The sequence below is a fragment of the Mya arenaria genome, chromosome 9, assembly GCF_026914265.1.
Source record: "Mya arenaria isolate MELC-2E11 chromosome 9, ASM2691426v1".
NCBI classification, from domain to species: domain Eukaryota; kingdom Metazoa; phylum Mollusca; class Bivalvia; order Myida; family Myidae; genus Mya; species Mya arenaria.
This window is the reverse complement of record NC_069130.1, coordinates 42199299-42271387: the sequence shown is the minus strand read 5'-3', so window position 1 is coordinate 42271387 and position 72089 is coordinate 42199299. Positions and strand designations below refer to the sequence as shown.

Below are 72089 nucleotides of genomic sequence, written 5' to 3'. Positions count from 1 at the left end.
TGAAACAGCAATGTAGGGCATAGTTTTATTTTATTACATGGCATATGTGTTCAGTACATAATCTAGTCAAAATCTGATTACAATTTTTGTAATACAGTTAACTCCACACATAATAACTTCAGATATAAAGAACAAATATTATGTGCCCAGTTTTCATGATGAATTCTACAAATGTGCAGATTAATGAAATTTGGACAGTCTCTCATATATATGCTTATTTATAGTATTTGTTTTTGCTGTCATGCTTATACTTTAAAAGCAATGACATTATGTTGTTTTTTTTTTTAAATCATTAACGGGAAAAAACATAAATATATACAAGACGAATTAATTTCAATAATTTTCTGAATCAGTTCCTGAAGCCTAGAGATGTCAGCACTCGCAGTCAGCCGCTTTATCATCCATTGCTCCATTAACCTCATCCACCTGGTCAACACAATTCAAACATACCAGGTAATGGTAAATTTAGAAATGGGCTGAATTGACAATTTGAACATGTTGCGTCATTTAATTTGAATAACAAACGTTACAGCAATTAAACCCAAAGAATAATATGTTTATTAACTGGATATTTAATTCCTAATAAGTTAACATGTTAAACAATCATGAGATTGTTCAATACATTAAATGTTGGCTGAACATTACAAATCATAAAATTTAATTATTCAACTAATGGACTGGTTTATTGTTTAGTCATTTAGTCTTATGCGATGGTAGTGTGTACGTAGTATGTGCGTCTGTAAACAATTCCACGTTAACACGATACAGCCTTCAGTTTTGATTGTATCTTGATGAAACTTGTACAGTATCTACATATCCATTAGAGCTTGGTTCCTTTCGAAAACCAGCCAGATCTGCCCATGCATGCCTAGATTATAGGCCTTGATAGTATAAAAAAATCATGTAAACAATTGCTCGTTAACACGATACAGCCTTCAGTTTTGATTGTATCTTGATGAAACTTGTACAGTATTTACATATCCATAAGAGCTCAGTTCCTTTTGAAAACCAGCCAGATCCGCCCATGCATGCCTAGATTATGGGCCTTGATAGTATTAAAAATCAGTGTGTCAGTAAGCAATTGCTTGTTAACACGATACAGCCTTCAGTTTTGATTGTATCTCGATGAAACTTGTACAGTATTTGGATATCCATTAGAGCTCGGTTCCTTTCGAAAAACCTTGAAATGATAAGATTATGGGCCTTGATAGTATGAAAAAATGAGTATTCAGAATCCATAAGGGGTTGGTTCTTTTCGAAAACAGTGATGTTGACCACACAAACCCAGCCAGTAGAACATAGGCCCTTTTGGGCCTCTAGTTTATTATAAGTGCACGTTTGTCTTCATAGCATCTTTATATATTTCTTTATTACATGAAGCTTATTTTGTATGTGAAGCTTTGATTTTATGCACTCTTTTCAGATACAGACTCAGTTAAAACAGATATGGGTGCAAGTCATGAGACTTTTACAGGTAATGTTTATTAGACATTCAGTATTTATATATATATATATATATATATATATATATATATATATATATATATATATATATATATATATATATATATATATATATATATATATATTTAAAAAAAATGTCAATTGTAAAAGGATAGTATAATGTTGATGGATTAGATGCATTGATGATGACTGAAGTCAAAATCATCTTTATAATAATTTGATATTATTTGTACTATTATTTAATAGCCATAATGATGAAATACATAAAACTGAAAATGGAAATAATTTCTATGAAGGTCTTTTTTCTATTTCCAATAGATTGAAGATGTCCGAGATTCACGATGAATGCTGTTTGAAGAAGAATGAACAGAATCACATTTTAATTTAATCTCACTGCCAATGTGGACTTAAAGAGGACAGGCTCTGTTATGACAACTGTATTTTTAAGTAACAGAGATAAGGGTGTTAAGGGAATCATTTCAATAAAATATGGGAGTACCAGTACATACCAGTTTGATATATTGATTAGACTGGGACTTAAACAAAAATGGTGGATATTGGACCTCTCTAATATACATTTATAAACATCTCATGTCTTAAGTCAATAACAAAGCTGTAATAAGGCGATATTTAGTGTAATTAACACTTAGGGCTATTCTTCTAAAACATATAACCACCGGGTTTGGCAGATTTTTAATAATATATGGGTGGGCTTTTTTGCTAATTTGCACCCCAAAAGGCACATTTGCTTTTGTATGGGGTTGGCATAAAAACTTAATAAATGCCTTCCCTCCAGTGGTTATATTTTTAAATGGAATAGCCCTTATGAACATTTTTAGCTGGACTATTTGAATAATAACTTAAGGAGGGCTATACTACTCGCCTCAGCATCTGCTTTGGCTTTAGCATCCGGTTAAAGTTTAAGACCAAGTTGGGATTTTCACTCATAACTGCAAAACCCTTCATTAAAGTCACTTAATACTCCATACAGTTGTTCAGGGTCATTACATAATGAGGTTAATACTTCAATACCATTCATTCATGGACTTAATACTTTGCACAATTAATGATGAACATCTTACAATAAGGTGACATAACTCCATTTTAACCCTAAATACAAATTATTGCCCTTTTTTCCTTTTTGCCCTTTTTTCATTTTTAGCTCCACTGGCCGAAGGCCATGGAGCTTATTTCGTCACAGATTGTCCGTCGTGAGTGCGTGCGTGCGTGCGTGCGTGCGTAAACTTTTACTTTAAACGACATCTCCTCTGAAACTGATAAGCGGATTTTGACAAAACTTCACAGGAATGTTCCTTTGGTGGTCCTTTACCAAAATTGCTCAAATGGTTTCGGTCCATTGCACAATATGGCAGCCAGAGCTAAAAATAGCAAAATCTTTAAACGACATCTCCTCTGAAACGGTTCGGCAGATTTTGATGAAACTTGACAGTAATGATTCTTGGGTGGTCCTTTATTAAAATTGCTCAAATGGTTCTGGTCCATTGCACAATATGGCCGCCACAGCTAAAAATAGCAAAATCTTTAAACGACATCTCCTCTGAAACGGATAGGCAGATTTTGATGAAACTTGACAGAATTGTTCCTTGGGTGGTCCTTAACCAAAATTGTTCAAATGGTTCCGGTCCGCTGCACAACATGGCTGCCAGGGCAAAAAAATAGAAAAACCTTTAAAGAACATCTTCTCAGAAACCGATGATCAGATTTTGATGAAACTTAACAGAAATGTTCCTTGGATGGTCCTTTATCAAATTTGCTTCAATGGTTTCGGTCCACTGCACAAGATGGCCCCCAGAGGTAAAAATAGAAAAACCTTTAAACGACTTCTCCTCAGAAACCGATGATCGTATTGCAATGAAACTTGACAGAAATGTTACTTGGGTAGTCCTTAACCAAAATAGCCCAAACAGTTTTGGTCTGCTGCACAACATGGGCACCAGAGCTAAGAATAGAAAAAAACGTTAAACTACATCTTCTCAGAAACCGATTATCAGATTTTGATGAAACTTTACATAAATGTTCATCGGGATGCCCTTTAACCAAAATTGCCCAAATGGTTCCGGTCCGCTGCACAACATGGCTGCGAGAGTTAAAAATAGAAAAACCTTTAAGGACTTCTCGTCCGCAGTCTTCACGAAAAACATTTTAACCTACTAGCCAGTTGGACTAGCATAATGGCATATTTTACTAGTCCGAATGACAATCTAGTAGTCCGACTATTTTGCCACATTATAAAACTGTATGCTTGAGGTAAATACCTATTTCAATTGAGCAGCTTGCAGTTTGAGTAAACATTTCTTTATTATGATGCTCATGCAGTGATAGGGAGTGACATCCTTCTGTTGGGAATAGTGCTCCTTGTTTTTCAGAACCTATGGGTACTATGTAAAAACAAAAGGCATCTTGCTTGAATAGACTGTAATAATATCAACATGGTTAGAAAAGAAATGCCATGCTTTAATAGCTTTGATTACATTTTACTACTGAATTACCTCCCTTTAATAGAAAAAAAAATAATGTCTTAATTTTTCACGTATAGCATCTTTAAATAATTTTTAAACAATAATAATTGATGAGTAAACATATAAGCATAAAGTTCTCACAAAAAGATCAATTTAAAAACCTTACATTTATACATAGGAAAGTATATATAGACTGAACATTAATTTTCGTTTAAGTGACATTCTGAAAGTTTATGAAACAGCTATTTTTAGTAACTTAAATGGCCGAAAAGTGTAAGTGAAACACCAAGTCGATTCTATCTCGTCAGTTCTTGTTCAGGTTAGATATTTGCTTCATAATCTATTCAGATTAAATGTTAACCGATGATCAGATTTTGATGAAACTTGACAGAAATGTTCCTTGGGTGGTCATTAACCAAAATTTGTTAAATGGTTCCAGTCCACTGCACACCATGGCTGCCAGAGCTAAAAAATAAAAAAAACTTTATACGACTTGTCGTCGAAACCGATGACCTTTTTTCGATAAAACTTGACAGAAATGTTTGTTTGGTGCTCCTTTACTCAAATTGCCCAAATCATTTCGGTCCACTGCACAACATGGCAGCCAGAGCTATTAAAGTAAAAAAATTTTTTTAAATAACTTCTCCTCAAAAATTGATGATTGTATTTCTATGAAACTTGACGAAAATGTTCGTTAGATGGTCTTTGCTTGAACCTTTTGGCCAGTGGAGCACAGGCACTGATGTGCCTCTTGTTATTTCTTATGTCAGGCACATTTATATATTCTTAACAGTGTTTTTGAAAGCTAATTTTTTGGGCGGGCTGGTGGTAGGGTCTTCAAAGTCACCTTATGTGTAAAATAATTTTAGCTAGGTTTGACATATAGTGACCAAACTTCGTAGGAAGCGTTTATGAAGACCTTTCATGAGATTGCGTTTTAGGCTTCTAGGATCAAGATAAAGGTCAAAGCTACTATTAAAAGCAAAAGAACTGGTATTGATTAACTTCAAGGTCGACATATTGTGACCAAACTTGGTTTATATGAAAGTTCATACAGACTTTTTATTGTGTTTTTGGTTATGATCTAGGTCAAAGTCAGTATTGCTGAAAAGTACAAATATAGTTAGTACTGAATAAGTAAGGGGTGACAATGTGTGACCAAACTTGGTATATATGACAAGTTAATGGAGAGCTTTCATTTGAATGCCTTGGGCCCCTTAGGGTCAATGTCACTGTTACTAAAAATTATTACTTTTTGGTACTGAATAACCTAAGTTATGGTTGATATACTGTGACCAAACTTGATATATAGGAAAAGTTTATTGAGAACTTTCATGAGATTGTGTTTTGGGCCTATAGGATCTAGGTCACTGTTACAAAAATAGAAGACAGCAGTTGAAACTGAATTTCTTCTGCCAATCATTAACAAAACAAGTATTGTCACATCACGATTCTTGTTTACTTTTTAAATTGATTTTTCTATTGCTTTTGACAAGCACATATTACATCATTATGTAAGAAGATACATTGTTAAAAAAATAAAAAATGTTAATTTGAATAAGAGTGTCACTTCTTTTAAATTTGTAGCTGTTTACTTACCATGAATTTATCGTTAAATACAACTTGTATTTTATATGTGTAGGGTACGAGTTGGAACATATTGAGGGATTGTTTTAAATAGCATATGCTAAAACACACTGTGACTGTTGTTGCTGCCTTTTGATTTTATGAAAATGTATTGCTTTACTATTTTTTAAAATTCCATATTCTTAAGCTCCATCTAATTCTTGTCAGGTAATTATTAAATCAAATAAATTGTTAAAGTGACACTCTTATTCAAAATCAATGCATACACATGTATAACAAACATACATTTTGAGTGATAAACCTTTAACTACTTCCTAAATAATGCATTGATGGAACATATTTATTACTGGTAACAAGTTTGTAACCCTGTATTTAATAACAGAAAACGCAAAAATATTAAATGATTGGTGAATGCTAAAATATTTACTGTGATCTACTTTAATAGTCTCATAAGGTAGATACACCATGTTTCATGCACATTTCTTTCAAATCAAACTCGGTATCCTTCATGAGAACCATTGCTTTCAACATTCATTCATTCATCCTTTTTGCAATATTAAAACAATAGTATTAGTAGTGGTAAATCTTTTTTGGGAGTAAGAGTGCATCTTTAAAAAATGTGTTTAATGTGGATATATTATGATCTATGTGTCTTTGCATGTATGTATGTATGTATGTATTTTATTTATAGTACTGCATTTATCTCCTATCGATTTTCATGTTTGATGTACTTCGAAACTTTCATTTAGTTGTAAAAACATTAAATCTGTGAGAGTGTAGCTTTAAGAGAAACATTAGTGATTATTTTATGCATCAAACTTGTTTTATATGTTCTTTTTAAGTTCTAGGTTATGCTGTAATCATTAACCATCATTGTGCCATAGATAGACCTGTGGAAATTATTATAATCTACTATGATATATTATTGAATAAAGTACTGAACATGTTACGGTATGTTTGAATTTGGCTGATCATTGAGTAGTTGAGGGATTTTTATAGTCATATTTAGATTTCCACTGAACCTGAAAAGGTATACCATGAGGTTTTTTCATATCTACATTGTATATAACAGCGAGTGCTTTCCAATGCTTTAAAAAGATATTTCCATAAAATAAAACAGATATCTGCTCATCTCAAACAGTGCACATATAAAAGATAATTTTTCGAAAATTTTCCTGTTCTCACATTATATTGAACTTCAGTATGTACAGGGCTGGGACACAATATCATCGGTGCAATTTCCTTTCATATTATAGAATGTACAATAAGTCATTTTATAGCCATCTTTTTGTGGATATAGTAAAAGAAAAATGTTTATTTCAATATCATGTTGCATGATATTTCACCTTGTGAAAGAAGTGAATTTTGAGAATATCATTTGAATATGATATTTCATTGTTTGAGAAAGTGACAATATCAAAAAAATATTTCCATTTTTATGAAATTCAATCCCCTCAGTGCCAATTAAACAGTGCAGTGATACCTATTAATTGGTGACACTTTATTGAAAGAAGAAGAGAGGTAACCACAGAGCTTAAACACAATGTCGATGACATAATTTCTGAAATAACACTACAGTTTCTGCATACGAATTGCTGCCTTTATCTATAAAAGTGATTAAATGGCATTCAACTTAAACCCCCGATTCAATGTAAGAAAGCAATATAATTCGCCCAGTGAACATTAAAAGTGAATGAAATGTATCTTATTGTGCAAAATCGATGAACTCTATTATATGACTATTACGACATTACACTGAAACAATTCTCCTAGTTATCAACCCTGCGAAGATGTCATTGACATTCGGCTGAACTTATCGGAAGTAATATTATTGCCTGTCACCTAACAGACATGTTTGTTGTTTGTTTTTTTGTTTGTTTTTTAAATAGAGATTGATTAGTATATATATACAGTATACGTAATAATATATAGGAACTATTATTGTTCCTACATGAATTTGGCAGTCGAACGTTTTTACTTATAGGTACAAATTTGACTGACAAATAACAATTTGTAAATCATAGACTAATATAATATTTATTTAAAAAATAAGGTAATGTAACTTTGTGAAAAGTTGTGTATACGGAACCTCATTTTATAATTCTGTCGGCCAATTCATCATGCGAGTACGGTGAGGGTCGATCTAACGTGGAATAATATTTCGTATAATCTTTGCTTGACCAACCACAGCCTTTTCATTGAAATTTCCAGCAGATCAGAATAAAACAGATTTTCATGATCTTTTTTGACACCGAAAAATACAGAGAATTTCCGGTAAATGTGTATAACCCGGTTCCCGGTAGCAGTTGTTACTCCAAGAGAAAGTGGCATTCATAGTAAAACTCATTGCACTTTTTTTCTGCAAAATCCATAACGGCGGATTTTCTAGCATCCAAATGACCTTTTTGTCGGCATTGGATTATCATATCTATTAAGACCTGGCAGTTTGTCCAAATCCAGGTGTAAAATAGTGAACAATATTACAAAAAAGTGTTTTCACCAGCCGCAGTCAGCGTTGAAAGCCTATTTTACTCGTACAGACGGACGACCGCACTTCAATTAAGCAGACATGAACGTTTTTGTAACATGATGTTGTTTTTTCTCAAAGAAAATGCCAAATATTATAGCATTTAAGGCTATTTGGGCTTTCATCTTTTGTCCAATGTGTTCTTAAGGCCACAACAAATTGATCATTTGTTCTACGGATTTTGCTCAAAAAAAGTAGGAGCGAGCGAGCGAAAAACAAATCAGGCAATTCAGAGGCGAGCGCAAGGCGAAAAATTAAAAAAAATATATAAAAAGTTTATTTCTTACCAAATATATCATGCAATATGTCAAGAAATGCTTTTTAATTGCAAACATAGGTTCTTAGTTTAAATATAAATTAAAAGGTTTTGATTGTATCACATGAAAATCTGTCTCAATATATAAAAAAATGGCAATAAGATCCAGTGCTTTACTATTAACTTCAATTTAAGCATGGATATATTGTAAAGACAACATTCCTCATAGTTTAAGCAACGTGCAATTATTCGAAGATCAAAAAGAATACTATTGTATTCATCCCGTAACTTAATACTATCACAAAAGAATTTTTTTTTAGACTAGTAAGAGTAATTCATCATTTGAGCATTTCCAAAAATTGGGTCAGGTCTATATTTGAACCTCTTGAAGCAAATGATAAGGTTGTAGTGACTTTGAGAATTAAAAACTGAGAAATGCATTTTAGAATTTAAAAAATAACTCACGGAAACATGTTCATTTGTTGTAAGTCGAGTGTCCGTGTATTTTAATATAAGTTTTGCACTCAAAATCTGATTTAGTTATTATTTAACACTAAATTTTGAATTACTTAAAACACACATAAATAATTATTGCCTTCGACGCTGTGAAACTGTTGTTGTTTACTGAAGACTATAATCCATTGACTATGACACTGATTTTCAATTAAAAATGTGTATTTTACATTTACGAAAACTGAAAGTATCCTGCATATTAATACCGGAAATAAATAACAACGGTGCATCCTGCAAAATATTCCCGACAAAAAAGACTGTCAACAAATATCGGCTGTTTTGCGGTTACCCGGACCTGATTTTGTCCTGACACGAGGAAAGTTTGCTCGCGGGGAATGAAAATACCTTCAAAAAAGGGCGAAGTCGACGTTGCAGGTTTAAATTTTAAGTAAAAAAAAAATCAGAAAATAGAGGAAATTCAGAAGTAAAATAAATAATAATATGCGCGGCCAAATAGTATGTGCGGGCGCAAAAAAAGGTTTTTTTTCTTATTTTTTTTTCGTTTTTCGAATTTTAGGAGCGGCAAATCCGACGAACAAATGATCAATTTGTTGTGGCCTAACCGTTCTTGAATACGCACCGAGATGGTACATCGGTTTAAACCGTTTCTACTCTTTAGCTGGTGCTTAGGAAAAGCGGATAGCCCTCACTCAGCTGTTATTGCTGTAACCATTCCGATAGCATATGACTGATTAGACTTAAACTTCTTTATGAGTTAAACGATACATTTCCAAAATGCCCATTCCCCCGTTTACTGTCCAGGTTTTCGAACCCGCTCTTGAACCTTTTTTGCACGATCCGGGAGTTCACGACTTTTAACAATCTACCATTCGAAGCATCTTGTAAGACCCTTCTTTAGCCCATTTAATTCGTGTGTTTATCCCTTAAATTGGCCTTAAAAGGTAAAAACTGTTATCGGGACTTTGCCGTGTATGTCAATTATACCGACACAAGACGTAAAAAACACACCTTTTTCTCAATATTTTAAAGCGGTGTCCCCTGAGATGACACGGATCAAGAGTGTGCGTCCGTCCACAAGTCTTGAGATCAAAATGGCCATATTTGAACAGTGCAAACCTTATAGGTGAACAAATTTCCAACCAGCAGAATTTAGTTAGTACAAAAATATACACTTGGATCGAAGTCTCATTTTTTTTAACGTGGGATATTTAACATATATAATAAAGTTGGTCAGGGTCACGAATGTTGTCATGGTCAAGTTATATTGACCTTCAAGCATGACCACAGCCATTACTTTATCTGATCGAGGGTCTAGTTTTAAAAAAAGGAGTTTGTCAAATATGACAAGTCTACCACAAAGCGGTTAACTCGGATCGAAGTGATTTGCGTGATTTTAAGGGTCGAGAAACCCTAGTTCTACCTCCCTATGGTAAGTTTCAAAACAATCTCTCGAGGGAACAGACTGATCAAAACGGACATTAGGATATCAATTTTCAGATATGGATGGGCATTGAATGCGCCGATTTATTTTTCATATTTGCTCTCATGTAAGAATTCGGCTTACCTTTTACCTTTTTGTGTATTAGCTTTTGACTTTGGCCAATAAGGCATTTATTACATTTTGTTCCATAAACGACTGAAAATTTGTAATAATTAGCATTTCATTTTTTTCAATAATGAACATATCGGGGCAATGACGTTTGATGTTAGCCAGCCTAGAATTATCTACTCGCTCCAGTTTCTTTGCACGACTCCATATTCTACTATTGTGCTTTGCTGGCAATGTTAACAGACATTGCGATAATACACAATGGTACATTCTAATTCTAAGGAAAGAATTCCGTCTGAAAGTCTCCAAACAGCAAATCTCATACATCACAAACATTACAGAAGGTTCCATACACATGTTCGTGTGAAATTCATTAATTATGAGGCAAAATCAGAGACGTTCACTCAACAATGCTACAACGAACAACTAGACCCGTAACAAAATTTAATTATAAGATCATAAAACATGACTTCAAGCATTTGATTTATAACAAATAATAACAAAACAGGAATTAAATGTTGTTGTTTTTTATAAAATGAGTCCAAATAAAACAGTGTAATATATGTACTGTAAACATGTGTTCTCAGTAGTTACATGAGATGTTGTGTAACCGCACGTGAAGGTGTACTTGTAAGTGTGTGTACAGCTTCCATTTAGTTTACAAGTGGTTAGCCTTAAATCTTCTTATACTTTTTACTGCCGTCTTTTACTGCAATTATTTTAAATTCGTATACTATTCATACCCAATCTGATTAAAATCCTGATCTTCTGTACACGAAGATCTGACCGTCACCAGTTTCAAACCGTTTTCATTACATTTCGGATTTCCAATATCGCTAAAAATAGATCAGCCAATGAAACCGCCTGTTACGGAATGAATGTAGGCGCGATCATCAAAATGGCGATACCCATGGCTATCCGGAAAGTTGTTGGTGAAATGGAATTTATAACGGCCTTAAAACACAATCAAATGGAAATTCTAATGGAAATACTGAACGGAAATGATTGTTTTGCAATACTGCCAACTGGGTATGGTAAATCATTGCCGTACCAAATGTTCTTACCAGTAAAAAGAGCGTGTGTGAGAATTACACGTTGTAAAAATTACGCACTAAAAATTCGGAAATTCCAGCGATAAAAATAGAAACTTTCGACTTCTACTTTCGTTTTCGCTATATGAAAGCTAGGCGTTGATTGGTTAATGGTTACGTCACGCGATGGTGATCTCCAATTGGTGCCGGTCAGATCCCCATGCACAGCAATATAGGGGATATGATTTTAATCAGATTGATTCATACCTAGCTTTCATTATGTACAAGGGGTACCCAGCATGTACACATACAAGTGGTATTTCACAATATCTTCTATTACTCATGCAATATAGATTGTTATATCATACTTAAGAAACAATTTAAGTTAACATTCCACATTGATAAAATGTGTATAAGCGAATGAATGAATGACCTTAATTATTTGTACAGAATTGGGCAATTTCAGTTTCTTCTTTTAACATTTTAAGCTAAATCTTTCAAGTGACTCTTATTCAAAATCAAAATATACACATGTATGAAACATACATTTCGACTGATAAACCTTTAACTACTTACTAAATAATGCATTTATAGAAAATGTGATCTTTATGTTTCCTGCAACCTTCTTTCAAATTCAACTCTGTATCCTTCATAAGAATCTTATTTTTTTATATAAAAACAATCATATAAACTGTGGAATATCTAATTTGGGAGTAAAAGTGCATCTTTAAGCATAACAGAGATTGGATTCCTATTGTAATACTTTAATCAGAAATCATTCCTTACATTATCAAAATCTAGATATTGCAACAAATAATGGAATTCACCAGTTGAACATTTACTGTAAACATAGTCTGCCTTATCTTTCAAAATCCACAAATGTTTCTTTTGCTGTTCTACAATTAAATAACAAAACTTGATATAAAGGGTTATACGCTAATTTTAAGACATTTCTCAACACTTAATTGATTATTATACTACATATAATACAATACATACTGTTCACTACAGGCACTAAGAAGACTGATCAATCAGATCAAACCTTTCATGAATGAAATAATCTCCAAATCTTTCCTAGTTTAATTTTAATGATAATTTTGCCTAACATTTCTTATATAACATACTTTTTGTTCATAAAATATAAATAATAAGAACATTCAGTTCTGCAAACAAAATTATATCGTTTGACACCAACAGATTTCTGAAAAGAATGATCTAAACGATCCTGCTGGTTCCCTTTTGATTATCCACATAAAGGATGAAGCACTGAGCTACAATTCCCTCCAAGCCTTCAGATTAAGTAGCTGCATATGCCGGCACGAGTAGATTGGATGAAGACGCTGTGGAAAGTCTGCCTCAAACCTGAAAGAGGGATATGAATTTCTATAATAAATATATTAATTCATAGCTTTATAAACAATCAACATTTTTCTTAATGTAATTATATATATATAAGATATTTATGCGTTGAACTTTTAGTTTACAACCATGTAAATAATTATTAACATACATTAAAATCAAAGACGTGATGTATTTCTGGTGGAACTTCTGGTGGAACTTGTTGACCTTTCTCAACGGCAAAGCTGGAAGCCAAAGTTGAAGTCTGTGCGCTCAAACTGAAACATACTAACAAACACAGCAGAAACCGAAAACAATTGCAGATGCAGTGATAATTACTAGTCAAAAGTATACGCAAATGAGAAAGTCAAACAAATATATATAAGAAGTGAATGAAATATAAATTAAACATAGTTCATTTGATCATTTTATGATGCACAGCTCTCTGAAAATCAAAGTTGTTATACATTTCATAAAAGCCCAGCTAGTGCAGTGCTGATTTTCCTCTTGTAAGGAACTCTTTTTCTCCTGTTCCACTCATGAATAAAGAACTGAAGATAGAAACAGAAATGAGATTGTGTCATTTGTCTTGCTGATTTCTTCAGAATCTGTTGAACTGTTCGCAGATTTCTGAGTTCACACTTTCAAATCCTTGAAGTCGAGAGCTTCTAAAAGAAGTAGAGCATTTGTGTGAATAACCATGAAAAATATCGTGAACAAATCTAACATTCTTGTAGTACCCACTCTCTCTGTTGAGGCAATATTCCTGTAAGTTACAGGCAAAGTCATAAAACACTGCTTGTGGGGGTTTGGCTAGATGAGAGTATAATGAAGCCGATGGATCTTTTCTGCCTTCAGCCACTGTCATGTGGAATCCATAGCAATGACCGTGATCTGGACAAAACCAAAGAAACAAGTTAGATGTGCCGGGTGCTGATTGTTGTATTTTAGAGTAAATCTTTCTGCATCGCTCAAAGTCCATAGCTTCATCATCATGGTCATTGTTTCTGCCTGCTCGGTCCTCATCTATCTGAAATTTGCGTATATTCCTCAGTTTAACACCATGTTCATTGAAGTAATAAGCCCGGCCCAGCTTCTCAGGGTTGTATGTTCCGAATTGAAAAGTAGCATCCTCTGGGGCATAAACTGGTAAGTTTAGAGACTCATTAGTAAGATGAACTAGAAAAAGTTTAATGTCATCAGGTAGAATGTTGTTATTGTTCAACATTGACTCTGCAATCAAGTCCCGTATTTCTGGAGCAAATGATCTCATCTCATACATCTGTCTGTTAAACTCAAAATCTGAAAGATTTTCATTAGTTAGAAATTCCTGCAAGAAAAGTGCATATTCTGGTGACAAAATGCTTGTCACAGATGCTGTTGTAGCCAACATCTTAAGGACAGATACATAAGCTACTCTTTCAAATTCTGACATCCCTCGAATAAATCGCTGGAATGATTGATGAGCCTCCTCAGGTAGACCCTGCATAAGCAAATTAATTCTATCATTATTTTCTGGAATATCTAAGGGTTCAAATTCTGCAACTGTAGTTCGGGCTATATCATCCAATGCTTCACGATAAGCGACCATCTGTCTCTTTTCAACTCCAGGCTTATTCTTCAGGTAACATCTGTCCATCCGTCGATGCACTGTTTGCTGTGTCTGTAAAGAACTATCAGGTGTACTTATTTCTGTGAAATTTGAATGACGGAAACCTACGCCTACTCTGGTTCCATCACAGCACAGTCTATTAGGCTCATACCTACAAATGTCACATGGTTGTCTGAAATCAATGTTCATATTAGCTGCCCAACTAAACCACCATTTTAAAAAAAACTGTTGCATCCATAAACTTGGCCTTTGGGTCACGAGTTCTGTAAAGTTCATCCTTCATCTGACAGTATGCTGAACAACCAGTTTTCATTACTGATGATGTAAACTCCCATCCTATTTCGTCACCTGCAGCTGTTTTACTACTAAAAACATGAATTGATTCACTCTGGCCTACATTCCATGCAAGTTCACAGCGATTGTCGTCTATCGGGTTGTAACAGACTCTTTTGTAAACATCACACTGTACAGGCGCAAACTGTGTGTAAACTGTAAGAACTCGACCTAAAGGAATCAATTTCCCGTTTTCAGAGTAATCTGGATTATCATCTAGCTTCAACCATCCAGATCCACAGCAGCATGTATTGTCTGGCATATCTGGATAGAAATTGGGACCCTTCAATGAACCATCAGCCTGCCTACTTAAGGTCAAATCATTCCATCCGTCACGTTTGATGATGTTACGCCTCAACATATCACTCTCTCCCTAGCTGCTGCTGGATGGCTACTCTCACACTTATACTTCCATAGACCTGTTTCAGGATCAAAATTGGCATTAGTATCAACAGGATCACCATCACCAGCATCATCATTTGTTTCATCATCTAGTAGTTGGTCATCTAAAAAAGTTTCATTAGTGGCATTTTTTTCATGCAAATCAATCCAGGATTCTGGATTATGTTTCAGCACAAATAAATGTCTGCAAAGATTGGAAGAATTCAAGTTATTTAAATATCGTTTGTGTCCCTTCTTTGATTGACACTCGCCATTGTGACAGGTCACAGTATAATTTGCTTTGGCCTTGTTGTGACTCAGTGATAAAAAAACATGTTTAGTCTCTCCTTCTCCAAAACTGAAAATTTACGTGTACCATTAAAGTCACTTAATTCAATCAAATCCTTGCCAGCACACTGCTTTCCCTCCTGAACAAATTTACGGGTTTTGGTTTCTTTAGCCCTTTTATCTATCTGTAGATTTGGAAGAACAATACACTTAAGGAATGTACAGTGCATGCAGCTATTCCTGTTTGAATAATTTAGAGTTTGGCTATGAGCTATATCAAATAAAGTTCTATATATACTGCAGGTACAATGGAAGTAGTCTCCAGATTCTTGCTTTAGCCAAGTGGTATAAACATCCACTTCTTTTCTTAAAGAACCAGAATCATTAAAATCATTCATACAACATATCATGGTGTCTTCCTCAGCTACCTGAATATATATCTTTCCATCCTCTATTAAATCAATAGAAAATTGTTCATACATAGATTTTTTTGATTCCTGCATAACACTAAATGGCTCCACATCTTTTGTCACCTTCACAGAGGCTGTGCTTTTCCTCTTCTTAGATGGCCTCTCTAGAGCAGGAATTTCTAAAACCTCACATTGAACCGCATTTAAATCTGGGTAACATGTTCTATACTTAGTGAAAATTGTATTAATTTTATTCTGCAGAAAGAGACTGAAAGTAAGATATCTAAGTGATGTTCTGAGTCCAGGTTTTTTCTTGTTTATGAAGTTGGATGCAAATTTTGGATCACCTATGAATAGTTCGGTTTTTCTTTTGTCGTCACCTGGTAAACAATTTAATGCCTTTGACTGACTTAAAAGGGTTTCTTTTCCTTCGTATTGCTGCTGAAATATTTCCCTCGAGTTTCGAGGAACCTGTTCCAATTTTGAGTGCCTAAAATCTAAAAGCAAAGCTTGAAGACGGTCTTCCTTTCCTGCAGTACAAGCATCCATAAACTTGGCAGTTGAGGTTGAAGAAAAGGGCAAAATTGATACTGCAAAGGATAAACAATTAATATTATCAGTGTCATTTGTCTTGTATCAGCAATACCTGGAATGAATTTTTGCTTAAAGAAATCATTAAGTCTGCTGCTGGGCTAATATGTATTCGGCTTTTCCTTTTTATCTTTTATATGATCAGATTCCATGTTCTGTATATCTTCCAATGTTAATGTATTATGCAAAAAAATATTATTGTCAGTGTAATTAAATGTATCTTTGATTTCTTGCAAATATTTCTGTTCCATTAGGCCAGCATACACTCCAGACTCAACATAGCGGATGTACATATATTTAAATACATGACAAACAAAAACACCTTTGGTGCAGGTTTTGGCTGATGCTAATACAGCAGTGTCATATTCTAACTTAAGAAAACTTAGTTTTTTGCAATCAACAATTCCTTCTTCTAAAATCAAATTCAGAAATAAGTTCTGCATAGTTATGGCATGAGAACAGAATTGTAAATTTGTCAGCAAGATACTTGACCATTCATTTGGAAACGTACAGGAAGCTTTTCTTTTTACAGGCTTTAACTTAGTTCCAGAATGAGAATTTGAACTTAATTCAGGACGTGAAGTTTGGACAAAGTGGAATTGATATTTTCCACCATGGAACTGTCTGTGCTTGCGGACTTTTGATCTGGACTTAAAAGTGAATCAGTGTCATTTTCCTCAAATTTACCATTATAATCTGACCAGTCTTCACCTAACAAAATCCTTTTTTCAATAAAATTTTTCTCAATATTTAAGAAATTTTTAGTATAATGATTACTTTCAAAATCCAGTGTACACAGGTGGTCGCTCATTGTGTAGGATTTGTTTGTCGGCATGTCCAGGTAGTCCTCATCAAACAGTAACAACTTCAGCTTGCTTCTCTGTAAAAGACATTGAATATTTCTCATATTTGTGAGTGAAATATTGCTGAAAAATACTCCTTTATTTCCACATTGAGTTCAAATATGAAAACTATTGAAAAGGTCTTACCAGGTGTTTTGGACAGAAGCGTAAATCAGTGGTTTCTGGGTCGATTCTTTTTTCTGGGAGATATTCCAGCCAATCATCTAGGGAAGGAAAGGTGATTCTGTCCTAAATAAAAAATCATTTGGGAAATAAATTGACAGATAGATGTTTAACAATGTCATACATGAACACAAGGGAATGCCACAGCTAATTTATTATTGCTCAGTAGGTTAAGGAGATAATCATGGCTATTGATAAACCCTGTCATTACATTTTTAATTTTCTATTTAGTGTTATAAACATGCAAAAAAGTTAAACATTACAATAAATTTTTTGCACCATACATCAAAGAAGTGGTCGTGTATAATGTGTAACTCCAGGTCTTCGTAGCTCGTTCGCTGAAATCCATTCCATTGCGCCCATTTGCATTCCTCTTCTCGTCCATGTTGTCGCAGGTGTTGTCCCATTCTAGTTGTTGTTAGCCCGATGAATCCACAATTATTCCATTCACAGTGATAGGTCTTGGGGACAAAAAAAGAAGAAATTTGTTTATATGGTAAATAAATCATTTAATCTTTTTCTGAATTATTACCTTCAATCAGACCATAGAACATGCAAATTTTTATTACAAATCTGTTATATTGCATGTTTCTTAATATTAGACATTAAAGCAAGACCAGTTTAAACTGTTTTATTTTTTTAATGTCATAAACAAACTTTAGGATAACATGCAGAAGATGAAGGTTGGCACTTAACTTAATAATAGTAACTTTATATTTCATAAATTTTGATCTCTTCGTTATTTTCATGTTAACATATTTTATAACTCACAGGTCCAGGATTTTGCTCAACATCAAATGATAAAAGTAATTTTAATTTGGAGAAATCGGCGTGATCTGCGATATCCAATTCATCTGTAAGAAAAACACAAATTTCTGAATTCATATACACTTGAGCCTTCATAAATTTTATTTTTACACAGATATTAAGTTGATAAGTAAGTGTTGACAAAAAGAAGCATGAATAACATAAAAAAATATATAAACAATGTTTGATTTAGTACCCAAGAAAGAAATTAAACCTTGATGAGGAGGTGAAGTTTTTTCTACAGGGTTCAGGCTGGATGTTGAAATGGTGCTCTTCGAGTTTGGCTGACTTCTGCTGCTCTTCGTTGATTTCTTGTTCGTAAATTGTAATAAAATAATTTCATTAAACATTAACATCCCTTTTTATTATTTTAACATTAAAATTACCCCAAGGAGAAGTTCATTATATATAGATGATGCTTGTTTTGTTTTTCAATGTAATATTGTAATTTATTTCACTGAACGAGCAAGATAAATGCCATTTCAGAAAGGATATCATAAATTTATAATTTGAGTTCCTGGACCCTGTTTGCACTAAAGTATGGTTTTGACATTAGAACTGACTAAAATTTCAGAACAGTGTAAATAACCATTTTGTTTTACTGATAAATTTCTTTTATTAGACAGAAAGCACATAATGAATATTACATATAAATCTGTCATTTTTGGCATTAATTCAATTAAATGAATTGACAATTATTGATAAGCAAGAATCATTGATTATCTAATGAGCATTAAGATTCATTAAATAAACAAAACTAATGCATATATACAATTATAAACATATCTTTAAATTGGGATGGGTGGAATGTCACATAGAGAAAGTAGACAATCCAATGTATCTTACGCCAATAAAAATTTATTGCCACATTTTCATCAAATTCTTGTTTTAAATAGATGTTTGGGTTTTGTTTGTTTTTATAAATGTCTGTATCACATTTGGATATGTGTTCATGCTCTGTCTTATTGCATAACACAATGTAACAATCCTCCCTTTTTACATGTAAATGTTTACATCAACACCAGCTGGTATCAATTTAAGCTGTTTCCAATACCTGACTAATATGCAAGACGGTCAGACCCGTGTTTAGCATTTTTATATCAGTCAATAAATTTAAGGGGCCAGGGGGAAATTTCCGAAAAGGGGGTGGGGGATCAAAATATACCAGTTTAATCATAGCCACCTTATTAAAACTTACAAAGTAGTCATGTAAGAAATGAAGATGCCAAGGACTATGAAAAAATTATTATACAATGTATTATTATAAACTAAGAGGTAAAACTCATTCACTGATAAAAAAAAACAACTTGTTTACCGTACTACTCAGTAAATATCTAACATACCCGATGACAGAAAGAATTGTCAGTGTTCTTCTTGTATTTGGTCCCTCCAGGTACATGGCGTCGACAGAAATGGTCCAGTAGGAAATCTTCTCTAGAACACTTTACTGGGCATAGGGGGCAGTCAAACCATGTCTTCTACAGTTAACGGACACAATGCATTCAATATTTCTTGCTTCAAGTTATAAAATGAGGTTTTTACAATTCACTTCGACACTTTTCGTAATATTGCACGTTAAAACATTTCAACAGAAAGCATCAAAGCAATACACCAAAACATTCTTAGAAATAAATAGAAAAAAATATGATAATAATAATAATGCAAACTCAAGGGCTATAACTCTGATTTTACTAAATGAAGCTGGGATGAAATCCTCATAGATTAACAAAGGCATTGGTTTTGCATTTGCCTACCCCTTTTTTATTAAATTATTGGAAAACTGAATTGTATTTAATTTAAATGATGCTGCAATTTGTTACAAATTGCCATTACATGTAGCATGTTCTTACCTTGTTTATCTTCTTAACTCCAGTCATTGTAGAGCAGACCGGTAGGCGCTTCTTTGTGGTAATGGCGTCTTCTTTCGGGCACTAAATATGCAAGATATCAACACATTCATTATCCAAAACCACCATCAAAAGTGTATCTTCTCTTTATTTCAAGAACACATCAGAACACTAGGACATTGGTATGGCTCAGAAAAGGATCAGGATTAACTTTGATAGTTATGTTGATTTTAATCTTCTTTGAAGAAACTACATCAGTACAGGAATAGTGTAACTTACCATCCAGATGCTATGTACATTGTCTGCCTTCACCTTTACCGTTACATCAGATGTCAACGGAATTTCAACGTGATCTTTATACTGCTCAGATCTACAAATATACATGTGGAAACATAATTGTAACATCAATTAATTGATTTGACAAGTAAATTCAACAGAAGCTTTAACATCAGCAAATATATTTCATTTACCTTTGAACTTTCAGCTGTCTGTGTTGCGTAAATTTTCTTCGCCTTGCCCTTCGATGTTTGTTTGATCTGTGATCACATGGTCTGGCTGATCTAGCACATTCATCAACCTAAATATTAATGACAAAAAACGTTGGCTACCTTCTGGGTATATTAACAGCGTCAAAGTCAATCAGGATATATAAAAATATAAGCAAATTATGGAAATGTTTCAGGTGGTTTAACCCTTGTCTCTACCAAAGGTAGACAAGAAGCAGACATGCTTTAAATTATTTCATCAATGAATGTATTTAAGTTTAGTTATGTAAATGCTCATTAAATTTTATTAAAATTGTTGCAATGCCCATCTGAAACAGCTTAACAGGCTTTCAAAAAGAACACCAGCACTGTATCATACCGATCACAGGAATTTCAGATTGACAATTTCTGGGTTTTATACTGCAGGGCTTGTTCAAAAATCAAATCCCAAGCATTTGTACATGAATTCGGGCTTGTTCATCCGAAAGACTAACTTGATGACTGACCAAATGTTACGAATATCAAATTAGAAAAGGTTCATAATTGTTTGAATTACCTGTAAATGGTAACTTATGAATGAAGATCCTATATCTACCAACCAACACAAGCATCAGCTGGATATTATCAGAGAATTCAATGCTTTTGATAAATTATAACTATTGATCTAGCAAATGCCATCCATTTAGAGCAAGTGTTGTATTTACCAAACGGACTATTTCCGAGTACAGAGGCTGCTTGCTGGCCTGGACATTCTGGTCACTGACTGGTTCAACAGCAGCTGCCAGGCTTTGAAATTGTCAGAGCTAAAAATAAGGCACCAGGAAAATATCGTTTTTAATATCTCAGACGTAGGGAGTTAGGAACACCATATGAACTATAATTAAATGGACATCATTTCTTTAACTGACTAACATATTACAAACCGAACAAGAGTCATACTTAACCTTGCATCATACAACAAGCAATTAAGTAAGACAGTATCGAACAATGCCAACAGTTAATATAATTTTTATCATTATAAAATATTTCATGTTAATTCATCAACATGACATGTTCATCTTATACCCTTAAACAACACTGAGGCAATGACAATATTCAGATATTTTACACAGGCAAAAAACTAATTAACTCAGCTGAATTGTATTTGAAACAAATACCACTGGTCAAAGCTTGATGCATCAATCTCTGCTGAATGTGGTTGGCGTATGTCTTCATTCCAATGTACATCCTGCTGATAGCTACAATAATGAGCGATCAGGGATACTTTTTTTTTGTTTTGACATTTCATGTGTATCTCTGTCACGAGTCTGCCATAGTCTAATAATCGTCAAAAGACTCATTGACGGCCATTTAGGTGGACTAATCCTGCTGATAGGCTATTTCACTCCAGGAATACACATCCTCCTCAATCACCTGACTACAATGTCTACCACCAACACGACTCAGATGAAGTCCATCACGACCCAACACATCAGCACATTCCTTAATTGTATATAAAAACAGAATGCATGGTTTAACAAACTTTTCAATCATTGGAATATTAAGTCTTCATCTTTGCTATCTTCAATATACTATCTTGTTAACCGAGATACAGAAACGAAAATAATGATATTGCTCATATACTGTTTTTGAAAAGGTTGGTGAATATTATATGAATATTGCATGCCTTCCAGTGTGACAGTACATATTGTTAACGTGAGGGAAATACTGTTACCCGAGGAGAAGCCGAGGGTAACAGTATTTACCCGAATGTTGACAATATGTACTGTCACACTGGAAGCCATGCAATATTTATTTTATTATACCGAACACAGTTACATTTATATACATGATATATAAGATTTTTACCAAAACACAACTTTCAAGTTTAATCGATTTATTGTGTAATTATTTTTTGTTTACTTTAGCTGTCATTTGGTTGCAAATGTCGTTTAGAAATAAGGCAAACACCGGTAGTAACCAGATTCACAATACATTTTAATAAGCGCTTACCACCTCAGACTTGGGAAACCAAAAAAAATGCCTATTTTAAGACGCGCGTGCTATGTGACAGTATCATGTCAACCGGTCAAAACGATACTGTCAGTGTGTGACAGTACGAAATTGCCCATGATGGGTATATGAGAAATTAACATTGGCAGGTCACGTGACTTATAATAATGATATATGTATACCAATGAAATAAACAATATCATTATGACAACCCATATCCACAAAGGCATAAAAATGCTTTACAGTTACATATTTCTACCTGTCTATATAAATAAGGATCATCTTAAATTTGCCAAATATCTACAACTTTCATTGCTGTATTGCATAAACTTATTTTGTTGATTTATACCTGAGCTCCATATCCAAGGAATCTGATGTATGGGATGGCCTCTGAAATGTTCATTAGCATGGTGTTAGCATTCTGGATCCATCTGTTGAAGACTCTCGCTAATGTTGAAGATACTCGTCTGTCATTCTTTTTTTCGTGGCAGAATAGAACATAAAACAATCTCAGTTTCCGGACTCGTCTCGTGGATACTATCACATACCTCAGTGACTCTCCTTTGAAATAAATATACATTATTAGACTATAAATAAAGCCAAGGCAAACAAGTAGTGACTTCTTCAAATAAAGCATTATAAAGTCGTAATAACACTTTGTCATAACTTTCTTGAATCAGGCATATTTCATAACATTAAAACTTGAGGAAAAGGATTTCATAAATTGCAAAGGGAGTTTTTTTTAAAAAACTGGTACCTTGAAGAAGCTTATTGAAAAGAGAGACACATGGGTAAAACTCCTTCTTCAATGAAAGCTGCAGAACTGCCACAAATCCCTTCTTGTCATTCACAAACTTGGCTCCTACAATTGAGGTAAACTGAACAATGGTAGCTTTTGTTTTTATGTTTTCTTTAACCACGACCCCCCACCGTCATTTTGGGTCCAGAATACCGGTGACTTTGACTCTCGGTCCAGCAAATCCCGGGTTTAACCCCAGCCCTGTGGGGACAAACTGCTAACCCTAACCCTAACCCCGATAAGGACCATTTCTTGCTATTTTTGGTGCGAAAGGGTGGGGGGGGCGTGGTTACAATTGACTGATGCATTAATAATATTATTTCGGTATTGTATGGTTCAAATCAATCAAGAAACATTTGATTCAATAATTAATATGGAATGGAATACGCAGTACCATATTTTGTGATATGATTGGCGCATGGAATTTAATTGGTATTAAATAAAAAACATTTTTCCTTTTCTTTTCACATAATACACTGTTTAAGAAGTGGTTGTGTGGAGTTCTTGTTTGTCCATATACATAAAAAAATATTCAGTTTAGCTCGACTGATATGTAGGATGTTTAAACAGGAAAGTGAAAAGAAAGAAGGTCTTTGACTAGAAACTTAAGAAAAACATTTTGTATACACCAATCACTTTAACAAGTACTTTGAGCTAACAGGGACCTTTAGATGAAATGGCTGAGAAACAAGGCAATATATGACATTTTTACTTCTAGCAATATATTGGCCTACATGTATCTGTACCTTGTGTGGGTAAGAACCACCAGCCAAGTAAGCTCAATAGGTTAGAGAACTGTGCTAGTGTTCCTGCCGCCATGGGTTTGAGTCCAAAAGAAGGCTATTATTCAAACAAACAATATTTCCTCCAAATTGTTTTCCTTACTTGTGTCAATAAAAGGTAAAAATGCCAGAATCAACTAATAGGTTAATTGGGGCCAAGGAGTGTAAAATGTGTGAGCAAGAACAAGCTACAAAATAAATGGTGGAGTGGAGTAAACAGTGTGTTGGTAATGGTAAATAGACATGTTATCACTTCTTTAAATGCAAACATTATGCTGTGAACAAGTTTGTCATGTCAAGATTTTTTCATAAAATTCACTGCAATTTGTATAAATCAACATAATTTGCAAATATGAAATTGGACAAAAAATAAGAATATTTTGGGAAAAATAAGATTTATGGTCCAGTGAAACAGCCTTGAGAAGCCTTTGCACAAAATTAATCACTGGAATGCCACGCTAGTGCAATCATAGGTTCAAGCCACACACAGGACGCACTCTTTCTCGCAGGACTACTTATATACTGATATATCAAAAGTAAAATGCAAGAATCTCTGGATCAGCCTTAAAGGTTATTGGTGGAAGGCATGAAGCGTGTGTATATGCGCACGCGCGCGCGCGCTGCTAGCAAATTGGTTAGAGGACTGTGCTATTGTTCTGGTATTCATGTGTCCAGCCACCACACTGGGTACTTTCACTACCTCCAAGGATGTCTTTATTGGTGTCAGAAAAGAAAGAACCGAGTGCCAGAATCACCATTAATGTAAATATGGGGAAAATTAGAGAGTGTTAGGATAAGAAATCCTACATGTCCGGAAAGCTCAGTTGGTTCTAGCAGTTCTTGGTTGAAAGCCAACACTGCATGGACACACTTTTCCTCACAGAATACCCTTGAGATAATAGTGCTACGCTAATTCACCAGTCAATATTGTAACCATGGCCCCCAGGGTCGGGGGAATAGCCGGGACTTTGACTTTCGGTCCAGCCAACCCCGGGTTAAATCCCTGCCCTGCGGGAACGAACTGATGGTTAAACCCCGGCCAAATGCCCCCGCACCTCAGAGACTCTACATAAGGCCCAATTTCGGCTTAATTTGGCGCTATGACAAAAACACCGCAGTCACCCGGCCCTGCGGGGCCACCTGGAAAGTAGAAACATGGCCCTTTTCCCCGGCTATCCCTGGTATTCCCCCGGACCTGGGGTGGGGTTACAATTTACTGGTGCATAACATAGTGTTTACAGTAATAGCCATCAAATATATCAGAGCAAATTTGATACTATAAGGAATAAGGTCTTCGGGTTGATGAAATATGTCGTCTGCAAAACTGAAGGAGACTATAAGTTGAATATTGTGGCAGATTATTTGGTCATAATACATTCACTAACACCTTTATGCAATATTGAATCAAAATAGTTCGCTATAATCATTTAAATAACATCCATTTGCCTTTTAAAAATGTGTGTACCTGATACTGGGAGGCATCGAATAGTGGACCAATTTGGAATCGCTGCTTGGATACGATGTACGTTGGAATCACCTGCCACAAGCGCACTACCAAGACATCCACTTGAATCTGCAAAGGAAGAAAACACACGCTCCTCGACCCGGATGTGCATCTCGACAGAAAATAAAATATAGACAAATATTGCTCTTTTTTTAAAATAAAGTCGCGAAATCAAATGACGATTCACAATACAAGCGAAAACGCGATAAATAATTATAGGAACTTAATTCAGTCACAATTATATTCAAAAAAAAAAAGGCGCGAGTAGTATTTTGATTTAAAGTTTGGTCAGCGATGATATCTAAGCAAGCTTAAATCTCAGTTTCAATCTCAAGAAATTCGAATCGAATCTCTCTCGTGAGCTTTCCGTGACAGAAAGCATCAGATTCCGGGTCATTTCTCCGGAAGTGTGCGTAGATCGTAACCTTTGCAATACGTCATGTGCTATTTTAAGCATTTTCCATATAAGGTAATCCTCTACTTCCGATACCGAAAAACTTACAACAGGCCTCTCATAAACAGTACGGTGTAAATGTGGAGGGGGGGGGGGTACTTTTATAAGGCTGAAATGCTTATACCCTGTGTATTATATCCATATTTTTAAACTTTAAGACCTATTTTGGACCTCAACGTTTCTCAACGGTCATTGCATACTGTAGAGCCAATAAATGTTTAAAATGAACTGCACACACATTATAAATTATTCATAAAAATATAAAAACTCGGTAAATAAATTCTTCTCTCAATGATACCTCACAATCTCTTTCAGAGCAATGGCGAAATTGGAAGTTCATTAAATAGTCCCGGAGAAAATCAAATCGCATGCATGCTCTGTGAGTTGAAATGGTTTCGAGATTTATTAAACATGAGTAAGTGTTAAACATTATAATTTGTCAATTGAGAAGGCATTATTTCTTGAGATTTCCATACATTTATTTCAGTAAATCATCAGTCAGCCATTATCAATTCTAATCTAGTTAAGCGGTTAATTAACAGTGGCTGGTCGAGTAAGTGGATGACCCACCAAATTTAATGGTCAACATTATATTTTGTCCAATGAGAAGGCAGTCGGAAGACAAAACCATTTATTTTTTATAAGAACATACTAACAATACGATTACTTATGGTATGTATAATATCAAACCAGGCTTATTCCAAGGTCATTATATCGCTCATCTACCCATTCCCATCCTCATCTCATCCATCAGAGGTTTGATAATGATAACTCTGGTGTACGAGAATGTCATTTACCCCACTGACATATCTTATTGCATCCACTGAACATTACCAGACCAAGTGCCTCAAAGGTGTACTATCATCAAAATTAAGCTAATGTACATCTGTAGCACTATAGCAACAGCAACATACAATTATATATTTACTGTTTTAGCTATAACTTACAGCTGTAGCTATGAATGAAATATATTATATTACATGTAAACATGCAATAACATGATGTTGGCGACAAAAGAATACCTAAAAAACTCTCTCTCTCTCTCTCTCTCTCTCTCTCTCTCTCTCTCTCTCTCTCTCTCTAAATCTTTGCAACGTAATTCGGAAAGACAGAATTAGAAAATATGCAGAAAAAGTGAAAATAAAAGAATAACAACACATAATTATATAACCATCAAAGTAAAAGCAAATTGACAGACGTTTGTATCAGACGTTTAGATTATGTTGTTTGGCGCTTAATGGTAGTCGTGCGTGTGAGCAGTGCCGTACATTGGCACTATCTTCCAGCTGACCAATATTATAAATAAATAAACGTAAAAAATAGTCAGACGTTTGTTTCAGCCGTTAAGTTAATAGCATGTCCCCCGACGTTGTCGTTTGGCACTCGATAGTCTTCATGCGTGTGAGCAGTTCCTTACATTTGCACTCCCTTCCAGCTGCCCAATACAACAAAGAACATGGGCGCATTAAATATTATTGGTTTGAATAGTTTAATAATTATATGTATGTCAAGCATGAATATCTTAATATAAAATTAAATTATTATTTTTCTAAACAGTTTAATTTTTTTAGTCAAGAAAAAATGTGACCTGGTACAGCGTGCATTATCGTTCGCCTTGGAAATAAGAAACCAACGTCCATATGCTTAACAAATTTATACCAAAATATTAAACATAGCACATACCTGGAACTGGTGATAAAACTCCTTGTATCCGCCTTCCAAGAGGTAAACCTCTGGGAAGTTCAGTTGTGGGTTAGAATCCTTGTTCGATTCACGATCCAGCGATCTAAGATGGCGGTACATATTCGGGCCTCGTTCTGATGAGAACTCGCAGTGAAAAACGATCACGTGATTCTTTTCTGATGAGACGTTGTCTCGTTTAGGAAGTTCCGGATGGAGTCCTTGGTGTAGAGATTAATGGCGCCCCGGATATTGCCTCCTTCAAACTACGGGTATCTACAGTCAATGACGGTCAAGTGATCAATATGGTGGTCGTAGTCGCCATTCAGTACAGCTGACATCTGCAAAATATAGCATCATTTTCTGATGAGGATGTTGAGATGGCATTTTCTTTTCAAAATAATAATAACTAGCATTTTTACTGTGAGGGAGCAAAAACAATCACGTGACCACAAATGCGAACCACCACGGAGAAATTGAGACAACAAAACGTATGTTTTTGACGTTTTCTTTATTATCTTGAATCGAATTAAAACAAGACCTAGCCCATGGTACGCCACATAATTTCCGATTTCATGTGGTATACTGTCTGATATTCTTGGTGTCGTAGTTTTTGAGAACATTCAATAACAAATTTAGAATCGAGGATGCAGACGACCACACATTTTGTATATCTTGAAAAAACAATGATAAAACGGCTAGTTTCATCTGGTTCTTTACGAAAAACATTTATTAAAGCAAATATATACCATTTAGTGTACCTTTGCAAGGGGTATTGATGTTTTTGAAGGCAATATCAAAATATCAAATTATGCGAACGACCACACTCGATAATTTTAGGCGAATGACCACACTTTTTAAATTAAATTTGAAGGGGTTGCGAATAAAGCCTTCGTGATATCAATGTTTTTTTTCTATTCTAAGGACATTTGTATCCGCACAGGACGCACACACGTGTATAATCTTCTCGACAAATCCGACATGTCAACACCAGAATGTAACCGAGATTGTGCGGCATTCGACCATTGTAAAGGAGATTAATGTCAAGTACGATGGTAATAGAAGTCACTGTAGGATGTGTGTCTAGAATGAAAAGAAGTAGTAGGGCAATTTTCGAATGCCAAGATCTAACGTACATTTAATAGGGCTAAAACCCACCCAAATCCCATGACACCTATATCTCTAAGTATGTCAATCGTAAACTTGTTAAAACACCAATTTTTGTATTGTAAGATGAAGAAAACATACATTTAATTTATCTCATCACACAATTTCAGGGACCGTATGTTCGATATACGTTCGACGAAAAGGAGGAAGAGTGGTACAGTATGTTTGGATCGAAATTCATTACAAAAAGGGGCACTGTGTGTCAGAAGGGAAAAGGCGAGGAGAAATGATTGAAAAACGTTAGTTACATCCTAAATGGGATTCATAACATTCAATGTTGACTATCGATATGATCATATGGAACTTCTAATGCTACTGGGTAGTTCATTTATAGCCCGCGAATGACATGTGTAGTTATTACTCATTTACAAGTTGTTTTTGAATAAATATGTGTTGTCTTTATTCTTTATTGACACGTCACTTATATGGCAATAAGCAGTGTTATTATATGGCAATAATAGTGAAGATTAATCAAATAAAACTGTTATTTGATAACGTGTATTGTCTTTATTTTAAAAATACAAACGGATCACTTTAAACACAGAGTATAAATCACATCAATATGAAACAAAAATATCCGCATTTGTTTGTGAAACAATCGCATTTATAAGACTGATCAGGCTGTTTACATGTAAAACTTAAACATATAAATGTAATCACAGAGCAAATCACAAAAAGTGAAATGAATCACCTACAATAATATCGACTCAAAATAATACAAGAATTTACTAATAAAGTTCTGGAAAAAAAATCACAAAAATGAAATTGATCACAGTGCAATGATCCTTTATAATAAGAGCTGTCACAGAGATAGCGCGCTCAACTGTTCCGTTGTTTTTAAGTTTAGATTGCAAAGTTTTGGTATATGTGCAAAACCTTAACCAGAATCTTTTAGTCGAATAATAAAGGGCCATAATTTACATTTTATGCAAAATGGAGCTATCTTACTTGATTAATTAAGTCTGTTGGATAGTTGGAAACGCCTGTCTGAAGTTTCAATGCAATACATGTATTTGCTGAGATAATGACTTAAAGGTGCTTACATGCAAAACCTTAACCAAAGTTTGACGCTAGGGTGGGTAGGATAGCTCTCGTTAGTCTTCGAATAGTCGAGCTAAAAACCAATCGCCTCAAACAAAAGCAAGAATTTACTAAAACAGTTCTGAAAATGCCTTCCTGGTTATGTAAATACGGCGATTTCTTTTCAAAAACAATATATTGTTAGAAAATACAATAGGTTTTCTAATAATATGTGTTGTTTCGTGCTGCCGCAATGTTGAAATGTTCGAAAGGACCTTGCCACAATATCTGCAGACCTGAGGTTGTCGACTCTCCATCTAAAAGATATACCATACACATTAACAAATAAAGTATTTGAGGCTTTATTCGCACTCTTATCAAAATTAGATTAAAAAGTGTGGTCGTTCGCCTAAAATTCTCGAGTGTGGTCGTTCGCATAATTTAATATTGTACGATTTCTTTTAAAAACATCATTTCGCCTTGAACATGTATTGTAAATGGTATATATTTACTGTTTATATATCTTTTTGTAAAAAACCAGTTGGAATTAGTCGATTTATCATTGTTTTTTTTGCAAGATAAACAAAATGTGTGGTCGTCTGCATCGCCGATTCCAAATTTGTTTTTGAATGTTCTCAAAAACTACAACATCAAGAATAACAGACAGTTTACCATATGAAAGCGGAAATCATGTGGCGTACCATGGGCTAGGTTTTGTTTTAATTTGATTCAATTTAGTAAAGAAAATATACACAAACATACCATTTGTTGTGTCAAGATCGCCGTGGTCGTACACATTTGTGGTGACGTCACAATTCTTGCTCCCTCACAGTGCTTTTAAAATCTTATCTAGAAAATGAAATTTTCTTATTGAAGAGGGGATTATAAGAAATTGAATGTAAAAAGGCATTTGTCGCCTAAAAAATTCTGTTATTCAGAACACTGATTTAAGCTGCTTTAAAAATTAAATAAAACTCACCGTTTCTGGCAAAATGGCCATGCGATCCTTGTGTTTGCCGGTCAAGGTCATGAGCCCGTTGTCCCGTGACCCATCTGCCACAAGGTCGGAGTTCGTCGACAGCCGTAGACGATCGGCTCTCATTTGTGATGACGTCATAGATTTGGGATGACTTCGGATGCACCTCAGAAGTTCGACGTCTTTTTTGATCATGGTAAAGGTCATTGACGTCAGTCCTACGTTGGTTGAAGTTCTTGTAGAAAATATCCTCCAATGCTGTTTGCTCTGATTTCAGATCGTGGTCAACGGGAAGCTTCTTCCTCATGTTTCTGGAAAGTTAGCAAATTATTATCATATCGGATTATCAATTTGAAGTGCTAGCAAAAAAGCAAGTTCATTTTATTGTATTCTGAAAAGTTTCACAATGATGTAATGATAATAAACAACAATAAAATCAACTTACTGTGCTGCAAAGCGGCGGGCCAACGTTGACACGGAACAAAAATCCAAACTCTGTGGAGGCATTTTTGAAATTTCTATTTAAAAGCAGTTCAGTCTAAGTAAGTTGTGTAAACGTAAACTTTTGGTAAAGATATGATGAAATTTGGAAGATCGGCTGTTTTATATACGATCTGAGTCAAAGGCGTTAAGATAATTCAGCTGTTCACTCAAGCACGATGATTGGAGCGGTGGACGGTCTGAGCCGCTTAAGTCAACGCTCATTTAGTTACTGAACACCTCAAACGCGGTCCTCATCAAACAATTAGTGTTAACCATTGACAATCTGATGAGTGATTATTGCTGGACAATATTGTTTGTCAGATTGTGATGAAACTTTTACAAGGTATTGGACCAAGAGCAATATTCATGGCGATGTTTAAGATGAAAGAGACTTTTAATGAGATAACATTAGTAGAATATTAGATTGTATCGATATAAACTTTATTGTCATTAGAAGATATGCAGACAGAAACCAGAAAATGACAATATGTATTGCTTTCTGCTAATATCATCTTTCAAAGTAATAGTAGTTTTATTAAGTTGGTAGAAAATGTCACAATTGAGGCGTTTATAAATAATAGATTACGGCCAGTTATATGTGTTTTCAAATGCAGTAAGTAAGCCTAAAATTGGAACGAAAAGTTGAGTATTACATCGTATAATTTTGAATTAAGTGCAGCAAGACTTTGCACTCCCCCTACCCACACAGAAAATGCACACAAAATGTTTGAAAAGTACGACGACTGCATTATACGATTATAAATTATTATTGAACTGTTTTCTTTTATAATTTTATTACTAAGATGTTTTTGTTGTTGTGTGTGTTTTTGTTGTTGCGATATTACAGGCCGAATATCACAAAAATACAAAGTCATATCTCAATCTCAGTCTCAACCAATTTTACTGTATATTATAAAACCATCAAAATCGTATATGTTTTCACAACTTTTAAAATTGTGTTCTCTTATTGACAATTTTGATTCAAACTTTGGTCAAGATTCCTAAGAGCTTTTTTCTACAGCAGAAAATGTAATAAAGAACAACTCAATGCTGTTGAAAATTACCCCAACATATGCAATTGCTATAGTATAAGTTATCTTTGAAACATTAACCCATTGTTTTAATCGACACATTCTATGAGGTAATGTTCTTTTTTAAAAATAGTTAAAACATACAATAATGTGTAACATACGATGCTTTTATTCGGTAAAATGAGTTGATACTAAAGTTCAGCGTTGACCTGAGTATTTTTTTATGATATGGGGGCCAGGTGTTTAATATTGAAAACGCAAAGACTGTTCAATCGTCACTAACCCATCTCAAACTTGGCCCAATTAGCGGCTCATCAATCAGTTTGTGTTTGCCATCGTCACTCTGATGAGGGACTATTAATTGACAATATTGTTTGTCATATGGTGATAAAACTATTAAATGTAAAGGAACCTAGAGCAGTATTCATGGCGCCGGTACAGATGAAATAAATTCCTTTTGAAATTACATTTATAGAAATAACTGATCGTATATGAGATTCTCAAGTCAAAGTCAATTTTTATATATACCATTTTATAGAACATTAAAACACGAAGTATTACTCGTTAATGAAAATGGTCTCACTGACCCTGTGAATGTCTGGAATATGATAAAAGCATCAGTCATAAGACCAAGTTGTGATTTCTGATATTCTAATTGCCAGAACCTTTTGTGAAACATGTAACGTTGTTGTGGTTTTTGATTTTATAAGGTTAAGATAATCTTTTTTCTCTATAACTTATTTCGAAAGTAAATTCACCCACTTCTGCAGTGAGATGATCTTTTTTTAAATGTCTCCTCTCTTGCACGACACTTGTAATTCCACATTTTTAGGATCGGCGCTTTGGTCTCCCAAGGACTCTGTTCTAGGCCGTTTCATATTAACGTTTTAGTAAATGTCAAGTCAAGTCAAGTCAACACATTTATTCACTCAAATTCATGCACAACATGAAAGAATTGAGGTAATTGATAAAGACAATACATTTCAGAGGCTCAAATTGAGGATTCAAAGACATAACATACATTCCAATAAATCAAATATTTAAAGACCAGATAGTCCCGTTTAACAGGATAAATATTGCACATGGATCATTGGGTTCAAGCAGTGTTTACGAAACTTTATGAGTTATAAAATGGGTTAAGTACAATGGGAGAGTCAACTAATATGTATGCAGAAAGTCTGCGATAAATAAGATCAGTAATGTTTAACGAAGTTGTTTAAGAATAACAGATACCATTTTACACATGTTCAAAAATTCCTTTCTATTAGTTGTGTTTACCAAATGCTCAAGTTTATTTATGTTTGGACGTCTGTTAAAATATGGTTTTATATACTGCTTACGCTCGATATCAAAAATGTTACACTCGAATAAAAAATGGAATTCATCCCCTATTTTGTTACATGTTTGGCATTTCCTTTCATTGACTGGTGTTCTATTCCAATTGCCCGTTTCTATTGGTAGTCTGTGGTTTCTTGTTCTAAACTTGATAAGTGGATATAATAATGATTTGGGTGTTGAATGAAGATACTTTTCATAGCCAAATGACGTTTTGAAGATTTTATAAAATTGGCTGTTGCTAGCATTTTCAATAAGGGAGTACCACGATGTTAAGAACAGATCTTTAAGCTTGCGCTTAACCGCAAGTTTAAGCCATTTAGGATTGCCATCTTGTTGATATTCCCAAGTTCCTATAAATCCACACTTTGTTAGTATTGACTTTATTTTGAAGCACCATTGATATTGTGTTCTTATTATGTCTGGAGGTAAAGTCTGAACTGTTTTGTATATGCATTTATATATCATCGATGATAGTTTACTATTATTATTATTATTATTATTATTATTATTATTATTATTATTATTATTATTATTATTATTATTATTATCAGTATTATTATTATTATTATTATTTTTATTATTATTATTATTATTATTATTATTATTATTATTATTATTATTATTATTATTATTATTATTATTACACAAACATACCCAGTATGACATCATTTTCTCTTCTATATCTAAAGCTACTGGTGTTGTTCCAGTTTCGCCATAAACCATATAATTAGGAGTTGATCTTTTTAATTTGAGAATATACTTTAAAAAATTCAGCTGAACTCTTTCTATAATATCAAGATTTCCGTAACCCCAGATTTCTGCGCCGTAAAGTAAAATTGGTTTAACTGTTTTATTGAATAAGTGTATTTGAAGATCGATCGGAAGATTGAGTCTATTAGAGTTTCTGAGGAGGCTATAAGTTGCTCTAGTTGCCTGCGATGCAACATGTATTTTGTTTTTATAGAAAGAACCTGTTCTACTAAACAACACACCTAGATATTTATATTCCTTCACTATATCAATCGGCTGATTGTTTAATGAAAAAAAAAAATTGGTTGTCGGCCATTTGAGAAAATTAGTATTTTAGATTTTGTTGTATTGATTATTAGTTTCCAGTCAGTGCAGTAATTAGAATAGGCATCGAGAGCATTTTGCAGGTCACGTGCCGTTTCTGCCATTATAACTGTGTCATCTGCATATAACAGAATAAAAAGCTTCAGGAACTGGGGAAGTTCATTGTCTTCATTTAGTCGTATTGAAATTACGTTTACGGTTGGCTTTGACTGCAAGTATTCATGTAGATCATTAAGAAATAATGAAAATAAAAGAGGCGAAAGATTTTCTCCTTGCCTGACTCCCATATTGGAAGGAAAATAATTTGAGAATTTTGCAGTAGATGAAGAGAACACACACGATTTGATATTAAGTAAATGCGAACCCGTTTGGGTTGTACCAGAATTTGAGATTAAAGATCTGTGCGTACCCCTGGAAGTGCGCATTCTACACCAAATTGAACAGAATAAATAGAGGCTTTTGACGTTGTGCTTATAAACGCGCTAAGTTACGCACACCTTACGGTAAAACTTATTTCCACCAACTTGGGTGAACGAAAGTTTTGAAATTTGAACGTTCGTCAGTATCATTGTTATGAAACACAAAACAAATACCAGTAAATCAAATTTATTTGATAAACTCAATTTGAACCATAAATCAAAACAAAACGATTTTAAAACATATTTTCAACGTATTTCGGAAAGACAGAGAGAGCAATATGAAAGGGACGAGAATAGAAAGTATAAGAGCACATAATAACAAACAAAACAATGACATATGTTGGTACGATTGCGTATGACATGTCAACTTTGGCTAATTTGTGGCATGCATCCAGTCAACTCCAGGTATTCCAATGGCGAGTTTTATCAGCTGCTGACCATTGTTAAATCAGAAGGTAAGTCTGAGAGAACTTCCAGCAGATTTACTTAAATGTGATCTGTGACGTGGTTTGTCGCCTGCCGCCCACGACTTGGACTTGACACGGAAGTGACGTAAGTCGTCCACGTGCTCCTGGTGCAACATGGGAACATAGATTTGGGGAAAGCACTGGTCCTGAAAGGAGAAAAATCACAATACATATTTAAATATTATTGGTGTGAATAGTTTAATAATTATATGTATGTCAAACATGAATATCTTAATATAAAATTAAATTATTATTTAACTGTTTTATTTTTTTAGTCAAGAAAAAATGTGACCGGGTATAGCGTGCATTATCGTTCGCCTTGGAAATAAGAAACCAACGTCCATATGCTAAACAAATTTATACCAATAAAATATTAACTATAGCACATACCTGAAACTGGTGATAAAACTCCTTGTATCCATCTTACAAGAGGTAAACCTCTGGGAAGTTCAGTTGTGGGTAAGAATCCTTGTTGGATTCACGATCCAGCGATCTAAGATGGCGGTACATCTTCGGGCCTCGTTCTGATGAGAACTCGCAGTGAAAAACGATCACGTGATTCTTTTCTTATGAGGTCATTGTCTCGTTCAGGAAGTTCCGGATGGAGTCCTTGGTGTAGAGATTAATGGCGCCCCGGATATGGCCTCCTTCAAACTCGTACGGGTATCTACAGTCAATGACGGTCAAGTGATCAATATGGTGGTCGTAGTCGCCATTCAGTACAGCTGACATCTGAAAAATATAGCATCATTTTCTGATGAGGATGTTGTCTAGATAAATCTTATCTAGAAAATGCAAGCTTTCTATTGAAGAGGGGATTATAAGAAATTAATACATTTTGGATGTGAACGTAAAAAGGCATTTATCGCCTAAAATACTCTGTTATTCAGAACACTGATTTTAGAAATTAGATAAAACTAACCGTTTCCGGTAAAATGGCCATGAGATCCTTGTGTTTTCCGGCCACGGTCGGGAGCCCGTTGTCCCGTGACCCATCTGCCACAAGGTCGGAGTTCGTCGACAGCCGTTCAACCGCCTGAATGACGTCACTCGTATACGATCAGCTCTCATTTGTGATGACGTTATAGATTTGGGATGACTTCGGATGCACCTCAGAAGTTCGGCGTCTTTTTTGATCATGGTAAACGTCATTGACGTCAATCCTACGTTTGTTGAAGTTCTTCTAGAAAATTTCATCCAATGCTGTTTGCTCTGATTTCAGATCGTGGTCAACTGAAAGCTTCTTTCTCATGTTTCTGGAAAGTTAGCAATTTATTGTCATAACGGATTATCAATTTGGAGCGCTAGCAAAAAAAACACGTTCATTTTATTGTTTACTGAAAACTTTCACAATGATGTAATGATAATAAACAATAATAAAATCAACTTACTGCGCTGCAAAGCGGCGGGCCAACGTTGACACGGAACAAAAATCCAAACTCTGTGGAGGCATTTTTGAAATTTCTATTAAAAGCAGTTCAGTCTAAGTAAGTTGTGTAAACGTAAACGTTTGGTAGAGATATGATGAAATTTGGAAGATCGGCTGTTTTATATACGATCTGAGTCAAAGGCGTTAAGATAATTCAGCTGTTCACTCAAGCACGATGATTGGAGCGGCGGACGCTCTGAGCCGCTCAAGTCAACGCTCATTTACCTACTGAACACCTCAAACGCGGTCCAATTAGCCGCTCATCAAACAATTAGTGTCAACCATTGACAATCTGATGAGTGATTATTGCTGGACAATATTGTTTGTCAGATTGTGATGAAACTTTTACAAGGTATTGGACCAAGAGCAATATCCATGGCGATGAAGATGAAAGAGACTTTTAATGAGATAACATTAGTAGAATATTAGATTGTATCGATATAAACTTTATTGTCATTAGAAGATATGCAGACAGAAACCAGAAAATGACAATATGTATTGCTTTTTGCTTATATCATCTTTCAAAGTAATAGCAGTTTTATTAAGTTGGTAGAAAATGTCACAATTGAGGCGTTTATAAATAATAGATTACGGCCAGTTATATGTGTTTTCAAATGTAGTAAGTGCAGCAGGATTTTGCACTCCCCCTACCCGCACAGAAAATGCACAACAAATGTTTGAAAAGTACGACAACTGCATTACACGATTATAATTTATTATTGAACTGTTTTCTTTTATAATTTTATTACTAAGATGTTTTTGTTGGTGTGTGTGTGTTTGTTGTTGCGATATTACAGGCCGAATATCACAAAAATACAAAGTCATATCTCAATCTCAACCAATTTTACTGTATATTATAAAAACTATCAAAATCGTATATGTTTTCACAACTTTTAAAATTGTGTTCTCTTATTGGCAATATTGATTCAAACTTTGGTCAAGATTCCTAAAAACTTTTTTCTACAGCATAAAATGTAATTAAGAACAACTCAATGCTGTTGAAAATTACCCCAACATATGCTATTGCTATAGTATAAGTTATCTTTGAAACATTAACCCATTGTTTTAATCGACACATTCTATGAGGTAATGTTCTTTTTTAAAAATAGTTAAATCATACAATAATGTGTAACATACGATGCTTTTATTCGGTAAAATGAGTTGAAACTAAAGTTCAGCGTTGACCTGAGTATTTTTTATGATATTAGAGCCAGGTGTTTAATATTGAAAACGCAAAGACTGTTCAATCGTCACTAACCCATCTCAAACTTGGCCCAGTTAGCGGCTCATCAATCAGTTTGTGTTTGCCATCGTCACTCTGATGAGTGACAATTAATTGACAATATTGTTTGTCATATGGCGATAAAACTATTAAATGTAAAGGAACCTAGAGCAGTATTCATGGCGCCGGTACTGATGAAATAAATTCCTTTTGAAATTACATTTTTGAAATAACTGATCGTATCTGAGTTTCTCAAGTCAACGTCAATGCTTTATATACTCTATTTCATAGAACATTAAAACACGAATTATTACTCGTTAATGAAATTGGTCTCACCTAGAGAATATTGGCAAACCCCTTAAACATACGCATTTTTTGTGCAAATCAATTGCAGTAAAGAATACTTTACATCACACCAACACCGTAATTATATATATATATCTATTCTGATCTTAACGAACACTGCCATAATGATGGTACCAAATAAATAAAAAAATATACCGGTACTTTTTTAGATACTAAAATAACAAAAACTGCGATCTGTCTGAAAAATAATACATATTATTAACACAATCAAAACACCCTGCTTCTAAGATCTAAACGTCATATATAACGTACTCAAAGAACTTGTTCTCTAAAAATTGTGAATTTTCATCATATTTGATTTTTCATAAAAAAAATCGTTCACATTTGATAGCGTGAGACATCAAACATATTTATCCTTGTAAAATGCGAAGAAAGTGCTTGATTAAAAGATAAAACATCGTCAAAAATTCAAATTTTGCAAGAAATATAAATTGACAATAAATGCCATTGTAACCACAACACAACGGTAAACGGACTTTATTTCAATCAAACGATAAGCGTCAGTTCCTGTCAAATGACAGAGGCAATGTATTGTTTGTGTATATTGTAAATAACCTTATGCTTTATATGTGTCCATAACGTTTGTGTGTTTGTTTGTTTTTTGTTGTTATTTTTCTATGTCTATACTTTGTATTGTATTGTATATATTTGTGTATGTGTATATAAACTATACTTCTCTTCACATTTGGAGGATAAACAGAATAAAGTAAACTATTTTACCGAAACGCGATATTAAAAAAAATATAATTATTTCATTCTTGGCTTTAATAATCGGTTGTTTGTATCTCGTATAAAAAGGCTTGCTAGTATGGCAAATTACTCACAGTACATAAGACTATATACATGTGATAAAGCCCCTCCCACTCCCACACTTCGGATACACATTTAAACACATTTCAAAAGTGGATTAACACACTTTTTCCGTGTGATGGTTATTTTTAAATGAACTGCCACGCTCTTGCACGCCACTTGTTATTCCACACTTTCTAGGCCCGGCGTTTTGGTTACCGAAGAACTATGTTATAAGCCGTTTCACATTAATAATTAGTAAATGGAAAACCGATTTGGTTTGAGGAGGATTTGAGAGTTGTCGCTATAAGATATGCAGCAAATGTAAATAACCGAACAATTGTACGGCAAAAATCCTTTCTAACTTGGGTACCTGACACATACCGACATAGTAGTTACCATTGTTGTCTCAAATTTCAACCATCTACTCACGAAATAAACCCAGTTGGTATGCTTATGACCCCTCATTACACTGTTAAAAATGACCCAATATGCGTATTCAAGATGCAACGACTTTAGAATTAAAGGAGATTCAAAACTGTTCGCTATTCCAATTTCTTGGGGCCTCTCAAAAAGGCATTGACTACTGGTTACTGTCTTTAAATGACTATTTAATCTATTTAAAAACCATTTTACGCCTAACAATAAGATAACTAAAAGGTTGGCAGCGAGATGTTGATTATACCAAAAATAAACAATAAATATTATATACTGTAATAAGTTTTTCTAGGTGGTATATTGCCGATGATTTAAGGGGGTTATTTCAAAATCAATTAGATGCATGTTTGTTTGAAACACCATTTCATTTCAGATATCAATAAAGATTTAAAGAAGTACGCTGAGTGTTTTTAGCAACGTGGCATTAAAAGTTAGTTTTGATGTAAATAACACAAGCATGTTTATCTAAAACTGATGAAAAGTAAAAATAAAAATACACATGTAATTTAAAACATTTTTATTCATAAACATATTAAATAATAAACAAAGAAAAATGTCATTAACAAAACAAAGCAAAAAGTACTTACAAAAAATAAATAATTAACTCTGTAAACTTTAACAGTTTCGTAAGAGAGGGCAAGGAAGAGAGTGAAAAAACAACAACATGAAAATAAACAATACATATTCACAATTATTTCCATTATGTATTCGTAGATTTATAAAAAGGCTCTGATTTTCTTCGATAAAATATCGTTAATCATTTTACTTTGTTGCGTAGTTCATCATGTTTTGTACAAGACCCGGACTTAATGTGTTTCCGTGATTAGTGACGCAGCTTGTCGCCCTTTTCTAGCTGAGCAATTCGACAGCTTATCGAAGCGCATTGAGACTTCTAACTATGACATATATTGCCGTATGCGGTGGTGTTAGTAGTTTATACTCCGGGTCCCGGCGTGAGCACATTGAAGGGTCCCAGAGTGACAGTTCAACCAGTGCACATCTATCCTGGGCAGACTATCTGGCGGTTAACCAGTACTAGGTGCCTTCACCTCTGCAAGGAACTGACAACTTCTGTACATGCCGGGGCAGTGGTACAGTGCGAATGGTCGTAGAAAGGATTTCATATCCAATCACAACAGATGTGACCTGGTCCACCCGGGAATCGAACCGGGATTGTCCGATTCACAGTCCAACGCTCTACCGATTGAGCTAACCGGGCGGACATTGCCGTATGCATCATGCTTAAGAAGAGTCATTTCTTGAATTTTCAGCGATTTCACTACACAAGACATATAAGGTTGCTGAATGACCAATCAGAACGCGAGTCTGACGGTTATCCCGGTTGCACTCACACGTGACCTGTGACGCAGTTTATCACCTGCTGCCCAGGACTTGGTCTTGACCCGGAAGTTACGTAATTCGTTTGCGTGCTTCTGGTGCAACATTGGAACATATTCCTGTGGGAAGCACTGGTTCTGAAATAACAGAACATTGTCATTATTTCACGACTCAAATGAGTTAAATTTTAAGCAGAACTGAAATTTAACTACCTATTTAACATCACATTGCATAATCTAATTAACACTTCAAGCATATTATATTACCTGGTTATGTTGGTAAAACGCCTTGTATCCTCCTTCCAAGAGGTAAACCTCTGGGAAATTCAGTCGCGGGTAAGAATTCTTGTTCAAGTCATGGCCCAGTGATCTAAGATGGCGATACATTTATGGGCCTCGTTCGGATGAGAACTCGCGGTGTAAAATGACCACGTGATTCTTGTCTGAAGACGTCATAGTCTCTTTGAGAAAGTTTTGGACGGCGTTCTTCGTGTATAGATTAATGGCATCCCGGATATGGCCTCCATCAAACTCGAACGGGTATCTGCAGTCTATGACGGTCAGGTGATCAATATGGTGGTCGTAGGTGCCGTTCAGTACCGCAGTCTTCTGAAACAATATCGTATTTTTTCATTACGATATCGAGGACACCTTTACGTATTACCGTTTTCATGACAGTAAGATAATAATATAACATCTGATACATTTTAAATGCGAGTATGGATAAAGAAGTTGACCTCATTTACATGTGCATTCAAGAAAGTGATTTGGGGCAAGCATTTTAAGATTTTAAGAATCGAGCGCCCTTCAAAATTCACTAAACGAAATTAAACATTAAAATATTTTTAACGTTTGTGATGCAATGACCTTGAGGTCTCTGTGTTTGCCCGCAATTGCCGGCAGAGCGTTATTACGTGACCCGTCGGCCACGAGGTCAGAGTTCGTCGACAACCGCTCAACAGCCCGAGTGACGTCAATTACAGGAGAAGCGGCTATATTTACGTCATCATGTTGCGGTGCCGTGGGTATGTATTCAGCTGTTCTGCGTCTTTTCCGTTCCCGTGGAACGGCTGTTATCTCTGACGAACATTCTTTGAAGTTCTTGGTGAGTATTTTCTCCAGTTCATTTTCATTCTCGTTAGTAGTGTTTTCTTCATCAAGTAACAGCTTCTTTCTATATTTAAAAGGATGTCCCTTTAGCAACGGAAACATAGTGACTATAATAAATTACTACATCGAATGTCTCACAAAAAGTCACAATTGTATTTAAGTCCTTGCATTGCTTTTTTAACCATGGATAAAACGTTTACGCTTGTGTCCTATAAACTCGGTGTAGGCATAGATGCCCAGATGTGTTTAAGAAGATATAAATATTTAATGCCGATTTTGCCAATAATCTGACAGTACTGAATGGCAGTTTGTATCGTATTGAATAAAACTTTGATAGAGTGCTGTGTTTCGCACGTTATGTCCTGTCATGTCTGAGATATGAAATCCCACATTTAATGAGAGTTTTACTCAGAAAAGGGCAAACTATATATGTACATGTACTTACCGGCGGGCCAAAGGCAATACGGGACAAAAATCCAAACTTTGAGGAGGCATGTTAAAATACAGTAGTATACTTAAGTTTTATACACTAACAAGATTGATGAAGATCTGATGAAGTTCTGACCATCCCCTAGTTTTTATATGTCAAAGGTGTTCAGATAGGTCAGCCATGCACTCAAGCGGCTACGCTCTGATTCGCTCAGGTCAACGCTGTGATGGCCGTTGAACACCTCAAATGAATTCTAATTAGCAGCTCATCAATTAGTATTATCCATTGACAATCTGATGAGAGATTATTGTTTTACAATATTGTTTGTCAGATTGTGATGAAACTTATATATGGTATTGAACCCAGAGCAATATTCATGGCGATGTCGAAGATGAAAGAGACTTTTATTGAGATGACAGTAGTAGAATATCAGACAGAATCAATGATCGCTATAAGACTTGCAGACAGAAACCAAGAAATAACTGAAATGTTTTGATTGTTAATGGTTTTGGATTTTTTTATATAAAAGAAAACTGATTGAAAATCAAAAAGAGGCGTCTTGCATGAAGAACAACACTAAAAGCTCTGAAACCTCGCAAATAGAAAGCATAACAGAAAACATACATTTTAATATTTTTATTTAAAGAGGGAAAACCATTATTTATGTCCATTTTAAGAGGTGCCAAGAAATTTGAATAAGTAAACGATTCTGTATCTCTTTTCATTCGTAGGTCCTTTCAATCTGAGCAACGTTTATGAGATGATTCTAAAATAGTGTAATTAAGCGACATGAACATCACCTTCACATGGGTTAATTTTTTGTGTAGATGGTTGAAATTGAGACAACAACGATGAAAACTATTCTGGTATGTGCCATGAAGGAAGGAAAGAGAGAACTGACAACAAATGTCATTTTTAATGCTTAAGAGAGACACAGGTCTACTTAATTTTATTATTGTTAGCAAGTCCCTTTCTCACAGATTTCTTTTGGCACACTTTTGGTTTGGGGAAATACCCGAATTAAAGACGGCTAGCAACAGCCGAAAATTATGGACCTTATTGAATTAAGAATAGTAACACTTGTTTGCATGAATTATGAAAGAGTATGTACAGTTAGTAAATAACTTGAATAATCAGATCAAGTTGAGTTATTTCAAAAGGAATCCCTTTCATCTGCTGCACTGTCGAAATTAATATAGCTCTGGGTTCACTGCCGTGTAAACTTTTCAACACAATCTAACAAACAATACTGTATAACAATAACACTCTGCTTGATGGGCGGCTAATTGGATCGTGTTCGATTTTAAATCATAGTAATAATAATAATCAATAAATAAAAATAATAAATAAAGATAAAAGACGGAATTGAATTTAAAAAACTTTTTTTCGTATCACGCGGAAATGCAAACAACAACAACAACAACAATAATAATAATATTTTACATTTTCTGTTCAATTTGTTGTAATGTCCGGTATCTATTGCCAATGAACGAACACTCAATCTAAATCTTGACCAAGCAGTTCAAGGATATTCTTCATTAATGATTTTATTATTTATTGTTTAATTGAAACTTAATGTAACACTCTGATTGACTCTGTATCAGTAGCACAACCTCTACCGTAAAGTGATTTTTATGTTATTTTATTTTATTAATTAAAGTAAGAGCAAACTTTAACCAAATGTATATAAACATGCAACTGATGGTATTTCAGACACCGTCTCATTCACTGGTATACATGCATTGTTATATTTGTATTGCTCTAAAAAAATCTAAAATTATTATTAAAAATCTTACAATGTAACCGTATTCGTCTGTATCTTTAATATATCTTAACTTTTAAAATACCAACAAAGAATGGCGTTTGTTGATTAGAAAGTCAAATAAAGAAATGGTAACTATAATACAATAAAATCCCCCAGTGAGTCAAAAATAAATAAGAATTGTCACAATTAACAATAAAAGCACTTTTCGCATTAAGTATCTGACCCTTTTTCCCCGATAAAAAAACTTTATATTGTGTATATCAAAATTGTATCTGAGAAATCATCAGTAAAAATATCAGTCACTACCTGGATAAAGTCTTCATGTCTTCTAGCGACAATAAATGTCGTATTGATACAATCTCATATTCTACTAATGTTATCTCATTAAAAGCCTCTTTCATCAAAAACATTGCCATGAATATTGCTCTTGGTCCATTACCTTGTAAAAGTTTCATCACAATCAGACAAACAATATTGTCAAACAATTATCACTCGTCAGATTGTAAATGGATAACACTAATTGTTTGATGAGCGGCTAATTGGACCGCGTTTGAAAACATTTTAATGTTGACCTGAGCGGTTCAGAGTGTCCGCTGCTCCAATCGTCGTGCTTGAGTGAGCGGTTGAACAATCTTAACGCCTTTTGATCTAATCGTATATAAACTCGCCAGTGGATCAAATTTCATTAGATTTTCATCAAACGTTTATGCGTTCACATCTAACTTCGCCAACTGCTATTTCATTAATAAATATCAAAATGCCTCCTCAGATTATGGATTTGTGTTCTGTGTCACCGTTGGCCAGCCGCCATGTAGCGAAGTAAGTTTATCTGTTTGTTAATTTTTTCTATTTCTCTCTTTATGGGTAAACCATGCTTGTTAATTTGTTCCATAGATAATTGCATTATACAACACGATGTTTAAAGCAAAACTACATATACAAAAATGGGTAAAACAATCAATAATGCATTGATTTAATTAATATTTTCATTAAAGAGTAATGATGGCATTATTTAAGTGGCAATGCCTATTGATTGAACGAAAATTTCTCAGTTCCCTGTGTTTTTGACATACTAAAAGTAAATGATATTCTGACTCAATTAGGTCTTTAGTTTTGACATTTACCCAATATCTCACAACACCTTATGTGCGAAACATAACACTCTGACCATTAGTTCCTCTTTCACGCTGAAAAAATATCAACTATTAATATTTTCACGGTAATATTGTTTCTGATCGCATATTTACAAAATAAATACTCTTCATCTAGTACGTTGTCATTAATAAATTGTAAAATAAACGGATGTTTGGACTAATATAGTGATTACGCCAAAATGACATATTGCTAAATTGCAAATTTAACATTTTAGAAACATACAAAAAAATATATTCGTTGACAACGATCAGAACTCAGAGGAAACAACAATGGAGGAAATTTTCTACAAGAACTTCAACAAAAGCAAAATCCAAAGCGATGTTTTGATACAAACCGCAAATCATTCTCAAATGGGTGCCGTCATTCAGGCTGTTGAGCGGCTTTCGACGAACTCTGACCTTGTGGCAGACGGATCTCGTGGCAACACTCTCCCGACCGTGGTCGGCAAACACAAGGACCTCAATGCTATAGCCCCGGAAACAGTAAGTTTATCATGATTATTGGTTTAGCAAACAGAACAAAAGAAATTCTAACGGTGACATTTTTAGTTCCATTATTGTTTTCTTAGATACACTTGAAAATTAAGACAGCTTTTGTCTAGATCAACGTTTAATTACTGTAATTTTGTAAACTTGAACAAAATAATTCTGAGTTAAGACGTCCTGAATATTTTCATAACATATTGTAATCATTTACAGATGTCTGAGGTACTGAACGGTTCCTTCGACCAACATATTGATCAGCTGACAGTCATAGACTGCAGGTACCCGTACGAGTTCGAAGGAGGCCACATCCGGGGCGCCATTAATCTCTTCACGAAGGACGCCGTTCAAAACTTCCTCAACGAGACTGTGACTTCACAAGATATGAATCACGTAATCATATTCCACTGCGAATTCTCATCAGAACGAGGCCCAAAGATGTACCGCCATCTTAGATCGCTGGACCGTGAATTGAACAAGGAGTCTTACCCGCGACTAAATTTCCCAGAGGTTTATCTCTTGGAGGGCGGATACAAGGCGTTTTACCACCAGTTCAAGGTAATGTACCATATATAGATTGAATGATTGTAAATTGTATGCCAGGTATTATTGACGGTGTGTTTTTATCTGTCCAAGATAATTTTATCTTCAAATGATACATGCCTATTTAGGTAAACAAGCTTACAATTATCTATTTGAATCTCTAAGTACTTTATTAGATATGTGTCTTTAAATGAAGATGGCATATAAACAAACGATTTCCAGCGGAATGTTTAATCATTAATGTAACATTTTCTTTTTCAGAACCAGTGCTTCCCCCAGACCTACGTCCCCATGTTGAAACAGGAGCACGCGAACGACTTACGTCACTTCCGGGTCAAGTCCAAATCCTGGGCAGCAGGCGACAAACCGCGCCACAGGTCACGTGTGGTTACAACCGGAAGAACCGTCAGGCTCGCCTTCTAATTGGTCCTTCATTTACGTCAATGGTCATGTGTTGTGAAATCGATGAATACCAAAGACAAGCCCCTTCCCCAGCAAGATAAATTTACCTCATAGTTTACACGGCTCAGTGCGCTTCGATAAGCTGTCGAAATGGTCAGCTAGAAAACAGCGAAAAGCTACGTCACTGATCACATGCATACAGATTATTGAGTGTTCAAGAACAGTTCACTAGTTGTTAAAATGTGACATCCGCATTCTCACTATTGGAGAAAGTAAGACTTGCATACAAACAATCCAATGTGATTGATTTCACGACAACATTTAAAATGACTTTCAAAATTTGGAAGCCAGACAGTTTCTGAAACAGGACAAAGATTGATTTAATGCAATATTGCATATTTTATTGTTTTATTTATTCTGTGTTGTAATACTTTGCTATCCTCTTTTTTCATTTCTTCTTTCTCTCTCTGTCTTAAAGACGTTTTTTGTTTGTGTTCAATGATATATTTACGAATATTCTTTGCTGTTATGTTTTATCTTTGAAAACTATGATGTCAAATAAAAATTGACTTACCGATTATGATTTTGTATTTTGAATTATAGCGAAGAACATTTGTAGATGAAGAAGTTCTTGAAGAAGTTGAAGAGTTGGTTAACGATGGGCATTCCTTAAAGCAAACGATACAATACTAAATCGTACAAATAGTTCAAATGAACATGGATATGCTAAAGCGATTATCACATTCGGAATTTAGTTGAACAAGTATTGAAATTTTCAAATTAAAGTGTAATGTAAATATGGGATTATCTCAGGGAAGTTTATCGGCGTACTGGTGATTTTTCACGCGTATGTTAAGAACGAAGGCGGCTTTTCGAAAATATCTTCGGTACCCATCCGGAGTTGTATTTCACTTTGTTTCTTCAACTTTTCTGATATCTGGATATATATTACGTCCATTCTTAAGACTTGTCACAATGGCATTTAAATACTCATTTTAAATTGTGATGGTGTCAGGGTGAGGACAAGCAAAACTGCCTCTAAAATGCACCATTATACGGTTTACATGAATCTCTGGCATTTAGCATTAACAGAACATAAGTTTTCCCTCACTGCCAAAGTCAACATGATAATAATGTTGTATTCAATTTTACATAAACTTTTTGCCTTTGTTACATTTTATTTTATAATACATTTATAATGTTTTTAAGTTTAGATACGTGACATGTTTATATAACTATACATGTATGTATAACGACGATGTACTCTTGTATAAGTCGAATACACTGTCTGTTCTGTTCTGTTCTTAAGCTTTAAGGTGACACTCTTATTCTAAATCAATACATACACATGTATAAGAAACATCAATTTTGACTAATAAACTAAATAAACTAAATGATGCATTTATGGAAAAAATTAATTACTGAAAACAAGATTGTACGCGTGTATTTAATAGCGGAAAGCGCAAAATTATTAAATGATTGGTGACTGCTAAAAGATTTACAGTGGTCTACTGTAGTCTCATAAGGTAGAAATGCAGCGTTTATGCTCATTTCTTTCATATTTATCTGTTTTAGGGCAAACTAGAAGGAAATGGTATTCATCCTCAATAATTCTCATGCTACAAGTATTTCATAATATTTCGTGTCGATGAATATTAGTATATCTGCCTATTTATATTTGTAAATCGTGTGTTGAAGTTCTTAGATTTGTTAAAGCAATTCTAAACGTATTTTCATTGATATCACCAAGGTACGTTTCCTGGTCAAAATCCTGTTTAAAAAATGAATATAAGCAAAGTTAAGGTAGATTGTTTATTTTTCCATACCTTGTCTGCTTATAATTGTCGATTATTCTTTGTCGTATTGGTTTTATATATCTTGAATAAGCCAAATGTTAGTCAATCCAAGGTGATTCAATAAGGCATGTATATGGTAAGCCCAGTTATTACCGTTATACATATTATTAATATCGTTAATGTCATCGCGTAGCATATTATATAGTAGTTTAATCAGGCTATATTTCGGAGAGTTAAGAGTTTTTATCTAGTATCTGATCATTATAATCCTCCTATTTTTTATTCATTGGAACCCTTCCTAATTTACTATACAAGCCTTCTAAATTTTGTTGATTGTTTAACACATAATAATTTTCTGCAAAATTTAGTATGTATCATTTCAACATCTTTGGCATTGTGAAAAACCCCATACTTCTGCCGAATAGTTAAATATTGGTGCTACTAGGTTATCAAATATTTCTTTCTTTTATAGGTAGGTGCAGTTGGTTGATGACGATTGAATATGATTTATTTCATATGTTTTGCATTTTGGCTATAGATGATATGTCATTTAATGCTGAATAAATATTATGTTATGTTATGTTATGTTATGTTATGTTATGTTATGTTATGTTATGTTATGTTATGTTATGTTATGTTATGTTATGTTATGTTATGTTATGAATGCAATAAACACATTGTGCATAGAATATTAGACGTGCTGTGCTAATCGCTTTTGTGTTCTGTTCCAGTTATTGTTCTTATATAAATGTGTCCCAAGATTTTTAAAGGAATTACTTTTTCTATCTCGGCCTCGTAAAGATAAAATTGTTGTGTGACGATCCTTTTCAAAAATGAAAGTTTTCGTTTTGTAAGCATTCATTTTTAAACCCCTAGTTGCTGCAATATTCTTAGAGATCATTAAACATGCATTGTAGAGAGTTTGGGTTATGTGAAAATAACGCAAACATTAGGAAAAATACCTTAATGTCGTTTATTGTAAATATTCCTTCCCGGCTATTGTTTATATTAGACATGACTTTATTCACGAAAAAAAATACGTTATGGATGACGTTCTATTCAAAGATGTAAACATTTTTGTTATTGGGATGATAACATTTATCATTATTTAGACAGAGGGCACCACATATCTGATTTAAAGTCTAAATAAAGTAGTGGCATTTTGATATGTTTATGTTAAAGATGATAATGGTAAGGAGTATGGTTTAAGTATATAAATAACGTTTTTGATGTAATGTCAATATTCTTAAAGGAAATCAATTTTGGCCGAAAAAAATGTATTGATGTTAACGGAATTTGCAATATTATATTGATGCTTGTCATGGCCATTTTGATTTACGAGTAAAACCTCATCTACTTATGTAATAGGAGCTAGAGTGAATAAAGGATATACTTTGACTTGAGATAATCTCAGATCTGTTTGGTTATTTCAATAACGTAATTTCTAAAGAAATGTATTTCATCTGAAACACCGCCATGAATATTGCTCTTGGTTCAATACCATGTAAAAGTTTCAACACAATCAGTCAAACAATATTGTCCGCCATAATCACCCATCAGATTGTCAATAGTTAACACTAATTGTTTCTTGAACAGCTAATTAGACCGTGTTTGAGGTATTCAGCAACCATCAGAGTGTTGACTTGAGCGGCTCAGAGCTTCAGACGCTCCAATCATCGCGTTTGAGTGATTGGCTCAAATGTGTTAACGCTTCTTCTGTATAAAATTTCGCCCATCTTCAGAACTTCATCAGATTTTCACCAAACTTTTAAGTCTACACAGCTTACTTGGACTTAACTTAAACAGATTTTTCAAAATGCCACCACAGATTTTGGATTTCTGTTCCATGCCACCATTGGCCTGCCAGTATGCAGCACAGTAAGTTATTCTTTTTTTGTTCTGGATACAAAATACAGCAAAATTTCATTTAGGCGTGATACTTGACCAGATATAATGTGCGACACACAACACTCTGACAAAGTGTGCTCTAATCATGCTGGAAAAAAATAGTTATGTATATTATATTGGTATAAATTATTATACTATTTATTATGGCATATTTATTAATCGGAACTTTAGTTCCAATACTGCACGTAGCTATTACATAATTGTAGTGATTTTAGTTTACAGTTGAATGCAAGGATACTTTTAATATATTTAGAATTGTCAATCAAGCTATGATCTTATATCGCTTACTTTCCAGAAACATGAGAAAAAACGTTTCCGTTTACAACGATCCGAAATCAGAGACAACTTTAATGGGGAAAACATTCTCCAAGACCTCTAACAAACGTAAGATTGACACCATTGACGTTGATAATGATCAGAAAAGACCCCGAACTTCTGAGGTCCTAATATCACTTCAAAGCCATGATTTCATCAAAACTTTGAACCACTCTGCTATGAGTCACGTCATCCTGGCGGCGGACCGGCAGTCGATTTACTCTGATCATGTGGTAGACGGGTCTAGTTACCATGGACTCCCGACCGTGACCGGGAAAAACATGGTTCTTATGGCCATTTCGCCAGAAACGGTAAGTATTTTTCCAAAGATGTTTAAAGAAGTGAATAACACTCGCACAATTTGACTGTTTTGACAACTTTTTTCTCTTGGAATGAGTCAAGTTTAGCGGTCTGGAAACCAATGATAAAAGAAAGCTGACAAAAGAGCTGACCGCAGTTGTCATAGTTACGTTCGAAAATAAATGATTGATAGCTAAAAGTGGTACAAGCGTTTTAAGATCAATGAGTTTTTCTTCATAAATATATTTTTTTGAATGTTAAGTTTCACATAAAAAAGTTTTTCCTTAAATGCATATGTACAAAACGCCATTCCTTTCCCTTTATAAACCTTTGAATTATGTTAAAATGTTTTTTGAATGTATTTATTTTGGAAACTTTGAAAAGAAATCGTGAGTAAAAAAACTTATATTTCATTTATGCTTTATTTTTTCAGATGTCTGCGGTACTGAAAGGCGACTACGACCAACATATTGATCATCTGACCGTCATAGACTGCAGGTACCCGTACGAGTTTGAAGGAGGCCACATCCGGGGTGCCATTAATCTCTACACAAACGACTCAATCCGTAACTATCTTAACGAGACAATGACGTTATCAGACAAGAATCACGTGATCATCTTTCACTGCGAGTTCTCATCAGAACGAGTCCCAAAAATGTACAGCCATCTTAGATCACTGAATCGAGACTTGAACAATGATTCATATCCACGACTGAATTTCCCAGAGGTTTACCGTTTGGAAGGCGGATACAAGGAGTTTTATCACCAGTTCCATGTACGTTCTGTTTTTGTGATGTTTTATTGGTAGAAATGTGTTTGCCATATGTACGTTGGTATCTATTTCTAAGACAAACGGCAAAAAGGTGGAAGTCTGTCAATTTACTTAGTAAAAAAGTTGGGAAATATTTATCAAGAAATGATTTTGAAAATATTCTTATTTGACATACTGATTATGATGATACTCTCTACACAAATAATGTTTAACATTTATTTTGATTTCGCTTCTTTCAGGGCCAATGCTTTCCTGAAAGCTACGTTCCGATGTTGCACCCGGAGCACATGGACGACTTGCGTCACTTCTGCGGCAGGTCCAAGTCGTGGGCGTGCAGGCGAAAAACACCGTCACAGTTCACGTTTAAGAAAAGAGTGGCAATTCCCTAAAACTTGCTTTCTGATTCGAGAATGGTCAGCAGCCGGTTAAACCTGTCACAGGGCACGTATTGTGAGATCGAGGAATAACCAGAGGGAGTAGAGCAGGATGTATGCGTCAAATTAGAAAGAATTTGTTTGTCATTTGTCGAGATTCGTTGTTAGCTGGGAGGGAGTGCAAATGTACGTCAGTGTTCACAAACATGAAGACGAGCGCCCAAGAACAGAAAGGCTAGTATTAAGAATGTGATACACGCTTTGGATACTCGCTTTGTGAATGTTCCGCAAAATCAAGACTCGCTTAACAACTATCTTGAACTGATTTGGTCATTTTTCAAGTCGAGTGACATCCTTTTAACAAAACGGCTGAGAAAAACGTCTGGCCATTTTTATTAACGTTTCATTATTATTATTATTATTATTATTATTATTATTATTTGTTGCTATATTTTTCTAGTCTCTTTCCCTTCATATTTTTTCTCGCTAACTTTCTGAATTACTTTGCAAATATGTATGTATTTATTATTTTTGAAATTGTTTTGTTTTGTTGTATGCTTAAAATTGTGTATATCAAATATAATATGAATTGTCGACATTTATTTGGTATTTCATAACCAATTTTAAATGTTATTGATGAACATTCAAACGTGAAACAGTTATTTTCATTTCGCTCAAGTTGGCGGACTCAATATTAGACGCTAGGTGTATGTAACTTAGGGCACAAAATACTTGACGAGCTGTATCGGTCAACAACGACCGCACATGTTAAATTTAAAGCATAAACTAGCTGGATTGTCACTGAGGCTAGAAAATGAAATAAACAAACATCGGTCTAATTAAAATAAAGCCCGTCTGTTTAAGGTTGTATCAGTGCTTTCCGACACATACGTTTAAAGAAACAAAGAATCTGTTTCTGTTTCTTCAATTCTGCTTACTTAAAAGGACTTCTCTGGAAGTGCCTGGAAAGAGGGTCCACTTTTAAGTCATGTAACTTCTGGCATTTAAATAAACAACTCAAGTCTTTATTGCGTCACGGGACAAACCAATTTTTAAATGCTGATTATGGGCTCGGACAAACCCTTAACTCTTAAAAGCATCAACGTTTTATGTTTCACAATCAAGTTTTGGTATTTTATTAAAATATATACAATCACAACACTGCCCTGTGACTGATGACGGTTTATATCAACTTCTAGACATTCAAAGCGTCAGTTATTGACCCCCAGCCATTTGCTTAGAACCCCTGGGCGCTTTCTTCGGGTTAAAACATAGCTGCTAATTTTATGATTGATTATTTTAAATAAATATTCAATCGATTTGATAGTATTCGTTATCATATACAATAGTTCCCGCCATTTGAGTTCTTGTTTTCCAAATATATAATACCGTAGGTATGGAAACGCCACTGATGGTTTCATTCATTCATCTCATTATTCAAACAGTGCCCTTTAAGCATTTTTTGGATGTAAAATACTTTTGACGTAATGATTATCTGTATTATTACATATGTATCATCTATGGTCGAAATAAAGTACCGGTATGTTATAATGATAATGGTTCGGAGTATGATTATAATGATATTGTTATGGAGTATGGTTATAGTCCAGGAATAACTGTTTTTGTGAAATGCAGACTTTCCTTAGCGGAAATTATTTTAGCAGAAAAAATGCTTTTATGGTATATGAATATGTAATTTAATCATGATGTCTGTCATGACCATTTCGATTTGTGAGCAGTACCTCATGTTTTAATGAATTTGAGTAAATAAAGCATTCACTTTGACTTGATCTGTTATTTCAATAATGTAATTTCAAAAGGAATCTATTTCATCTGTACCAGCGACATGAAAACTGCTCTAGGTTCTTTAACATTTAAAAGTTTTATCACCATCTGACAAACAATATTGTTAATTAATAGTCACTCATCAGAGTGACGATGGCAAACACTAACTGTTTGATGGGCCGCTAATTGGGCCAAGTTTGAGATGGTCTAGTGACGATTGAATAGTCTTTGCGTTTTCAATACAAATACCTGGCCCCCATATCATAAAAATACTCAAATCTCAAATTCAGTCTCAAATCGTTTTACCGTTGAAAAGCATCGTATATAATACATTCTTGTGTTTTTACTTTTTATTAAAAGAACATTTCCTCATAGAATGTGTTGATAAACACATTTTGTAAATGTTACCAAGATAACTTATTCTACAGCAAAGAATATGCTTGAGTAATTTTCAAACAACATTGAGTTGAACTCAATTGCATTTTATGCTGTAGAAAAAAATACTAGGAATCTTGACCAAAGTGATTAATAAACATAGTCTATAAAATAATGCAATTTTAAAAAGGTGTGAAAATATATACGAGTTTCAATAGCTTTAGATGCTATGCAGTAAAAGGAGTTGAGATTGAGATATGACTTAAGTATGTATGTTATATTTGGTCATGAAAAACAAAAACAGCAAAAATATAAGTAATAATATTACAAAACAAAAAACTTAATTCAAAATTCTACGATATGATATTCAACTTTTGGTTCCATTATTTGCTAGCTTAACACATACATAACATCAGCTTTATAATGTTTCATTGTATTCGAATTTAAAACGTTTATAACCATAATGTTAAACATTATAAAATACAGTTCGGTGGAAGGGTATTTAACCGGTCTTTGCACAAAATGATGTGTTTTACCGCGGTATTTGTTCATACACTATATGTCTTTTGCATCGTAGTCCTTCTATTTAAAGTAAATGCTGAATATATAGAGTGCATCAGTTTTAGTAGCAGTAGTTGTTATGTAAGCAACAACAGAAGCTGCACATGTAGCACAGTTAGTAGTACAAAAATATCGTATATTTTCTGGATTTAAAAATGAACAACAAAAACCCATTTGAAAACACATACAGCTGGCCGTAATATATCATTTATAAACGTTTCAAAAATGACCTTTTCTACACACTTCATAAAACTACTATTGCTTTGAAAGATAATATTAGCAAAAGACAATACATATTGTCATTTTCAGGTTTCTGTCTGCATGTCTTCTAATGACAATAAAGTTTATATCGATACAATCTAATATTCTACTAATCTTATCTCATTAAAAGTCTCTTTCATCTTAAACATCGCCATGAATATTGCTCTTGGTCCAATACCTTGTAAAAGTTTCATCACAATCTGACAAACAATATTGTCCAGCAATAATCACTCATCAGATTGTCAATGGTTAACACTAATTGTTTGATGGGCGGCTAATTGGAATTCATTTGAGGTGTTCAGCGGCCATCACAGTGTTGACCTGAGCGACTCAAAGAGTCCACCGCTTGAGTGAACGGCTGAACTATCTGCATTCATTTGACATATAAAAACTAGGCGATCTCCAGAACTTCATCAGATCCTTTCCAATCTTGTTCGTGTATACAGCTTCAACTTTACTGCTTTATTTCAACATGCCTCCTCAGAGTTTAGATTTTTGTTCCGTATCGCCTTTGGCCCTCCGGTATGTATTAAAGTAAGTACATTTGCATACATCATTTAGATTTTACTGATTAAAACTCTCATTAAAATCCGGGATTTCGTACTTCAGACATGACAGGACATAACTTGCGAAACACAGCACTCTATCAAAGTTTTATTCAATCTTATACAAACTGGCATACAATACTGCCAGATTATTGGCAAAATCGGCATTAAATATTTATATATTTTTAGATACATCTGAGGTTCTATGCTTACACCGAGTTTGTTAGACACGGTCGTTAACATTTTATCTATGGTCAAAAAAGCAGTACAAGGACTTAAATAAAATTGAGTCTTTTTGTGAATTTTTCAGTGTAGTATTTTATTAAAGTCACCATGTTTCCGTTGCTAAAGGGACAATTCTTTGATTATAGAAAGAAGCTGTTATTTGATGAAGGAAACACTACTGCCGAAAATGAAAATCAAGTTGAGAAATTATTCACCAAGAACTTCGAAGAATGTTCGTCAGGCGCCACCGCCGCTCAACAGGAACGAAAAAGACGCAGAACAGCTGAAAACACACCCACGTCACCGCAACATGATGACGTCATCGTAGCCGATTCACCCGTTAGTGACGTCATTCGGGCTGTTGAACGGTTGTCGACACATTCTGACCTCGTGGCCGACGGGTCACGTAATAACGCTCTTCCGACAATTGCGGGCAAACACAAAGACCTCAAGGCCATTGCATCTGAAACGGTAAGATTATTGTTATGTTTAGTATCGTGTACTGAATTGTTAAGGGCGTTGGTACTTTAAATTTTCACCCAAACTGAATAATTTTTTTCGTGCACACATTAGTATAATCAATTTCATTATCAATACCCGCGTTTAAAATGTATCATATTTTATATGTTCGTTTTAGTATCATGAAACAGTGTAATGAGTAAAGGTGTCCTGGATATCCTCATTAAACAATGCTTTAATCTTTCAGATGACTGCGGTACTAAACGGCGACTACGACCACCATATTGATCACGTGACTGTCATAGACTGCAGATACCCGTACGAGTTCGATGGAGGTCATATCAGGGGTGCCATTAATCTCTACACAAAGGACGCCGTCCATAACTTTCTGAACGAGACTGTGACGTCATCAGATAAGAATCACGTGATCGTTTTCCACTGCGAGTTCTCATCAGAACGAGGTCCAAAGATGTACCGCCATCTTAGATCACTGGACCGTGACTTGAACCAGGACTCTTACCCGCGACTGAACTTTCCAGAGGTTTACCTCTTGGAGGGCGGATACAAGGCGTTTTATCAGCAGTACGAGGTAATGTATGTTTAACTTGTTAATAGGAATGAGCAATGTGGTGTTAAACGGTCAGCTATATTTAAGGGTGATTTAAAGAAGCGTGATTTAAGTGTGTATCATTATTTGTTCTGTTGTTAAACCATTTCATGCGTAAAATAATGTGACCATTCTGTTATTGCAGAACCATTGCTTTCCCCAGCGGTATGTACCCATGCTTCACGAGGAGCACGCAAAAGACTTACGTCACTTCCGGGTCAAGTCCAAGTCCTGGGCAGCAGGTGATAAACCGCGTCACAGGTCACGTGTGGATAAAACCGGGAGAACCTTCCGACTCGCTTTCTGATTGGTCATTCATTAACGTTATATGTCGTGTGTAGTGACGTCACAGAATACTCAAGACATGCCTCTTCACTAGCAGAATGCATACGACAATTTACGTCACAGATTAGACATCATAAACATCGCCGGGAGACAGATCAGTAAACTTCAGAACTGTATTTTTTACAAATAAATAGGTGATTGTAAAAAAAAACACTGGTTCCGCTGGGGCTCGAACCCAGGACCTTCTGCGTGTAAAGCAGACGTGATAACCACTACACTACGGAACCGGATATGATATGATATGTATGTAAATCACATTTTACGTTGATGCGTTGACATCTGTCGTCTTCACCAGCAGAATGCATACGACAACTAACGTCACAGATTAGACGGCTCAATGCGCTACGATTGGCTGTCAAATTTGTCAGATAGAAGAGGGCGACAATCTGTGGCACTGGTCACGGAGAAGCATTTAGACCGGGTTTTGGACAAAATATGATGAACTACGCCAGTTCTGAGATAAGTGATTTAACGGCACTTCTATCGAAACAAATCCATAGCATTTATGTAAAAAGTACATAATGCATAATGGAAATGATACTGTATATGTATTGTTTTTCATTCAATTTCTTTCCTGCTTTCTATTCCGAAACTGTTAAATTATACAGAATAATTTATTTATTATGTGTAAGTTCTTTGTGCTTTGTTTTGTTAGTGACATGTTTTATTGTTATATATGTTTATGAATAAAGATGATATTTTAAGTTTGTCATCACTTTTAAATATACTTTAAGGAGCTGGTGTCACTACTAACTGTGAATGTCACCTTGCTAAACAAGCCAACAAACTACTTTAAAAACTTGAATAGCATGCATGCAATAAGTGGGGAATGTACCAACTTAGATGTGCGGGAATGCACCAACTAGAAAATAATATCACTATCAGTAGTAGTTACTGTTTATGTTGGGTCTTCTGAACAAACCTGTGCCGATATAAATGTAGCTTAGTGTTTAGCGCGAAATGACTCTATATTAGCCAGTGCTCATTCGCGAACCGCTTATTATCAAGATTTAGACTACTAGTGTCATCTCACTCACTGGAAATAGAGACTGGTCGATATACTTATATTAACAGAGAAAACAGAAAATGTAAACTTTGTTCACATGACATTTTGGAGTCTGAATATCATTTTCTACTTTGTTGTACAGCCTATTCAGATCTTAGACAAAAATATCGTATTAAATTTAATTGGCCAAAAATGGCTAAATTTAAATATTTGATGTCAGTAAAGAGGGATTTATTTTTACAGAACTTAGTTTATATATAGTGCTATGAAATTAAGACAAGAAACGCTAGAAGTTAAGCTGCTTCTATTGGTTATATTTTCGTATATATTAATAGATTATTGCCTTTGTAAATAGATATGTTAGGTCATCACATGATTGCTTTATTATTATACTTTTGTGTTTTGGCCATAAGTAGATAGTTTGTAAATGGCCAAAGGCAAACATGCCGATTCGCCAATAAACTCTTGAATTATAAAATTATAGTATAATTCACATTAAAGACTAAATGTAATTTTGATAATAAGCGATTCATTTAGAATCCGTCCAGCAATTATATTGACGTAATCAGTTAATATATGTATATTTCAGTTTCGCCTCTTTTAAATTGTGAAAAAAATAACACGAAAAACAGACGGTAAATGTGTGTTATTGCTATCATTTTAAAGCATTGCTAAATTTGCTAATATCACACAACACATCATTTATTTGGCGCATAATGTTTTGAATTAAGACGGCGATACCGAATGTAAAAAATACGATAGTGAATTCTGAGTTTTTTGCAGTTTTATTTCAATGACAAACCAAAAAACGTTTGGACGACGATTTGCGACTAAGTTCTTAACAAAACAATCTTTTAACGACGAATGGAACCTTATAAAAAATCCAATAGTTGACTGAAAACTGAAAAAACAAGGACAGCTTCTATACTATTTCTAGTGTTGCTGGTTTATTAGTTGTTGTTGTTGTTGTTGTTGTTATGTTCCTGTGCTCAACATTTGAAAGGCCAAGACTGTTCAGACGCCACTGAATCATCTCAAATGCAGCCCAATTAGACCTTTCATCAACCAATTAGACATTGACAATCGGATGAGTGATTATTGTTTGACAATAATGTTTGTCAGATTGTGATGAAACTTTTACATGGTATAAAACCCAGAGCAATATTCATGGCGACGGTGCAGATGAAAAAGATTACTATTGACTTAACTAATCGTGTCTGAAAATCTGAGATAATTCAAGTCAAAGTCAAAAATTATTAATTTTATTTCTTGTATGATAAAACCACGACAAACTTCTCGTAATTCAAAAATGTCTGGAATTAGTATGAGACTAAACATTATAATAAAATGGCGTATCTCATTAATATGAATATTAGTCCAAGCCGACACCAATGCTTGATTTTTTTTATCAATAAATATAAGAGTTATAGGTCCGTGGATTCATAAATTTTATAATTAAATAAGTCCGATCAAATTACAGTGAAAAACAGTGCCCAGATGGTCCTTACTCAACCATCTTCAGTAATCAGCCCATAACTTGGGTCATTCCTAATAATATGGACATACTTATAGCAAACATTGGAGACAAGTTAATATATAACACCAAATAATTATAGCCTTAGCTTAGACGTTTCCCCGAATTATGTCTTTCATGATACGTTAATATGAGCTTTGCCATCATTTATTAACCTGCGCTGCATCGTTCAGAGTTCATCTGGACTATGGCGTCCAAGATACGATAGCCTGGGCCCTTCCGTTCGTGATGCGTTTACCTGGGCTCTTCCGTTCGTAATACGTTTACCTGGGCCCTTCCGTTCGAGATACGTTACCTGGGCTCTTCCGTTTGTAAGACGTTTATCTGGGCCCTTCCGTCCGTGATAAGTTTACCTGGGCCCTCCGTTCGTGATACGTTAAACAGGGCCCTTCCTTTCGTGAAACGTTTACCTGGGCCCTTCCGTTTGTGATACGTTGACCTGGGTGCTTCCGTTGGTAATACGTTTAACTGGGCGATAACGTTCTTGATACGTTTACTCGTTTACCTGGGTGCTTCCGTTCGTTATACGTTTACCTGGGCGCTTCCGTTCGTGATGCGTTTATCTAGGCTCTGTCGTGCATGATACGTTTACCTTGGCGCTTCCGTGCTTGATACGTTTACCTGGGCGCTTCCGTTCGTGATACGTTTACCTGAGCACTTCCGTTCGTGATGCGTTTATCTAGGCTCTGTCGTTCATGATGCGTTTATCTAGGCTGTCGTTCATGATGCGTTTATCTAGGCTCTGTCGTTCATGATGCTTTTAACTAGGCTCTGTCGTTGGTGATGCGTTTATCTAGGCTCTGTCGTTCATGATGCGTTTTTCTAGGCTGTGTCGTTGGTGATGCGTTTATCTAGGCTCTGTCATTCATGATGCGTTTATTTAGGCTCTGTCGTTCATGATGCGTTTATTTAGGCTCTGTCGTTCATGATGCGTTTATCTAGGCTCTGTCGTTCATGATGCGTTTATCTAGGCTCTAACGTGCATGATGCGTTTACCTGGGCACTTCCGTGCTTGACGCGTTTATCTAGGCTCTGTCGTTCATGATACGTTTACCTGTGAACTTCCGTGAGTATACGTTTATCTAGGCTCTGTCGTTCGTGATACATTTGCCTGGGCACTTCCGTGCGTGATGCGTTTATCTAGGCTCTGTCGTTCATGATACATTTACCTGGGCACTTCCGTGCGTGATGCATTTATCTAGGCTTTGTCGTTCATGATACGTTTACCTGGGCGCTTCCGTGCTTGATATGTTTATCCATGCTCTGTTGTTCATGATACGTTTACCTGGACACTTCCGTGCGTGATGCGTTTATCTAGGCTCTGTCGTTCATGATACGTTTACCTGGGCACTTCCGTGCGTGATACGTTTATCTAGGCTCTGTCGTTCATGATACGTTTACCTGGGCACTTCCGTGCGTGATGCGTTCATCTAGGCTCTGTCGTTCATGATACGTTTACCTGGGCACTTCAGTGCGTGATACGTTTATCTAGGCTCTGTCGTTCATGATACGTTTACCTGGGCACATCCGTGCATGATACGTTTATCTAGGCTCTGTCGTTCATGATACGTTTACCTGGGCGCTTCCGTGCGTGATGCGTTTATCTGGGCGCTTCCGTGCATGATACGTTTACCTGGGCGCCTCCGTGCGTGATGCGTTTATCTAGGCTCTGTCGTTCATGATACGCTTACCTGGGCGCTTCCGTGCGTGATGCGTTTATCTAGGCTCTGTCGTTCATGATACGTTAACCTGGGCACTTCCGTGAGTGATGCGTTTATCTAGGCTCTGTCGTTCATGATACGTTTACCTGGGCGCTTCCGTGCGTGATGCGTTTATCTAGGCTCTGTCGTTCATGATACGTTTACCTGGGCACTTCCGTGCGTGATTCGTTTATCTAGGCTCTGTCGTTCATGATACGTTTACCTGGGCGCTTCAGTGCGTGATGCGTTTATCTAGGCTCTGTCGTTCATGATACGTTTACCTGGGCACTTCCGTGCGTGATGCGTTTATCTAGGCTCTGTCGTTCATGATACGTTAACCTGGGCACTTCCGTGAGTGATGCGTTTATCTAGGCTCTGTCGTTCATGATACGTTTACCTGGGCGCTTCCGTGCGTGATGCGTTTATCTAGGCTCTGTCGTTCATGATACGTTTACCTGGGCGCTTCCGTGCGTGATACGTTTATCTAGGCTCTGTCGTTCTTGATACGTTCACCTGTAATATTTGTCGTGAATATTTATCCCCAAATTTCAAACACATTATTCAAACAGTACCCTTTAAACATTTTTTGGATGTAAAATACTTTTTAAACAGTCTTTGCAAATTAAACTCCTGGTCCCAATATCATAAAAATACTCAGTTCAACTCTAATTCTACAGCAAAGAATATGCTTGAGTATTTTTCAAACAACATCGAGTTGTACTCAATTGCATTTAATGCTGTAGAAAAAATCTTAGGAATCTTGACCAAAGTGATTAATGATCATAGTCAATACGGGAAAGCAATTTTAAAGGTGTGAACAACATATAAGGGTTTTAATACCTTTTGATTCTAGGCAGTAAAATGAGTTGAGACTAAGATTGAGATATGACTTAAGTATTTATGTGATATTTCGTCCTGTAAAATACCAAAACAGCAAAAATATTATTAATAAAATTACAAAACAAAACACTTAATTCAAATTTCTACGATATGATATCAAGCTTTTGATTTTAGCACAATTAGTAGCAAAAATATCGTTTATTTTTTGGTTAAAAACAAACAAACCCCATTTGACAACATATATTGCCGGTCGTAATATATCATTTATAAACGTTTCAAAAAATGACCTTTTCTACACACTTCATAAAACTACTATTACTTTGAAAGATAATATTGGTTTCTGTCTGCATATCTTCTAATGACAATAAAGTTTATATCGATACAATCTAATATTCTACTAAAGTTATCTCATTAAAAGTCTCTTTCATCTTAAACATCGCCATGAATATTGCTCTTGGTCCAATACCTTGTAAAAGGTTCATCACAATCTGACAAACAATATTGTCCAGCAATAATCACTCATCAGATTGTCAATGGTTAACACTAATTGTTTGATGGGCGGCTAATTGGAATTCATTTGAGGTGTTCAGCGGCCATCACAGTGTTGACTTGAGTGACTCTTAGAGACCACAGCTTGAGCTGAACTATCTGCACACATTTGACATATAAAAACTAGGCGATCTCCAGAACTTCATCAGATCCTTTCCAATCTTGTTCGTGTATACAGCTTCAACTTTACTGCTTTATTTCAACATGCCTCCTCAGAGTTTGGATTTTTGTTCCGTATCGCCTTTGGCCCTCCGGTATGTATTAAAGTAAGTACATTTGCATACATCTTTTAGTTTTTACTGAGTAAAACTCTCATTAAAATCCGGGATTTCGTACTTCAGACATGACAGGACATAACTTGCGAAACACAGCACTCTATCAAAGTTTTATTCAATCTTATACAAACTGGCATTCAATACTGCCAGATTATTGGCAAAATCGGCATTAAATATTGATATATTTTTAGATACATCTGGGGTTCTATGCTTACACCGAGTTTGTTAGACACGGTCGTTAACGTTTAATCCATGGTCAAAAAATGCAGTGCAAGGACTTAAATAAAATTGTGTCTTTTTGTGAATTTCCCAGTGTAGTAATTAATTAAAGTCACTATGTTTCCGTTGCTAAAGGGACAATTCTTTAATTATAGAAAGAAGCTGTTATTTGATGAAGGAAACACTACTGCCGAAAATGAAACTCAAGTTGAGAAATTATTCACCAAGAACTTCGAAGAATGTTCATCAGACGTCACCGCCGCTCAACAGGAACGAAAAAGACGCAGAACATCTGAAAACACACCAACGTCATCGCAACATCATGACGTCATGGTAGCCGATTCTCCCGTGAGTGACGTCATTCGGGCTGTTGAGCGGTTGTCGACGAACTCTGACCTCGTGGCCGACGGGTCACGTGATAACGCTCTGCCGACAATTGCGGGCAAACATAAAGACCTCAAGGCCATTGCATCCGAAACGGTAAGATTATTTTAATGTTTAATATCGTGTACTGAATTGTTCAGGGCGTTGGTACTTTAAATGTTCACCCAAACTGAATCACTGTCTTTCGTGCAAATATAAGTATAGCCAACTTCTTTATCCAACCCCGCGTTTTAAATATATTATATTGTATATATTTGTTTTAGTATCATGAAAAAAGGTAATGAGTAAAGGTGTCCTGGATATCCTCATAAAACAATGCTATACTTTTTCAGATGACAGCGGTACTGAACGGCGACTACGACCACCATATTGATCACATGACCGTCATAGACTGCAGATACCCGTACGAGTTCGATGGAGGCCACATCCGGGGTGCCATTAATCTCTACACGAAAGACGCCGTCCAGAACTTTCTCAACGAGACTGTGACGTCATCAGATAAGAATCACGTGATCGTTTTCCACTGCGAGTTCTCATCAGAACGTGGTCCTAAGATGTACCGCCATCTTAGATCACTGGACCGTGACTTGAACCAAGATTTTTACCCGCAACTGAACTTTCCAGAGGTTTACCTCTTGGAGGGCGGATACAAGGCGTTTTTCCAGCAGTACGAGGTAATTTATGTTTGACTTGTTGATAAGAATGAGTAATGTGATGTTAAACGAACATATATATCCCAGAGTGATTTAAAGAAGCGTGATTTAATTATGTATCATTATTTGTTCTGTAGTTAAACCATTTCATGCGTAAAATAATGTCACCATTTTGTTATTGCAGAACCATTGCTTCCCCCAGCGGTATGTCCCCATGTTGCACGAGGAGCACGCAAAAGACTTACGTCACTTCCGGGTCAAGTCCAAGTCCTGGGCAGCAGGTGATAAACCGCGTCACAGGTCACGTGTGGATAAAACGGGGAGAACCTTCCGACTCGCTTTCTGATTGGTCATTCATTAATGTTATATGTCGTGTGTAGTGACGTCACAGAATACTCAAGGCGTGCCTCTTCACCAGCAGAATGAATACGACAATATACGTCACAGGTTAGACATCATAAACACCGCCGGGAGACAGATCAGTAAACTTCAGAACTTTTATTTTTTACAAATAAATAAGTGATTGTAAAAAGACACTGTTTCCGCTGGGGCTCGAACCCAGGACCTTCTGCGTGTAAAGCAGACGTGATAACCACTACACTACGGAACCTGATATGTTAGATACGTATGTAAATCACATTATGCAAATAATTATTTTATGTACATTGTATTGTTATTTTCTTTCACATTTTACTTGCTACCTCTTCCAAAACTGTTAAAGTTTACAGAGTTATTTATATATTGCGTATAAGTAATTTGTGCTTATTTTTGTTAGTGACATGTGCTATTGTTATATATGTTTATGAATAAAGATTATATTTAAGATTGTCATCAGTTTTAAATATATTTAAAGGTGCGATTGTTCAATACTAACTGTCAATGTCGCCTTGCTAAACGAGCCCACAAACTACTTTAAAAACTTGAATATAATGCATGCAATTAGTGGGTACAAACTTAAATCGGCGGATATGCACCAACTAGAAAGTAATAATGATATCAGTAATAGTTATTGTTTATGTTTGGTCTTCTGAACAACCCTGTGCCGATATTAATGTAGCTTAGTGTTTAGCGCGATATGGCTCTATATTAGCCAGCGTTCATTCGCGAACCGCTTAATATAACATAAAATAACATAAGTTTTATTAGCATTAATGTTGTGGCAACATCATAGCCATACCAAAAATAACATACAATGAAATACAGTGGTACAAGTACACAAGAACACAAACTTTTACACGGAAGAAGAGTGAACATTTAATTTCCACTTCTGTCGCAAAATGAAAATTATACAAACTTTGATACATTTAGAAGTAATTTTGGCGATGTAGTTATCATAAGGTTTTCGAATTTTGTTAATGTTGGCCATCTGCAGTAAAAATTGCTTAAATACTTTTTTCGCAGTTCTCTGTGTTTAGGGCAAACTAGAAGAAAATGGTATTCATCATAATTCACATCATTAATCTAAATGATATTTTAATAGTAAGCGATTAAACTAGAATCTGTTCATCAATTATGTTGACGGAATCGGTTATATGTATATTTCGCTTATTTTGAAAATGTGTGTTATTGCTATCTTTCTAAAGCATTACTAAATTTATTAAAACCACCCAACACATCAATAATTTGGCGCATGATGTTTTGAATTTAGACGGCGATACTGAATGTTAAAAATACCATAGTTAATTCTGATTTTTTCGCCTTTTTTATTTCAATGACAAACCAAAATAACATTTGGACGACTATTGGCGACTAAGTTCTTAACAAAACAATCTTTTATCGGATAATGGAACCTTCTAAAAAATCCATTAGTTGACCGAAAACTAATGAAACAACGGCAGCTTCTATAATATTTCGAGTGTTGCTGGTTTATTATTATTTGTTGTTGTTGTTATGTTACTGTGCTCAATATTTGAAAGGCCAAGACTGTTCAGACGCCTCTGAATCATCTCAAATGCAGCCGAATAAGACCTTTCATCAACCAATTAGACATTGACAATCTGATGAGTGATTATTGTTTGACAATAACGTTTATCAGATTGTGATAAACTTTCAAATGGTATTGAACCCAGAGCAATATTCATGGCGACGGTGCATATGAAAGAGATTACTGATCGTGTCTGAAAATCTGTGATGACTCAAGGCACAGCCAAATTATATTCATTTTATTTCTTGTTTGATAAAAACCGAGACAAACTTCTTGTAATTCAAAAATGTCTGGAATTAGTATGAGAACAAACATTATATAACAATTGCTCATCTCATTTAGATGAATATTAATCCAAGCCGACATCAATACAATATTTTATTTTTTATCAATAAATATAGAGTCATAGGTCCGTGGAATCATACATTTTGTAATTAAATAAGTCAGATCAAATTACAGTGAAAAGCAGTGCCCAGATTGTCCTTACTCAATCATCTTCAGTAATTAGCCCAAATTTTGGGTCATTCCTGATAATAGGTCATACTTATAACATACATTGGAGACGTTAATCTGAGCTTTGCCATTTAGCATTTCTTAAGCTGCACTCCATCGTTCAAAAAATAGTTCTTCTAGGCTCTGCAGTCCAAGATACGTTTACATGGGCCCTTCCGTTCGTAATACGTTTGCCAGGGCCCTTCCATTCGTGATACGTTTACCTGGGCACTTCCGTTCGTGATACGTTAACCTAGGCCCTTCCATTCGTAATACGTTTACCTACGCCCTTCCGTTCGTAATACGTTTACCAGGGCCCTTCCGTTCGTGATACGTTTACCAGGGCCCTTCCGTTCGTGATACGATTACCTGGGCCCTTCCGTTCATAATACGTTTACCAGGGCCCTTCCGTTCGTGATACGATTACCTGGGCCCTTCTACGATTACCTGGGCCCTTCCGTTCGTGATACGATTACCTGGGCCCTTCAGTTCATGATACGTTTACCTGGGCCCTTCCGTTCGTAATACGTTTACCTGGGCGCTTCCGTTCGTGATACGATTACCTGGGCCATTCCGTTCGTAATACGTTTACCAGGGCCCTCCCGTTCGTAATACGTTTACCAGGACGCTTCCGTTCGTAATACGTTTACCAGGGCCCTTCCGTTCGTATTCGTTTACCAGGGCCCTTCCGTTCGTGAAACGATTACCTGTGCCCTTCCGTTCGTGAAACGATTACCTGGGCCCTTCCGTTCGTGATACGATTACATGGGCCCTTCCATTCGTGATACGTTTACCTGACCTTTGTCGTACATGATACTTTTACCTGGACTCTGTCGCTCATGATACGTTTAACTTGACTGTGCGTTCACGATTCCCAGTACCAAAAAGCGTTTATTTTTCCACATTGTAATGCAAAAAAGATATAAAATAGTTCTGGAAAAAGGTCCAATTTAGTAAATGAAATGACAAAAAATAAGTATCTCTTAGGCAAAGAGCAAACGCATGTTTAATATTAAACGACCTAAGATTTAAAAGAAATTCAGAAATGTACTTTCTTGGGGCTTATCAAAACGGGCACAATTATTGGTTTTTGTTGCAAATGTGTCAATGCTTTTTCTGCTCTCTGTTTGGGAGTTATCTGAGACTTTGTTCACATTGGAATTGTATTCGCTTGTCTACTAGTTTTCGTATACAACAAAGACAACTATTTAGGGCCATTAACTATCAAAATATTTCAGTTATTTTTTTGGTTTTCTGTTTGCATGTCTTCTAGCGACCATAAAGTTCTCATTTATACAATCTAACATTCTACTAATGTTATCTCATTAAAAGTCTCTTTCATCTTAAACATCGCCATGAATATTGCTCTGGGTTCAATAACACGTAAACGTTTCGTCACAATCTGACAAACAATATTGTCAAACAATGATCACTCATCAGATTGTCAATGGATAACCTTAATTGCTTGATGAGCGGCTAATTGCACCGCATTGAGGTTTTTAGCGTCCATCAATGCGTTGACTTGAGCGACTCAGAGCGTTCGCCGCTCCAATCATCGTGCTTGATTGGACGTCTGAACTATCTTAACATATTGACATATACCGTATAAAACCGCCGATCTTCAGAATTTTCATCAGATCTTCGACAATCTTGTTCGTGTATGCAGCTTCAACTAAACTACCTTTTCAACATGCCTCCTCAGATTTTGGATTTTTGTTCCGTATCGCCGTTGGCCCGCCGTTATGCATCGAAGTAAGTACATTTGTACAAGTATTTTAATTTTCATATAGTAAAACTCTTTTTTTTAAATCCGGGTTCTCATACTTCAGACATGACAGGACACAACGTGCGAAACACAACACTCTTACAAACTTGTATTCAATCCTGTAGAAACTGACATTCAATACTGAAAGATTATTGACAAAATCGGCATTAAATATTGATATCTTCTTAAATGCAGTGCAAGAATCTCGTCGTTATGCTAACCTTTCAGCGTAATAATTATAAACAAAATAACCATGTTTTCGTTGCTAAAGGGACAATTTCTAACTTCCAGAAAGAAAGTTTTCTTTGATGAAGAAATAACTAGAGACAAAATAGAAGTGGAGACAATATTCTCGAAAAACATTGAAGATTTTTCGACAGACGTCAGTGACGTTTCGCACAACCGAAAAAGACGCAGAACCGCTGAATACACACACACGTCATCTCAAAGTGCTGACGTCATCATAACTGAGGACTATTCTCCCATGAGTGATGTCATCCGGGCTGTAGAGCGGCTGTCGACGAATTCAGATCTCGTGGCCGACGGGTCACGTGATAATGCGCTGCCGACAGTGGCCGGCAAACACAAAGATCTCAAGGCAATTTCATCCAAAACAGTAAGACTATTTTGATGTTTCATTTCGTTTACTGAACTTTCAATGGCGACTTAATATTTATGAGAACGCCAAAACTTTACCCCTTTCTTAAACGCGTCTGGAATTGTTATCAAACACCAGTGTTTAAAATGTATGCGTTTTTTTTTCTTTATTGCCTTGGCATAAACTTTAATGAGAACATAATGCTTTATTTCAAATATACTGAGTTACGACGTTTTGAATATTCTTATAAATTAATTGTCTAACTTCCAGATGTCTAAGGTACTGAATGGCACCTACAACCATCACATCGATCACGTGACTGTCATAGACGCAAGGTACCCGTATGAGTTCGAGGGAGGCCATATCCGTGGTGCCATTAATCTCTACACGAGGGACGCCATCCAGAACTTCCTCAACGAGACTGTGACGTCATCTGACAAGAATCACGTGATCATTTTCCACTGCGAGTTTTCATCAGAACGAGGCCCAAAGATGTACCGCCATCTCAGATCATTGGACCGTGACTTAAACAAGGAGTCTTACCCACAACTAAATTTCCCAGAGGTTTACCTCTTGGAAGGCGGATACAAGGCGTTTTACCAACACAACCAGGTAATGTATTGTGTTTGACGTATTGATAAGAATGAACAATGTCTATGTTTAGCACGCAGTTAAAGACCATATTTTAAAGAGACGTGATGTAAATATAGAAGCATTTGTTCTACTGGAAAGTAAACCAATTTCATTCGTGAACTAATGTGCTTTTTATGTTATTTCAGAACCAGTGCTTCCCCCAGAGATATGTTCCCATGTTGCATCAAGAGCACACCAATGACTTACGTCACTTCCGGGTCAAGTCAAAGTCCTGGGCAGCAGGCGACAAACCTCGTCACAGGTCACGTTTTGGACAAACTGGGGGTACCGTCAGACTGGCATTCTGATTGGTCATTCATTCACGTCAAATGTCATAAGTAGTAAAGTTGCGGCATTATGATTGGCAGAATGACAGAATATGACATACAACGCCACAAACCACCGATGGAAAACTCAAGGAATTCCACCATGCTGGCTTATGACTGGTCGGCGTACATCAAGCGACATGCTTGTTTATTTCACGAGTCGTGAGTTCCTTCGGACTCGGGCCGGATTGACCAGTTTAGGAGAGTGACATTATAACCGGGTCTTGGACAAAACATCGTGTCAAGTTCGTTATGACCAAGCGGTACGCTCTAAAATGCTTTCTTATAGGTCGAAACGGTTCGACTGACGTTCTGATTGGACTATAACTGTATGAACTTTTGCAACTTGTGCTGGTGGAGGTCATTCAAATCTACCATAACTCCGTATGATGAACAAACGGATGAGAAAGCCAGTTCTACGACTAGAAATTGAACGGCACTTTGATTGAACAAATCAGTGCATCTTAAATGGTCACCGTATACATACTGATTTTTTTTTGTGTAAGAATATGTTATTGTATTGTTCCTTATATCATTTTATTTTTCACTGTCTTCCACCCCTTCTTTCTCTCTCTTCCGAAACTGTCAACGTGTACAGAGTTATTTATTTTCTGTTATAATGTGTTAGTGACAATCTGAACTTGTTTTATTGTTAAATATGTTTATGAATAAAGATAATTTGAAATACTTTCATTTTCCGTTTTTCGTTATTGTTTTACACGTGAAAGTGCTATTGTATCAATACTAACTTTCTAAACGGACATTTAAACTACTTTCAAAAAATATAAATACACATTTATTAGATTGATATAAAATACTTATTTCAAATCTCAATCTCACTCTGAACTAATTTTACCACATAGCCTCAAAAAAGTCAAAATATATAATTAGTTTTTTCTTTGAAATATTGACCTAATATTTTTATCAACACATTCTATGAACAATTAAACGTTTAAAAAATATATAAACATGCAAGATTTTGAATCAGAGTATGCTTTCTTGCATCGACAGCGTCCTTTCTTACATCGACAACGTACGCTCTTGCTTTGACATAAGGGGCGTATAGCTAGAACCAATTTGATGTGAACAGAACAGAACAGAACAGATATTTTATTAGACTTATACAATTGTACATCGTCTTAATACATATAGTTATACATAAGTTCATGTCATTTCTCTAAACAAACTAAGAGGATTTTTTAACAAATTTAAGGCATGTTGTCAAGCAAAAGTCAAGAATTGATTTCTAAGTAACTAACCTTATAGTATGTATTACTTGATAACATTGGCAGTGAGGACAATTATCTTTAGTAGTGTACTTATGTCATGTTATTAATTATTGAGTTGCGTATAACAAATGCTTGTTTCATATATTTACAGACATTCATAATTTCAGTCTTGTCATATGAAGTCAGTAATTTATG

At 35.2% G+C, this 72089-nt stretch overlaps 6 protein-coding genes, 1 long non-coding RNA gene, 2 other non-coding genes and 1 pseudogene across 9 annotated transcripts in view; 6 read left to right on the top strand and 4 right to left on the bottom strand.

Moving 5' to 3' along the window:
* LOC128246656 (uncharacterized) overlaps positions 1-1470 on the top strand; it is a 2321-nt gene extending 851 nt beyond the window's left edge. Inside the window, exons 2-3 of the long non-coding RNA XR_008263317.1 lie at positions 354-453; positions 1424-1470. This is a non-coding gene — a long non-coding RNA (uncharacterized LOC128246656). The remainder of the gene's footprint in view (positions 1-353; positions 454-1423) is intronic.
* An 11514-nt stretch (positions 1471-12984) lies between these two features.
* On the bottom strand, positions 12985-20546 carry LOC128246039 (uncharacterized; annotated as a pseudogene).
* Positions 20547-27409: 6863 nt separating this feature from the next.
* On the bottom strand, positions 27410-31166 carry LOC128246038 (M-phase inducer phosphatase cdc-25.3-like). Its single transcript, XM_052964248.1, has 3 exons — positions 30863-31166; positions 27700-27917; positions 27410-27451 (listed from the first exon to the last, which is right to left on the bottom strand). Exons 1-3 carry the CDS (start codon positions 31164-31166, stop codon positions 27410-27412), a joined length of 564 nt encoding a protein of 187 aa, XP_052820208.1.
* A 14896-nt stretch (positions 31167-46062) lies between these two features.
* On the top strand, positions 46063-47160 carry LOC128246037 (M-phase inducer phosphatase 1-like). Its single transcript, XM_052964247.1, has 3 exons — positions 46063-46194; positions 46411-46752; positions 46999-47160. The coding sequence occupies exons 1-3, from the start codon at positions 46063-46065 to the stop codon at positions 47158-47160; spliced, it is 636 nt and encodes a 211-aa protein (XP_052820207.1).
* Positions 47161-50751: 3591 nt separating this feature from the next.
* LOC128246036 (M-phase inducer phosphatase-like) lies at positions 50752-52619 on the top strand. Its single transcript, XM_052964246.1, has 4 exons — positions 50752-50813; positions 51139-51469; positions 51892-52233; positions 52470-52619. Exons 1-4 carry the CDS (start codon positions 50752-50754, stop codon positions 52617-52619), a joined length of 885 nt encoding a protein of 294 aa, XP_052820206.1.
* A 3845-nt stretch (positions 52620-56464) lies between these two features.
* LOC128246035 (M-phase inducer phosphatase 1-like) lies at positions 56465-57729 on the top strand. The gene is made up of 3 exons (XM_052964245.1): positions 56465-56827; positions 57063-57404; positions 57568-57729. The coding sequence occupies exons 1-3, from the start codon at positions 56465-56467 to the stop codon at positions 57727-57729; spliced, it is 867 nt and encodes a 288-aa protein (XP_052820205.1).
* Positions 57730-57921: 192 nt separating this feature from the next.
* Positions 57922-57994, bottom strand: Trnav-uac (transfer RNA valine (anticodon UAC)). Its single transcript has one exon. It is a non-coding gene; the product is annotated as a tRNA-Val (tRNA).
* Positions 57995-64007: 6013 nt separating this feature from the next.
* On the top strand, positions 64008-65273 carry LOC128246034 (M-phase inducer phosphatase 1-like). Its single transcript, XM_052964244.1, has 3 exons — positions 64008-64370; positions 64607-64948; positions 65112-65273. The coding sequence occupies exons 1-3, from the start codon at positions 64008-64010 to the stop codon at positions 65271-65273; spliced, it is 867 nt and encodes a 288-aa protein (XP_052820204.1).
* Positions 65274-65464: 191 nt separating this feature from the next.
* Positions 65465-65537, bottom strand: Trnav-uac (transfer RNA valine (anticodon UAC)). The gene has a single exon. It is a non-coding gene; the product is annotated as a tRNA-Val (tRNA).
* Positions 65538-69033: 3496 nt separating this feature from the next.
* LOC128246033 (M-phase inducer phosphatase-like) lies at positions 69034-70647 on the top strand. Its single transcript, XM_052964243.1, has 4 exons — positions 69034-69095; positions 69400-69724; positions 69977-70318; positions 70486-70647. Exons 1-4 carry the CDS (start codon positions 69034-69036, stop codon positions 70645-70647), a joined length of 891 nt encoding a protein of 296 aa, XP_052820203.1.
* Positions 70648-72089: the final 1442 nt, after the last annotated feature.

What these genes read in the sequence shown, in the direction of transcription:
- LOC128246037 (XM_052964247.1), top strand. Translation starts at nt 46,063, where the DNA reads ATGGGTGCCGTCATTCAGGCTGTTGAGCGGCTTTCGACGAACTCTGAC. An exon ending in ATGCTATAGCCCCGGAAACA is followed by an intron (nt 46,195 to 46,410) that starts GTAAGTTTATCA and finishes AATCATTTACAG; the next exon opens with ATGTCTGAGGTACTGAACGG. An exon ending in CGTTTTACCACCAGTTCAAG is followed by an intron (nt 46,753 to 46,998) that starts GTAATGTACCAT and finishes TTTCTTTTTCAG; the next exon opens with AACCAGTGCTTCCCCCAGAC.
- LOC128246038 (XM_052964248.1), bottom strand. Translation starts at nt 31,166, where the DNA reads ATGAGGAAGAAGCTTCCCGTTGACCACGATCTGAAATCAGAGCAAACA. An exon ending in TGGCCATTTTGCCAGAAACG is followed by an intron (nt 27,918 to 30,862) that starts GTGAGTTTTATT and finishes CTCTACACCAAG; the next exon opens with GACTCCATCCGGAACTTCCT. An exon ending in AGTTTTATCACCAGTTCCAG is followed by an intron (nt 27,452 to 27,699) that starts GTATGTGCTATG and finishes TGTATTGGGCAG; the next exon opens with CTGGAAGGGAGTGCAAATGT.
- LOC128246034 (XM_052964244.1), top strand. Translation starts at nt 64,008, where the DNA reads ATGTTTCCGTTGCTAAAGGGACAATTCTTTAATTATAGAAAGAAGCTG. An exon ending in AGGCCATTGCATCCGAAACG is followed by an intron (nt 64,371 to 64,606) that starts GTAAGATTATTT and finishes ATACTTTTTCAG; the next exon opens with ATGACAGCGGTACTGAACGG. An exon ending in CGTTTTTCCAGCAGTACGAG is followed by an intron (nt 64,949 to 65,111) that starts GTAATTTATGTT and finishes TTGTTATTGCAG; the next exon opens with AACCATTGCTTCCCCCAGCG.
- LOC128246033 (XM_052964243.1), top strand. Translation starts at nt 69,034, where the DNA reads ATGCCTCCTCAGATTTTGGATTTTTGTTCCGTATCGCCGTTGGCCCGC. An exon ending in GCCCGCCGTTATGCATCGAA is followed by an intron (nt 69,096 to 69,399) that starts GTAAGTACATTT and finishes TCTAACTTCCAG; the next exon opens with AAAGAAAGTTTTCTTTGATG. An exon ending in AGGCAATTTCATCCAAAACA is followed by an intron (nt 69,725 to 69,976) that starts GTAAGACTATTT and finishes TCTAACTTCCAG; the next exon opens with ATGTCTAAGGTACTGAATGG.
- LOC128246036 (XM_052964246.1), top strand. Translation starts at nt 50,752, where the DNA reads ATGCCACCACAGATTTTGGATTTCTGTTCCATGCCACCATTGGCCTGC. An exon ending in GCCTGCCAGTATGCAGCACA is followed by an intron (nt 50,814 to 51,138) that starts GTAAGTTATTCT and finishes CTTACTTTCCAG; the next exon opens with AAACATGAGAAAAAACGTTT. An exon ending in TGGCCATTTCGCCAGAAACG is followed by an intron (nt 51,470 to 51,891) that starts GTAAGTATTTTT and finishes TTATTTTTTCAG; the next exon opens with ATGTCTGCGGTACTGAAAGG.
- LOC128246035 (XM_052964245.1), top strand. Translation starts at nt 56,465, where the DNA reads ATGTTTCCGTTGCTAAAGGGACAATTCTTTGATTATAGAAAGAAGCTG. An exon ending in AGGCCATTGCATCTGAAACG is followed by an intron (nt 56,828 to 57,062) that starts GTAAGATTATTG and finishes TTAATCTTTCAG; the next exon opens with ATGACTGCGGTACTAAACGG. An exon ending in CGTTTTATCAGCAGTACGAG is followed by an intron (nt 57,405 to 57,567) that starts GTAATGTATGTT and finishes CTGTTATTGCAG; the next exon opens with AACCATTGCTTTCCCCAGCG.